This window comes from Lethenteron reissneri, chromosome 69 (genome assembly GCF_015708825.2).
Source record: "Lethenteron reissneri isolate LAM-NWPU_2019-01 chromosome 69, ASM1570882v1, whole genome shotgun sequence".
Lineage (NCBI taxonomy): Eukaryota > Metazoa > Chordata > Hyperoartia > Petromyzontiformes > Petromyzontidae > Lethenteron > Lethenteron reissneri.
Genome location: NC_083847.1, coordinates 6023954 through 6094780, shown reverse-complemented (window position 1 = coordinate 6094780; position 70827 = coordinate 6023954). Strand labels below are relative to the sequence as shown.

The following is a 70827-nucleotide window of genomic DNA, read 5'->3' as shown; positions in this document are numbered from 1 at the left end:
CACACACACATGCACACGCACGCACGCACACGCACGCACACACACGCACGCACACACACGCACACACGCGCAGACGCACGCACACACACGCACGCACACACATGCACGCACACGCACGCACACAATCCGACGAAGCAGTTAAACCGGCCTTGACAAATCGGCTATCGAGCATCATCATCATATTCTTAGGTTTTTTCGGTAAAGTCATGTAGGTAAAAAATGTAAATTAATAAAAGTAAAATAAAAATGAAATAAAATCACGATTTTTTATTTTTTTATTTTATTAATTTAAATTTTTTACCTACGTGACTTTACCGAAAAAAACCTAAGAATATGAATCCTTGCAGTCACGAAAGCTTCAAATCTAGCATCATCATCATTTATTTGTTCTACACAACACCGAGCTAAACAAAGTCACACCCATTTCCATGTACTTCCTCCCCACGCGACTATAGGTTATGTTGACACTCGAGTGCACACACCACCACCCACCCACCCCACCACCACCTGCCTATCCACCTCCCACAAACGCATTCCCTCCCAACTGCCCCCACGTGTTTCTAAGTCAAGGTAACAGCGACAACTCCTGCCCCCCAGGGGCTTCGAGTAGTCGGCATTCTTCAAGCGCCACCCCCCTCTCCACCCCTGCGCTGCCTCGTGTCGTCCAGTCCCCGAAGGGAGCCACACCACCACCAACGACCCCACACAACACACCACACAGCACACCAACGCAGCACACCTGCGCGCAGAGAGAGAGACGCGCTTTAAAAGCAAGAGCCACTCAAGACCCTCCGCCTCTCTCAGTTCTCATCTTTGAAACGAGGAGCGCTTTAGGAGTTATTCGCCAACAATTATCATTAGTTGTCTCTCTCTCTCTCTGTCTCTCTCGATGTTTTAGTTTCACACGCACAGACACAGTTTCACACGCGCAGTTTCACACACACACACACGCACAGTTTCACACATTCACACACAGTTTCACACACACACACACAGTTTCACACACACACACACAGTTTCACACGCAGTTTTACACACACAGATTCACACGCGCAGTTTCACACACACAGTTTCACACACACACACAGTTTCACACACACACAGTTTCACACGCAGTTTGACACACACAGATTCACACACACACAGTTTCACACACGCAGTTTCACACACACACAAACACAGTTTCACACACACACGCACAGTTTCCCGGGGTCTGTTGATGTGCCTCCTCGTTCGACCGACGGTTCGGACTCGGGCCCCATTTTTCGAGCCGTGAAGCGACCTGCGGGGAGGGGGGGGGGCTGCGTCCTGTGGCCATGTCCATCGCGGTAAGTTTGAATGTCGCTCGGAGTTCGGGGACAAACGAGTTGTTGTTTTTTTGTTGTTTAACGCGGGCGAAGTAACATTTAACGCGGCCAAATGATAGCACGGTTGGCTACGTACGGTGCGAAAGAAGTTAAACGTACGTACATACACACAGAGACCCACAGACACCCAGAACCATAGAGACACACAGAGACCCACAGACACCCATACCCATAAAGACACTCATAGGGACACACAGAGACCCACAGACACCCAGACCCATAGAGTCACCCATAGGAACACACAGAGACCCACAGACACCCAGACCCATAGAGACACCGATAGGGACACACAGAGACCCACAGACACCCAGACTCATAGAGACACCCATAGAGACACACAGAAACTCACAGACACCCAGATCCATAGAGTCACCCATATGAACACAGAGACCCACAGACACCCAGACCCATAGAGACACCCACAGAGATCCACAGATTAGCACGGTTGGTTACGTACGGTGCGAAATAAGTTCAACGCACGTAATCATTCACGCTGGCTATCGTTTTTGGCGGAGCACTTAGAGACGACCTCTTTGGCCTCTCCGTGTGTTGTGAAGATGGGTCGTTGGCTGAAACGTCGCCTGTTCTATACGTTTTTTTTAAGGCCACACATTGTTAATAATAGTTGGAATTAATTTCGCCTTCCACGAATTTCTTTGACGACGCAACACGAGGAGGTTTTCTCCACACAAATCTGGCTGCCGCCTGATGGTGCCGGTTGTAATCACTGGCCAAATGTCACAGTGCTCAGATTGTCAATGTTGTTGTGGCTTTTCTGTCCAACACACAACCGGTTAGTGCTGTACTAGTAACGTACTGATTGTGATTGTACTCAGTACTCAGATTGTAAATGTTGTGGATTTGCTCTACAACACACAACCGGTTAGTGCTGTACTAGTAACGTACTGATTGTGATTGTACTCAGTACTCAGATTATAAATGTTGTGGATTTGCTCTGCAACACACAACCGGTTAGTGCTGTACTAGTAACGTACTGATTGTGATTGTATTCATTACTCAGATTGTAAATGTTGTGGATTTGCTCTGCAACACACAACCGGTTAGTGCTGTACTAGTAACGTACTGATTGTGATTGTATTCATTACTCAGATTGTAAATGTTGTGGATTTGCTCTCCAACACACACCCGGTTTGTGCTGTACTAGTAACGAATTGGCACGTTCTGTTTAAGTGACAAACTAATTGGCTGTGTCGGGTGGTGGAGGGTTCAGCGACACATTTATATATTTATTACGAGATCTAACCCAAAGAAAACCTCTTATGGATATATAATCATGGTTGCTTAATGATTACGGTGGTTCAGTACTTACAGCTGTTGTTCTTTCACGTCTTCAATTCATTCAGAAAATAAATAAGACATTGTCGACGTAGGCGATGACTTGTGTACAAGATCTGCGTGTTTATATGCATCCTGGTACACTGTTTGACGCGTAGTAGGAGGAGGCTTTCGGGTCCGATATTATCAATAATAAGAGAGGTTTTTGGGTTCGATCGCGAAAGTATAAATGTTGTATCTTGATTTGAAGCTTTCATGACTGCAGGAATCCATACTCTTTGGTTCTTTAGGTAAAGTCACGTAGGTAGAAAAATAAAAGAAAAAATAATTACGATTTTATTTTTCTACCTACGTGACTTTACCGAAAGAACCAAAGAGGATAAATGTTGTGTTGTTAAACCCGCCACCACCCGACCACAGCCCAATCAGTTAAAGGGGTTGTCACGTAAATAAAACGTGGCCAATTCGTTACTGAGTTCAGCACTAACCGGTTGTTCTGTGTTGGAGAGTTAAACACACAGCTACACATTTACAATTATAGTGTAGTCTATAGTGTAGTGTACTAGTACAGGGCACTGGTTGTGTGTTGGAGAGTTAAACCCACAGCTACACATTTACAATTATAGTGTAGTCTATAGTGTAGTGTACTAGTACATAGTCTATAGTGTAGTGTAGTAGTACAGCGCACTGGTTGTGTGTTGGAGACAAACCCACAGCTACACATTTACAATTATAGTGTAGTCTATAGTGTAGTGTAGTAGAACAGGGCACTGGTTGTGTGCTGGAGAGTAAAGACCACAGCACAACATTTACAATTCGAGTAACCAGGTGACGTTTTGCCGGTAATTACAACAACAACAACCACCACCAGCAGCATGATCAGGCAGACAGCCACGAAGTTGTGGAGAAATCCTCCTGCTCGTGTTATGGTTTGAAATAGAGGTAGGTGGGGGATGAATGTGACGTCATCACTTGTGAGCCAATCAGGTGCGAAGACCAGAGGGAGGGAGAGGAGGAGGGTGTTAATATATTAATATACAGGGATTTCTCTACTTACGAACGAGGTCGGTGCCAGAGGTCTGCTCGTAAGTCGGTTTGTGTGCGTAAGTTCAACTTTACGCCTGTCGATTCCAAATATGTTGTACGGCGTGTACACTAAACACGGAGAATGGCCTTAGAAGTTACGTAATCTCCTGTAGATGTCACTGGCTCTTTACGTTCCGCAGATATATAAGCCACTGGTTCTTCACGTTCTGCAGATGTTGATGCCACTGGTTCTTCACATTCTGCAGATGTAGATGCCACTGGTTCTTCACGTTCTGCAGATGTAGATGCCACTGGTTCTTCGCGTTCTGCAGATGGAGATGCCACTGGTTCTTCACGTTCTGCAGATGTAGATGCCACTGGTTCTTTACGTTCTGCAGATGTAGATGCCACTGGTTCTTCACGTTCTGCGGATGTAGATGCCACCACTGCCGCCATCTATTGTGCGGGAGCGGTTGAACTTACGACTCTCGGTCCAAAAGGGCAACCTGGACGTACCGGGACCGGGTTTCCTCGTATCTCTGAAAGTTCGAAGGTCGAATGTTCGTATGCAGAGGAGGAGTGCCTGTGTCCATATAAAATAACAATGGAATCACGTGTTCGGCGTCACCACGTGTTAAAGCGACACCACGTGTTAAAGCGTCACCACGTGCTAAAGCAAATATGTCCGCCTCGGCGTCGCAGGGCGCGCTGCGGGCCACGTGCGTGGCTCACCTGCTGCTGGCCGTGGCGCACGGTGGTGGCGGAGGTGGAGGCGGCGTCGTGGCGGCGTCGGCGGCGGCTGCTTGCAACCGCACTTGGCAATACCGGCGAGACGGCGGCGCCTGCTGTAGCAAGTGCACCCCAGGTGGGTGACAGAGGCTCTGTCTCTCGAACACAAGGCCAAAGATGCCCACCCCCACCGCCCCCCCCCAAGTAGCCTTAATATAATGGTTGGGGCAAGTGCTGTTAGCGAGTACCTGTGAGGGTACTCGCCCAGCCGCCTTTGTCTCCCCCAGTGGCGAAGTTTTTGCACACCGCACTCAGGCACTCGTTTGAGGCTCGAGTCGACCTAGGGGAGGCCCGGGACCGGTTCAGATAATCGTCGCCAGTGTTGGTGGCCGTGAGCGGGAATTGAACCTGGGTCGCCAGGTTCATAGCGCAGCGCTGACCCAAGCGTGTGTGTGTGTGGGGGACCTGCTGCTGTTATTTAACGTAAAGAAAAACAACAAACTACGCCACCATTGAAGAGGATAGAGAGCATCCACTGTGGAGTAAGAGGTCACCGTGTTGCGTGCAGACACTCGCGTAACGGTGTTAGACCAGAGGGCGCCAAAAGGCTGTCCTCTGGTCTAACACCATTTGAGACTAGGCTCAAAAGAAAGCTGTCTCTGGTGTGGACTAATCAGTTTCAAAGACAATGCATCATCTACTATCAGAGTAAGTTTTTTTTTGCATTCTGACCACAAGTATTGTGGCTAATGCAGACATGGTTCCTTGTAAAAAGGTTTCAGTTTGGTGTTTTAACATCTTAACGCAGCTGTTTTGTTGCCAGAAAAAAGGGGACAACTTATTCTCATGTTGGTGCTGGCAAAAGAGGTTTCATGGGGTGTTTCATGTCATGGGATGCTTTGTTCGTGTGCCAGTTATCAAAGTATGAAAAAATAAGATTCGGTTTGTACGCCTTCCTGTCAATCAAAAACCAGGAGTTTGGCTTGGTACGTTCTAACGCCCAATAGATTTGACCTTTTATTTTGCAAGGAATCAATTTACTGCATTAACCACACACTTCGTATTTGTGACGAGCATACAAACACACTCTGATAATCATAATAACAATGTATGGCATCGTCTTTAGTAATAATGTAACTAGAATGTTACATGGCATTCTCTTTGAAACTGATTGGCCCACACCAGAAACAGCCTTTCGTCATGGCCATGTCTCACCACCAGTGTCAGTAGACCAGAGAACAACGCCGCAAGGCGAACAGCACAGGGACAATACTTGTTCCATATAAGAGAGGTTTTTTTTAGGTTAGATCGCGTGATCGCGTGTCTTGGGTTAGATCAGTTCAGATCATTCAGTTCAGTTCATTTATTAGGTGTAGCCCTGTGAGCCTTTCGGCTCTTGAATCGGGTACAACCGCAACAAACAAAAAACAAAAACATGAACAAGAAACATCTTAAAGTAACTAAGCGCAACAGAAAAATCCAGGAAAAAACAGCAAAGTCTTCCAGAAAAAGCACCGCATATCAACGCTGTGTGCAGAAATCCCAGTGGGATGGAAGTCAAACAATAACAACCATAAGACAATTTAGATTAAAGTTATCAGTCTAACTCTGTACTACAACAAACAAATATGGCTAAATCAAAAGTTTTCGAAATCACCACAATAAAGCTATAATAACAACGTAACAGTGATCATAGGAACTGTGATTCAAATTTAACAGTAAACGATATACATAACATGTACGACCAAACTTTGCAGCCATAGCTGGCAGCATGAGTTACTCCATAACAGCAGGAGTATCAGTAGGAGTATCAACATTTTTTAATGCACCTTTAAAGATCAGCACACTATAATCGCGTGATTTAACCCAAGACACCTCTATTGTGGATAATTTTGGTCGCAAAAAGTCGTGCGTCTATCTCGCCGTTCGAACATCGTAAACGCAACTCGTGTTGTATTGCCAGAAATGGGTGTTCCCACCTGCGTTGTTTCGTGTGTTGCACCTCTCGCAGGGCACTACCTTTCCGCCAGGTGCACAGCAGACGCGCCCAGCCGCTGCGATCCGTGCCCTCAGGGCACCTTCACCGCGGACCTGAACACGCAGCAGAGATGCACACCTTGTGGGCAGTGCAACACAGGTACACTCACCAGCCACTAACCAGCCACTCACCCACACCAGCCACTCACCAGCCACCCACCAGCCACTCACCCACACAGACACTCACCCACACAGACACCCACACAGCCCCCTTCCTAGCAATGATTTCACTATGTAACAATTATTTTCTGTCCCTGGGTAGTAAGTGTTATTTCCTAATTGCTTATGGTCAAAGTACAGAAAATGGCTATTATTCCCCACAAACTTTGCTTTTGTGACCAGGACAGTGATATTTTGAAATGTACCTACTTTCAATGAGAAAACGGCCGAATTTGTGTCTTTTCGTTCACATAAAGTCAGAAAACAACAACATATGCATCAAAATTAACATGCATCTATACTAAAGTAATACAAAGACGACGACTAAAGATTTAGACACCAAGGCGCATGACCACAGGCGGGACTGGCCACAGCGGACCGAGTTCTCTGTGGGGATGAATAATCTCGACAAACTACTCATTTCTAAATCTTTAGTCGTCATCTTTGTATTACTTTAGTATAGATGGATGTTAATTTTGATTCATATGTAGTTTTTTTCTGACTTTGTGAACGAAAAGACACAAATTCGCCCGTTTTCTCATTGAAAGTAGGTATATTTCAAAATATCACTGTCCTGGTCACAAATGCAAAGTTTGTGGGGAATAATAGCCACTTTCTGTACTTTTCTCATCGCACGCACATACACTCTAATGTACACACATACACAAGCACACACACACACACTCATGCACACACACACATGTACACGCATACTCATGTACACACGCACAACAACCGCCATTCGCCACTAAGTGGCGGTGACGTCACCACGACGCTTGTAGCCAGGCCATGTGCACCTTGAGGCACACACATACTCATGTAGACACATACATTCACACACACACGCATACTCACACACCCACACATGTACACACACACTCACACACTCCCTGAAGAACGAGTTGGGGGAGTACATAAAGAGGAAAGGCCGTGAGGCACGAGTGTTACCATTGCGCTTGTCGCCCTCATAATGATGATGGTGTCTACACTATGGGAACCTCATTTGCCAGTAAAAATATGATAATTGGTTTTTTACCCTTCTATCTGCCAGATAGAAGGGTAAAAAACCAATTATGATGATGGTGGTGATGATGATGATGATGTTGGCGATAACGTTGATGACGATTGAGATGTTCCCCACAGGACTGGGACAAGTGTCTCTGACTCGCTGCACCTCGACACGGGACGAGGTGTGCGGCTGCCTTCCCGGCTCGCACCCTTCTCGTGAGCACGACTACGGCTCCGTGTTCCGCTGCTGCCGGAACTGCCCGCGTGGCCTTGGGTCCCTGGCCCAATGTGAGATTTACGAGGTCGCACTCATCGGAGCCATCAGAATGTTGTCTCCACACCGCAGGAGGAGTCCGAAGAGCCGTTACAACAACAATTCGCCATTGAGTGGCGGTGAGGTCACCACAATGCTTGTGCCAGGCTAGGTGCACGTTGAGGCCACGTGAAGTGTCGAACGCCCACTGGCAGGAGGTCACGGGGCAGACCCAGCAGGTGCCATGGGTCGACTGAAATGAGTGGCCGATTGGCCGATGCACCACCTGTGCCCCCTACTGTGCCAACTCGCTGTGTTTTAGCCGCCTGGCGCTCCGCTCGTTGTTGTGAGCGTCGCTCCTCTGCACTCCGTTATTGTTGGGAGGGCGACTGCCTCCCACTGCCCAGTAGCGTCCTTCACGAGCTTCCTCCACAGAGGCCGATCTTGACACTGCTGGTACCGGTCATCGGCAAGTCCACTCAGCTTCACATCCTCCTGTACCACATCACTCCATCTCTTCTCTAGCCCGTGCCGCGCCCGTTTAGCTCCTTCTTTTTGACCGAACAAAAGCTGTTTAGGCATGCGGTGGCTGGGCATGCAGGATACATGGCCGCAGCCTTACAACAACAACAAACAACAACAAACACAAAACACACAAACATGATAGCAGTGCAAAGTACAATAAAGGCAAACAATTCGCTCAAACTACATACAGATACAACTCTAAACTATCCCCAATCCTTCCAGGCAAAGCCCATTGAGGTATTAACTTATTTTTCAGAAGCATCCTGGCCACAAACGAAAGCTCAACAAAGTGGCCTCATCATTTGGACTGTTATAGCACCAACATAATATAAATAGTCTAAACGCATGTTTCTAAATGTGGAGGGAAAAACTCGATCACAGAGAGAGAGAGACACGCAAACTCCAAATATACAGCAGGCGTCAGGGTCGGGATCGAACTCTCGACCTCCTGCATACCAGGCGAGCGAGATACCATCAATGCCAATACAACCGCCATTCACCAAGGCGCCTGTGCCAGGCCAGGTGCACTTTGAGGCCACGTGAAGTGTCGAAGGCTCGCTGACAGGAGGTCACGGCACAGACCCAGCAGGTGCCACGGGTTGGCTGACTGAGATGACCGGCAGATGCACCACCTGTACCTCCCATTGTGCCAACTTGCTGCATTTTAGCCGATCGGCGCTCCAGCATAAATTTCAAACACGATGGCGATGATGATAAACCCCCACTTCGATGAGCTATAATTTGTGATCAGCCAGGTCGTTTCTGAAAAGAGTTAACATAGCAGCTCAGTGGGGCTTTACCTGCCAAACAAAAACATTGATTAGTAGTTTAGTTTTAATTGATTGCGTCTTCTCTCCTTAAAGCTCTGAATGTCTCTCCCGTGACCCCTCCCAGGTGACCTCGTGACGGACGTGGCCTGCATGCCGTGCCCCCCCGGTTTCCATAGCGATGGCTCGGGTGGGCAGTGCCGACCCTGCACCAGGTGGGCCACGTGACTGCCGTGGATGACGAATCGCTTTGGATTCTTTTTGCCATTTTCGGCGAGTGAAAGCGATGCGTTGCGGCGAGATGATGTCTCCCTCGCCTGCGATGCATGAGGTCGTGGCTTCGGTCCGTGCACGTGCGTCCGCGTATGTCAACGTATGCGTCATCGGAAGGGGAAAGGGTTAGCAATCACTAATTCAACTTGCAACACGGCGTAGAGAGAGGGAGGACTCGGACGCACTAAGAGGAGGAACCACAGATGAGCAGACCAATTGCCCAAACTCTGCAGTCCTCTGTATGTTAGGGCGACGCGGTGGCTAGGAGATGTTTACTAGCTCGTCTGGTATACAGGAGGTCGTGGGTTCGACCCCGACGTGTGTTGTATATTTGGAGTTTGCGTCTCTCTCTCCCCGTGGTGGTCGCGTGGATTTTTCTCCGGGTCCTCCGGTTTTTTCCCCCCTCCACATTCAGAATCAACATCACACGTTTAGAGTATTTGACTACTGCTATAAATTTCCGCATGATGATGATATTAGCCACTTTGTAGAGCTATCATTTGTGATAACCAGGTCGCTTCTGAAAAAGGAGCTACATAGCTCAGTGGGGCTTTCTTTACCTATTAACAACTTTAAAAAAATGTTTAAATTGATATCTATGGCAAAACCAAAAGCAATAATTAGAGAAGGCTTACAAGCTGGGTTCACGAAACGTACGGACAAACAAAAGTAATGTAGTTTAACACGCAGTCGGCTTTCGCGACCAATATTATCCACAATACTGTAAAGGCTTCTTTTTGTTGGGTTAAAAGTGATGAAAACAAATTCCATAGAAAGTGTTTGGTGCGAACTCGACACGTAAAAAAAAGACATTTTATAAAAGCAAGTTATTGTATTATTATTGGTTTTACACGTAGGCTTTCGCGACCTTTATTATGTATTATTATTGTTTTGTTAGTATGCCGTATAAACCTGTTTGGAACCTGTTAAACACGTTGCTCGTCAATATTCACACAAATTGCTGATCAAGGGAAAGGGCTTTGATTGAGTGTCAATGTTTTTTTTATATTTCAGGAGTGCCACTGTGTTCATACCCTTAGGGGCGAGGCTTGGCAACCTAAACAACAATGAGACATCTTTAGTTTTTTATTCAATAAAAAAACACAAACTTTTTTTTCTGAAGAGCCTCGCAATGCATCATGGCGAATATGAGAGAGGCGGTGGCACCTCTCTCATATTCATGAAGCAGCAGTCATCTTAAAGAGCCACACTTTACACTCCTACCGTGTTTGCGTGTATCGTGTGTTCTTGTTGCTGGAACGTTCTGACCCCGTGCCCCAAACTGGACATCTGAGACAAAAAAAGAGCTTCATAGCTCATCGGATTCCTTCTGCAGTATAAATACAATAATCTCGATTTGAAGCTTTCGTGACTGCAAGGATTCATATTCTTAGGTTTTTTCGGTAAAGTCACGTAGGTAAAAAATTTAAATTAATAAAAGTAAAATAAAATAAAAATCACAACGTTTCGGAGGCAACACAAGCTTCCGTCTTCAGGTGGAACAGTACGATTGCTGTATCAAGTAAGTAAGATACAGATGTTCCACCTGAAGACGGAAGCTTGTGTTGCCTCCAAAACGTCGTGATTTTTATTTTACTTTTATGAATTTTAATTTTTTACCTACGTGACTTTACCGAAAAAAACCTAAGAATACAATATTCTCATTCTGCGTGCTGGCTCCAGAGCCGCAGGTTTGCCGACCGCCTTGGTTTAGGGCAGGGGTGGGGAACCTTTTTTCTGCTAAGGGCCATTTGAATATTTATAACATCATTCGCGGGCCATACAAAATTATCAACTTAAAAATGTGTTATATTTGGTCAAACTTTTAATTAACTCACCCCTAATGCGATGGCTGGAACTGCTTCTCTTTGGTGAGGCGCGTGATGTTAGCTGGTATTGATGATGTTGCTACTCGCAACTGCTTTTCCAGGTTTGCTCCTAGAATTATTGAATTTCGAGTCCCGCCTGCGGTTGCCTTGGCAGGGCCAGACCAAATGATTTCACGGGCCTTATACGGCCCGCAGGCCGGACATTCCCCACCCCTGGTTTAGGGTAACAACATCCTTAATCGTGATAATGTCTTTGTTTAGAATACTTGTCGTGTTGTTCGCACGGGAATAAATGTGTGCCGTTAACGCGCCACCACCTGACACAGCCAACCAGTAAGGGGTTCGTCGCGTAAACAAGACGTGGCTAATTAGTTACGAGTCCAGCACTAACCGGTTGTGTGTTGGAGAGTTCAATCCACGGCATTTGCCCATTTGAGTAGCCGTGACGTTTCGCCGGTAATGAGAACGACCAGCTTCATCGTCAGCCATTTTTCCACAGGGTGAAGTCATCACTGTGAGCCAATCAGGTGCGGAGAGCAGCCGGGTTTGGTTTATTGTAATGATAAAACAATGGATTGTCCATCACAGTTAACTAGTATGTGATGCCTTTACAAGGCATGCAATTGCAAGGTGTATTACTTCAATTCATATGCTGACAAGCAGGAGCGGAACAACAACATAAACCTTTATTATGAATATTGGTCGTGAAATCTGAGAACTAATTAGTCTCAACCTGAGTACCAATTCGGCTCAACGTGATTATGAATTGGGCTCAAGCTGAGCACCACTTAGGCTTAACACTGCTTATCTTTTGAAACTCTTTTGGAATAGGGCATTTTTAGAGAGGAGACTAGGTCAGTCTAATCATAGACAGCTCCGTGAATAAATATAGTAAACTGCAATAAAAACAAGTAATATTTTTTAAAACTTTTTTTTAAAACACGCTTTAATGAAATGTACTCTACTAGTAATGGAATAACTCCACGACTTCAGGAAGTGGCCCGGAAGCTTGCCATAACGTAAGGGACCGTGGTGATTTACAGCCAACGTCAGTTGAGCATCGACGATTAGACCCAAGCCGAAACATAACATGTAAAACATAATGTTTAAAAATATACATTTTAAATTTTTAATGATAGAATATAGTATTGTCATCAGTATGACATAAGTATACCAAGTTTTCAGTCGATACCAAATTGGGAAGTGGGTAAAAATTGAGTTACAAGATTTGAGGATACAACAACGACAACAACAACAACAGACAGAGTGAGTTAATATAAAGCGTGTAAAAACGGTACCCCCGCTAACAGCACTGTCCCCGTGAGTCTGATTGGCCCTCGTGGGGGGGTTCGTCTGTGACGCGAGTGTGACGTGCGTGTGACGCGCAGGTGTCCCGGAGCTGAGCTCACCTCGTGCTCTGCCACCAACGACGCCGTCTGCCTTTGGGAAGTGAAACTCGCTCCAGGTGAGCCGCCCGTAGTTGCATGTACGTACGTATGTTAGCTGTATGCATGTTGTTTGCATGTCGTATGTATGTTGTATGTGTCGTATGTAGCACGCATGTTGTATGGTATATGTATGTCGTATGTATGTTGTATGTATGTCGTATGCATGTTGTATGTATGTCGTATGTTGCATGTATGTTTTATGTATAATTTATGATGTTTTATATATTTCATATGTCGTATGTATGTTGTATGTGTCGTACGTAGCACGCATGTTGTATGGTATATGTATGTCGTATGTATGTTGTATGTATGCCGTATGCATGTTGTATGTATGTCGTATGTTGCATGTATGTTTTATGTATAATTTATGATGTTTTATATATTTCATATGTCGTATGCATGTTGTATGGGGAGTGGTCGTGTAGCGATTAGCATGCAACGCTACGAACCTGTCAACCCGGCTTCGATTCCCGCTCACGGCCAACATCAGTGATGATTATCTGAACCGGTCCAGGGCCTCCCCTAGGTCGACTCAGCCTCAAATGAGTATCTGGTGCGTGAAATTTTCGCCACTGGGGATACAAAGGGGGCCAGGCGTGGTGCTGGCCACCCACCCCCTCGTGTGCCGTTCCAGCCTTCATAGGTGCTGGCTAACGCACTTGCCCCAACAGCCTGTTCAGGCTATACGGGAGATCTTCTTGGTTCTTTCGGTAAAGTCACGTAGAAGGAAAATAATAAAATAATAAAAATAAAACATAATAAAATCATTCTCACGATCTTTCGGCCACAACGCAAGCAGCCGTCTTCAGGTGGAGAACAGGTCTGTCAAGTAGACAGAGTCTGAATGGCACGCCCCAGGCTTGGAGCGACTATTTATGCTGGGATGGAGGGCGAAGAGCGCTTTTACAAAATAGTTTGCATATCAAAAGGAATTTAGCATATTCATGGGAAATGGAGATATGCGATTAGTACTACTTGTGAAATGCGTAGGAGGTTTGGCGAGGGGTTTGGCAACGGTCACGAGATGTGTTCCTGCAACACAAACTCACTCGGTGGAAAGTACAAATTAAAACTTGTTCTTATTTTTTGAAAATACTTTGATACTGGCAAAAAGTTGATTTGAAGCTTTCGTGACTGCAGGAATTACTCTTTGGTTCTTTCGGTAAAGTCACGCAGAAAGAAAACAAACCAAACAACAGCACGACATTTCGGGGCCTCGAAACAGAGGCATTGGGTCTCTGTGTGTCTATGTTGTGTGTCTTTCTCTATGTGAGTCTCTCTCTGCTTGTGTGTCTGTCTGTGTGTCTCCGTGTCTGTGTTTTGTCTCTCTCTCTGGTTTGGTTCTGCCTGATGACGGTTGCTTGTGTTGCAATCGAAACGTCGTGCTCTGTTGTTTTGTTTGTTTTCTTTCTTGCGTGACTTTAACGAAAGAACCAAAGAGTGGCAAAAAGTTCCCATTTTGTAGCTGCTCGAGCCCGAGCTATAAATGCTCTGATAGTGGCATTGTCTTTGTACTGGTCGCATTTTGGCGTTGTTCTCTGGTCTGACACTGCTGGTGAGACTAGGCCCTAAAGAAGGTTGCTGTCTCTGGTGTAGGCCAATCAGTTTCAAAAACAAGGCCATATATTATCAGAGCATATGTCTATGTTGTGTGTCCCTCTCTATGTGTGTCTCTGTGTTGTCTCTCTCTGCTTGTGTGTCTGTTTGTGCGTCTCCGTGCCTGTGTTTTGTCTCTCTATCAAATTTAGTTCTACCTGATGACGGTTGCTTGTGTTGCAATCGAAACGTCGTATTCTATTATTTAATTTATTTCCTTTCTACGTGACTTTACCAAAAGAACCAAAGAGCATATGAGAAAAGGTTTTACGCTTTCTGGCAATACAACAGGTGTTTAGATGTTAAAGCACCAAACAGAAACCTTTTGTAAGGAATCATGTCTGCATTCACCACACACAGCACTTTTTGCGTGTAGCCACGATGTTCCTGCGTGTTCTCTCAGCCCTCAAATAGGCCGACAATAGAACCGATGACGTTCCGCGTGTAGCTATGACGTGGGGTCTGTAGTGACGATGTCCACGTGCGTCTTCTCCCAGCCCCCAACAGGCTGACGGTGGAGGCGATGGCAAGTTCGGCGATCGGCGCCATCTTTGGCCTGCTCCTCGTCGCCACCCTGCGCGTCGCTCTCCGCGCTTGGAAGCAGAAACATCGGCGTCGACCCCTAACTCGCATTCGTTGACTTGCGAAACGGGGGGCACGCGTGCATCACAGTGGCTGGGAAACGTTAACTACCTCGCCTGGTATACAGGGCGTCGTGGGTTCGATCCCCGACCCTGACGATGCCTGCTGCTGAATATTTGTAGTCTGCGTCTCTCTCTCATCATCATCATCACGGTGGCTAGGAGATGTTAACTACCTCGACTGGTACACAGGAGGTCGTGGGTTCGATCACGACCCTGATGATGCCTGCTGCTGTATATTTGGAGTATATGTCTCTCTCTCTCTCATCATCATCACGGTGGCTAGGAGATGTTAACTACCTCGCCTGGTACACAGGACGTTGTGGGTTCCATTCCCGACCCTGACGATGCCTGCTGCTGTATATTTGGAGTTTGTATGTCTCTCTCATCATCATCACGGTGGCTAGGAGATGTTAACTACCTCGCCTGGTATACAGGAGGTTGTGGGTTCCATTCCCGACCCTGACGATGCCTGCTGTTGTACATTTGGAGTCTGCGTCTCTCTCTCCGTGGTGGTGGCGTGAATTTTTCTCCGGGTCCTCCGGGGTTCTTCTCCACATTTAGAATCAACGTCACCGTGCGTTCAGAGTGTTTGGCTGCTGCTATACATTTCCACACGATGATGATGACGATAAGCCACCTCATTGGGCAGCTATCATTGGCGATAGTCAGGGTCGCCTCTGAAAAAAGAGCTCCTACACGGCAGCTCAGTGGGGCCTAACACACCTGATAACAATAAACTCGAAATCGATTTGTTTTAGTTGATGAATATTTGATCACTAGCTAGTTTGCCCGTCCTAGTAATATTTGCGAAATAATTGTCCAGGGTATAATTGTATCTTGTGTCAATTTAATGGCAGTGAAGCATGCACGAAAGTATGTCATCAAACACTTCACTGCAGTTCACTGTAGCGCTATATTAATGGCAGTGATTCTTGCACGAAACTACGTGATAAAAAAAACCTCACTTCATGTCACTGTAGCACTGTATATAACCTTCAATTTGTTCAAATTCACTGCTCTGATACTTTATTCTCTTCTGCTTTCGGTCGCTGGGGTTGACATAAATTTGAATTCGATACAATATCTGGAAAATAACCGAGAAATTGCTATTTTACCATAATGTAGAAGCATAAATTAGACTAACCTTTTGTCTAAAGTGCTGACGAAATAAATAAAGACACCAAATCCACTTTGTTGCTGCGTAGAATTATTAATTAGATTCACTTTCAATAAAGAAATGTGGAGGGACGTCACGCGCGTTACACACACAGATATTCTTGGCTCAATCTTGATTTGAAGCTTTCGTGACTGCAGGAATCCATACTCTTTGGGTCTTTCGGTAAAGTCACACAGGTATAAAATCAAATAAATCACATTTTATTTTATACCTGTGTGACTTTACCGAAAGAACCAAAGAGTATTCTTGGCTCATCATAGTAGGTGATGGTCCCGCGGCGCAACGAATACGTCTGGCCATCTAAGTTGTCATCGCACGAGCTTGGACCCACCCGCAGATTCGTCTGCTTCTGTCCCCTCCCACTCGCTGCGCTCTCGACCTTCTCCGACTCCTCGCCGTTCCCACCCCGTCCACTCTCCTTGTGCGCAACCCACCGCTTCCGCTACGTTTCCCGACTTTGCCACCGCTGCAACTGCAACGAACTTCCCCTCCACGTGAAGCGAGAGGCGACCCTCTCTCCCCTCAAGACCCCCACACCTCTTCTCCCTGGCCCCATCCTTCCCCTCCATCCCCTAGGTACCCACCGCAATTCCCGTTCCCACTTCAATCTTCCTCTCCATACCCCCATCCCTAATACCCCTCCCCTAGTTTCCCCTCCAGCTCTCACATGCCACTACATCACTTTTAGCGAACTGATTTACACCATTTATAAACATACTCTTTGTTTTTTTTGGTAAAGTCAAATAAAATAAATCACGACGCAGTTTCACTGCTGGCAGGGGCGGTTTCTTCATTAGGGCGATTGGGCGACGCACCACCAATGTCATTCAACCACAGAGTCACGCTAGCCGTCACTGTCAGCCTCTGGATATAGTCCAATCAGCGTCATGTCACGTTCTGTGGAGTACCGCCTCTTTTGGGGCGATTTCACTCCGGCTGAGAATCGCCCCGAGTGGCCCCATAGACTTACATTGAAAGATGTTTTTTTTCGAACGGGGCGCTCCAATGCATTCTCTATGGCTACCGGGAGGGCAAGCCCTAACGTGCTTACGTCATCATACGTGCTAACGTCATCATACGTAAGCACGTTTCATCCAACAATATAATTTATCGCTACCTAGTGGAATCTTTAATAAAATAAACTTGAGTGGTTTGTTTTAATAGTGAGTATATAAACAAACAAGATGTATTGTAAGAGTCACTTTATTTTTCATTAATATTAAAGAAGTGAAGTTGCCTTTACATGCTTGAGCTGTTAATTTATTAATTGCATGGGTGGACCTTATCCTTATCAATCATCCAGACATTTGCCCCCCCTGAGAGATTTTGCAGGAGCCGCCACTGACTGCTGGATTATATTTTTTCCGCCTGAGGACGACCGCTTGTGTTGCGATCGAAACGTCGTGATTTATTTTATTTTCTACCTACGTGACTTTACCGAAAGAACCAAAGAGTAACGATTCCTGCAGTCACGAAAGCTTCAAATCACCATTTATAACTCTTGCAAAGCGCCTTGGATACGAGGCACTACGTGAATAAGATAAGGTGAGTTGGCAGGGAGGGAGGGAGGGAAGGGGGTTCATTGCCCCGTAAGAACGGCCAGTTCACCAGCATCGATTCGAGATCGAGCCTCGCGAGAGACGCGTGAGCGTCGAAGCCGCTAACCGGAGTTGGTTCCTTGGTCGTGAGTCGACGCGTGCCGACATTGCGCACTGACCGGATGGTTGCGGAGGCTTGCGGGGTTTTGTGTGGGGCAATGCTTTTTGTTGTTGTTTTGTTCACGCGGAGAGACGGAAGACACGCGGATTTTTTTTGTTGTCTATTTTTTTGTTCTCGATTTGAAGCTTTCGTGACTGCAAGGATTCATACTCTTAGGTTTTTTTCGGTAAAGTCACGTAGGTAAAAAAATAGACTTGTGTTGCCTCCGAAACGTCGTGATTTAATTGATTTATTTTCATGTATTATTTTATTTCTATTATTATTATTTTTACCTACGTGACTTTAACGAAAAAACCTAAGAGTATATTTTTGTTAACGTTTTGTCGCAACACACACGCAAAAAAGTGTTCGTGCTGGCGATTACGAAGATTAAAATAAAAAACCGCTGACAACATTCGTCAATTCCTACTGTGTCAATCATTCGTCAATAACCACTGTGCCTCAATCAATCATTCGTCAATAACCACTGTGCATCAATCAATCATTCGTCAATAACCACTGTGCCTCAATCAATCATTCGTCAATAACCAACGTGCCTCAATCAATCATTCGTCAATAACCACTGTACCTCAATCAATCATTCGTCAAAAACCACTGTATCAATCAATCATTCGTCAATAACCAACGTGCATCAATCAATCATTCGTCAATAACCACTGTGCCTCAATCAATCATTCGTCAAAAACCACTGTATCAATCATTCGTCAAAAACCACTGTATCAATCAATCATTCGTCAATAACCAACGTGCCTCAATCAATCATTCGTCAATAACCACTGTGCCTCAATCAATCATTCGTCAAAAACCACTGTATCAATCATTCGTCAAAAACCACTGTATCAATCAATCATTCGTCAATAACCAACGTGCCTCAATCAAGCATTCGTCAATAACCACTGTGCCTCAATCAATCATCCGTCAAAACACCACTGTGTCAATCATTCGTCAATAACCACTGTGCCTCAATCAATCAGTCTTAATTTTCCGGTCCCGGGGCATTATGAAAGCCGTCACGACCTTGGCGGCGAACACAGACTGTGGCTTTAATAGAGGGAAAAATATATATAATCGGTGACGTTTCGGGCAATGGCCCTTATTCATGGCAGTGTTGTTGACACGGAGCGTGTTGAGTTGTTGTTGAATCTGCACAACAGCCAACACAGCACCACCACCAACACAACGAGTTTACCTTTGTGGGTGTTGAACACCATACATAGGCAACCGTACTCATCTGTGGGTGTGTCTGTGAGTCTCTGTGTATATATGTTGAGCTCCTTTCGCACCATACGTACAGTGAGGGAAAATGTATTTGATCCCCTGCTGATTTTGTACGTTTGCTCACTGACAAAGAAATGATCAGTCTATAATTTTAATGGTAGGTGTATTTGAACAATGAGAGACAGAATAACAACAAAAACATCCAGAAAAACGCATGTCAAAAATGTTATACATTGATTTGCATTTTAATGAGGGAAATAAGTATTTGATCCCCTCTCAATCAAAAAGATTTCTGGCTCCCAGGTGTCTTTTATACAAAATCAGCCGGGGATCAAATACTTTTTTCCCTCACTGTATGTTGAACTTCTTTCGCACCATACATAGGCAACCGTACTAATCTGTGGGTGTGTCTGTGAGTCTCTGTGTATATATGTTTAACTTCTTTCGAACCGTATGCCGCGCAAATCGGAGCTGGCAGGTGGGAAGGACAACAGACCAAGCAGAACATCAAGCAGTTCTGAAAGAAACGAGTTTCTCGATCTAGAAAGTGGGCAGCTCGCAGTGGCCGCAGAAGCAGCGCATCAGAAAATCAGCGCGCGATGCTGACCGTCTTCGTTCGACGGCCAGCCGAACGGTTCCGTGCCGTCACTGTGTCGATGGTTGGTTCCCCTGAACTGCAGGGGTGGGGAACCTTTTTTCTGCCAAGGGCCATTTGGATATTTATAACATCATTCGCGGGCCATACAAAATTATCAACTTAAAAATTAGCCCGTTATATTTGGTCAAACATTTAATTAACCCGCCCCTAATGTGATGGCTGGAACTGCTTCTCTTCGGTGAGGCGTGTGATGTTAGCTGGTATTTATGATGTTGCTACTCGCAACTGCTTTTCCAGGTTTGCTCCTAGATTTATTGAATTTCGAGTCCCGCCTGCGGTTGCCTTGGCAGGGCCAGACCCAAATAATTTGCGGGCCTTGTACGGCCCGCGGACCGCACGTTCCCCACCCCTGCCTTAAATGTGGCACCCGAACAACGGCGTCGCTATTCCGCGAACAAAAGAAACCCCATGAAAGTGGAGTCTCGATGTTCGGGCTGATGGAAAAGGCCATTGTAGGGTTGGGTCACCTCGAGCCAGACCTGGTCGCCAGCGCCGAGGCTCAGAACGGAGCCGCCACTCAAGCCGATGGAGTAGTAGCTGTCGAGGTAGTGGTTCGCGAACTTGACGACGGTAACGCCGTTCTTCACGAGCACCACGGCCAAGTGGGTGGCGTGGATGTGCAGGTGCGCCACGAAGTAGTAGAGGCCCGCGTGAGCGCACGTGAACTTTCCCGTGCCGGGGTCGTAGTGCCCTTGCTCGTTGGAAATGGGGACGTCGAACTTAATGGGCGTGCCGAACGGAGGTCGCGAGGAGGAGATCTTCGCGGCGAAGGCCGAAGGCCGGGTCGCACGAGGCTCGGACTGGAGGCCCGGAACTCCGGGAGGTCCGAGGGGCCCCGTTTCACCACGCGGTCCAAATTTGCCCGGATTACCTTCAGGAGGCAGGGAGAGAGATAGAGAGTGGAAGAAATGCAAACGCATCGCATTCGTCAAGGACGCCGATTGCAAGCTAATTTCTTTAAAACTGCTTGTTGTTGTGTTAATTTGTTGTCCTATTCCCTGCTGCTGCTGCTCCTCCGATTAGCGTAGTTGGCTACGTACAGTGCGAAAGAAGTTCAGAAAACATGGACTACACTATACACTACAATACATATTACACTATACACTACAATACACGCTACACTATACACTACAATACACACTACACTATACACTACAATACACACTACGCTATACAAAATTCACTGTACACTACATACTATGCTATACACTATGATACACTGCACTATACACGACTTTCCACTACACTACTATACAATACACTATACACTACACTACTATACACTACACCACTATACTAAATTGGAAATTAATTTCTTTACAACGTCTTGTTGTGTTTAGTTTTTGTTCTCCCTCGAAAGAAGTTCAACATACATACATACACCGGTACCCAGAGACACCCAGATACAGAGAGACACTCACTGAGGTCTACAGAGACCCACAAAGACACACACACAGGCCTACAGATCAGCACGGTTGGCTACGTACGGTGCAATGGAAGTTCAATATCCATAGTCAATGTTGAGAAGCGTGCCTCTGATTACTGTGGTGGTGGTGGTGGTCTCTGCGGGGAGCGGCACCGTGGCACACATGGGGGTCGGTGGCCAACACCACGCCCGGCCGCCTTTGTCTCCCCTTTGGCGATGTTTACACACTGCACCATGTACTCATTTGAGGCTGAGTCAACCTAGGGGAGGCCCTGGACCCATTCAAATGATCATCACCGGTGTTGTGCCGTGAGTGGGAATCGAACTCGGGTCGCGACACCACGGCTTCTTGCTCAAGCCCACACACGCACGTACGTAGTGTGTGTATGTTGAACTTCTTTCGCACCGCACGTAGCCAACCGCGCTTAATTGGTGGATGCGCACCTTGTGGCGCGTGCGTGCTGCGGGGGAGGATTTTCACACCACCACCACCCCCCCTCATCCCCTCCGAGTGCTAAAAAGGGGTCCTCACCTACATCCCCTTTGTGTCCCGGGACTCCGGTGTCGCCCTTGCTCCCAGGCGGTCCTGCGTTGAGGGGGTACAGAAAGGCAAACTTGGTTCGATTCGTGACTTGATGCTTTCGTGACTGCAGGAATTCATACTCAAAGTCACGTGACTTTACCGAAAGACCCAAAGAGTTGGGTTCTATTCGTTTCTATCCCCCCCCCCACCATTTACTGCTGAAGTCCGGGGGGGGGGACACATCCCCCCCTCCCCCCCCCCCAATATTCAAATATGCTCAAAATGTCCCCGTCAATATATTGCTATAAAATATGTTATTGCTGTACTATGCAACTTTAAACAACTATTTGCTAAACCTTGGTCTTCACATAAATCAATGCTTAGATTTCTGTTCATATGATTGTGGTTATGGTTGTACTTTATGAATCCCTAATCTCTGCCATTACATGCAATGCAACAAGAAATGGTAAAAACAGAGCAATGTAATACAATACACTATTAGACATTATTGTAAAAAATAAATAAAAAGTCCATCCCATGTGTTAGTGAATTTTTGTACAATTTTAGGCAGAAAATTTATTTATTTATATATATATATTTTTCTGGGTTGGGACCGCCAGACACCCTGCAAGATTTGGTCCCCCCAAATGTTGACTCAATGGCTACGGCCTTAAGTTGAGCAGACACACACACACCGGTTGAGTGTTGGAGAATAGACCCACTACGACGTTCACAGATTATACAGCTCGCTGGCGATTACAACAGCAGCAGCAGCAACGAGCAGCAGCATCCTCAGGCGGACAGCCATAATTGTGCCCACCAGCACCGCTGATTGTCTTGGGTATCTGTGTGGATTTTTTTTTTGTTACCACTCCAGCGCACACACCGGTTCTGTGTGCTGGAGAGTGAACCCACAACGACGTTTGCAGCTTGAGCACTGTGAATTTTCGCTGGCGATTGCAACCAGCTCCATCGGGCGATTTGACAGAATTGTGAACAAACGGTCTGCCAAGGTTCCACGGGGGAATCTGTATCCTTGTGTCTGTGTGTGTCTATGTCTGTGTGTGTCTGTGTGTGTTTGTATGTGTCTGTGTGTCTGTGTGTGTGTACCTGTGTGTGTGTCTGTGTGTAGCTGTGTGTGTGTCTGTGTGTGTGTGTCTGTGTGTACCTGAGATGACTGAGATGACTGGCTGATGCACCACCTGTGCCCCCTACTGTACCAACTTGCTGTGCTTTAGCCACCCGGCGCTCCGCTCGTTGTTGTGAGCGTCGCTCCTCCGCCTCCAACTGCCCAGTAGCGTCCTTTATCTCGGTCATCTCGGTCAGTCGACCCGTGGCACCTGGGTCTGCCCCGTGACCTCCTGCCAGCGGGCGTTCGACACTTCACGTGGCCTCAAGGTGCACATGGCCTGGCACAAGCGTCGTGGTGACGTCATCGCCACTTAGTGGCGAATGGCGGTTGTTGTGTGTACCTGTGTGTGTGTCTGTGTGTGTGTCTGTGTGATAGCGTAGCGGTTAGCGCTACGCTGCGCTATGAACCTGGCGTCCCGGGTTCGATTCCCGCTCACGGCCAACACCAGTGACGATTATCTGAACCGGTCCTGGGCCTCCCCTACGTCCAATCAGCCTCAAATGAGTGCCTGGTGTAGTGGTGTGTAGTAGTATAGTAAACATCGCCACTGGGGAGACAAAGGCGGCCAGGCGTGGTGCTGGCCACCAACCCCCTCGTGTGCCGTGCCGGCCTGTATAGGTGCTGCTTGCTAACAGCACTTGACCCAACAGTCTGTTACATATTCTGTCACAGGCTACACGGGAGATCTTTGTCTTTGTGTGTTCATAGGCGCTGCTGCTACTCGCTGACAACACTTGCCCCAACAGTCCGTCGAAGGCTACAGGGGGAACTTTGTTTGTTTGTTTGTTTTTCTTCTTGGTTCTTTCGGTAAAGTCACTTAGAAGGGAAATAATAAAATAATAAAAACAAAACATAATAAAATAATTCTCACGACGTTTCGGCCACAACGCAAGCAGCCGTCCTCAGGTGAAGAACAGGTCTGTCGGGAAGACAGCGTCTGAATGAAACACCACCAGGCTTGGAGCGTATATTTAAGCTGGGTTGGAGGGGGAAGAGCGCCTTGACAAAATAATTTGCATATCAAGAGGAATTTAGCATATTTATGGGAAATGCAGATATGGGATTAGTCACTACTTGTGAAAGAACCAAGAAGATGAATCCCTGCAGTCACGAAAGCTTTAAATCGAAAAATGTTTGTTTGTTGTTGTGCCGTCCAAAGCTCACCGGCTATGCCGTCTCGACCGGGAGCTCCGTGTAGCCCCGGGATGCCCGGGGTGCCCGGGATGCCCGCGGCGGGTGCTGGGCACGAGGCCGAGCTGCGAGCGTCCGGATCATCTCCCGCGCGTGCCACCGTGCAGAGCAAGAGGAGCAGAGCCGAAGCAAGCAACGGAGGTAGAGGAGTCGCCATCTCCTGCAGTGGCTCACACACACACAGACAGAGAGAAGACCCGAGGGAGATGGGGGGGTGGGTGGGATGAGCAAAGAGAGCGCACAGCGAGATCAGTGGCCACGCGAGAAAACTTCAAATATACAGCAGCAGCAGGCATCGGGAGGGTCGGGATTCATCCCACGACCTCCTGCACACCAGGCGAGGTAGTTAACATCTCCTGGCCACCGTGATGATGGTGATGAGAGAGAGACACGTAAACTTCAAATATACACCAGCAGGCGTCGTCAGGGTCGGGATCGATCTCACGACCTTCTGAGTCGGCAGGGTTTGCCAGGTTCACCGAGCAAGGGAATCACCTTTTGCTTCCTCCTCGTGTCGGCGTGAGTCGGTGTCAGAGGAACGCCTAAGGAGCTCCCCTGCTCAAAGGGACTTTGACAACAGAGCGAGCGAGATCTGTCGGACGACTGAACCGAACTAATCTGCTAAAGGGCGGCGTTTGTGTGTCTCTGTGTGTCTCTGTGTGTGTGTCTGTCTGTGTGTGTGTCTGTGTGTGTTATATATCGGCCCGCTCGTGATTGCAAGACGGATGGCGTCTTTGTGTTGTTATCAATTGTCCTCCCTCCCTCTCCTCCATCCCTCCCCCACAGGAAGAGAAGTACATTCAAGGTCGCGTCCGTGTCACGGGACAGGCGAAGCGTCTGTTGTGGTCCAGCGACGAACGCGGCTCATGACCGCCTGGCTGACCACGGGACCCATCTTTTTTTTTACGATCAGAGGAAACAAGAAGATGCTCGGTGTAGTCGGCACTTTGCTTCGTTCATCATATAGTTTTTTTGTTTTTTTTCAATGCTTTGCTTTATGTGCCCCCCCTACCCTTTTTCGCTCGAAGTGTGTCGTATGTGTCGTATTGTGATCGCTTCTTCGCGAGGGCGCTCACACGCTCGCGTTCAGGCAAAGACAACGATCCCCCGTGTAGCCTGCCACAGACTGTTGGGGCAAGTGCTGTTAGCGAGTAGCAGCAGCGCCTATGAACACGCAAAGACAAAGATCCCTCGGGTAGCCTGCGACAGACTATCGGGGCAAGTGCTGTTAGCGAGTAGCAGCACCTATGATGACGACGATCGTGTTGATGATGATGGCCAGGATGGTGGTGGTGGTGACGATGATTGTGGTGGTATCGGTGGTGGCGATGATGACGACGATGATCATGATGTATGTTGAACTTCTTTCGCACCGTACCTAGCCAACCGCGATCATCAATCTGTGTTGCTCCATGCATGTCTCTATGGGTCTGGGCGTCTGTGTGTCTCTGTATGTGTATGTTAAACTTCTTTTGCACCGTACGTAGCCAACCGTGCCAATCTGTGCGTCTCTGTGGGTCTCTATGGGTGTCTATAGGTCTCTGTGTATGTGTATGTTGAACTTCTTTTGCACCATACGTAGCCAACCGTGCCAATCTGTGCATCTCTGTGGGTCTCTATGGGTGTCGATGGGTCTCTGTGTATGTGTGTGATGTTAAACTTCCATCGTACCGTACGTAGCCGACCGTGCTAATATGTGTGTCTCTGTGAGTCTCTATGGGTGTCTATGGGTCTCTGTGTATGTGTGTTGAACTTCTACCGCACTATGTGTGTGATGTTAAACTTCCATCGTACCGTACGTAGCCGACCGTGCTAATATGTGTGTCTCTGTGAGTCTCTATGGGTGTCTATGGGTCTCTGTGTATGTGTGTTGAACTTCTACCGCACTGTACGTAGCCAAACGTGCTAATCTGTGTGTCTCTGTGGGTCTCTATGGGTGTCTATGGGTCTCTGTGTATGTGTGTTGAACTTCTACTGCACCGTACGTAGCCAACCGTGCTTAACGGAGGTGCGCGCGAAGGACAGCGAACCAAACGAAGCATCTTCACACACCGAATGGGCACCTATTAGGAGGTAGCCAATCAGTTCAGTTCATTCGGTATAGCCCTGTGAGCCATGCGGCTCTTGACTCGGGTGCAACCGCTACAAAAAAAATGTGAACCTAGAAACATCTTAAAGTGGCTACGCGCAACAGAAAAATCCAGGAAAAAACAGCAAAATCTTTGCTGTTGGTGCTTGTGGTTATGGTTGAACGTGGCGTCTCGTGGCAGAACGCCATATCAGTGTCAGGGACACGGTGCGTACATTGTCACAGCGTGTGTGTCTGTGAGTTTGTGTGGGTGAGTGTGTGTGTGGGTGAGTGTGCAGGTGAGTGTGTGTGTGGGTGAGTGTGAGTGAGTGTGTGTCTCTGTGTGAGTGTGTGTGTCTGTGTGTGTGTCTGTGTGTGAGTGTGTGTGTCTGTGTGTGTGTGTGAGAGTCCGTCAAAACAACCCCCTACCTCCTTGCGGTGCCGGACGGGGAACTCTGTCGTGGACAGTGCTGTGGGGGGAGGGCCAATGCCCATTGGCCTCTCCCCTCATGGCGTCTGTGACCACCACAGTGGCTAAACGGGGGCTCTGGATGGGTGCGAGGGGCTGGCAACCCTTCCACCTTCAATTCATTACCACTAAACTACGAATTAAACGTAAATATGTAACTAATAAGCTTGTGCCGGAGGCCCCGGGGGGCCAGGCGTCTATGACGTCTCCTGGCCAAACCCAATTTGACGGAGCCAGGAGATTGAATCTTTACCCTCGGAGTTCCTCCAGAAACAACAAGCTACTACGAATGGCCACGGGGAATGTTCGAACACTCACTGCGGAGAAGAGGCTGCCACTCCTCTGTCAGGAGCTGGACCGGTACCGCATGGATCTCTGTGGCATTCAGGAGGTCCGGTGGACCGGTTCTGGCTCTTGCCACCATGAGGGGTGGACAGTCCTCCACTCGGGGCAGGAGACTGCCAAACAACAGGGTGTGGCTCTTCTTCTGAACAAAATAATGAAGGGGGCGTGGGAGCATGGCGGTGAGGTGTGGTAAGCTGTAAGCCCCAGGCTACTTTGGGCTCGCCTTCCCATCAATCGGAGGCGAGGAGTGGTGGTCGTGATTACTTATGCCCCCACCGAAGACGAACATCCGTGGAGAGATGCAGGCAAGGCCGATGAGTCAGATGCATTCTATGACCTCCTGTCACAGGTGCTGGCTAAAGTGGCCCCTCGGGATGGAGTCATCGTGTTGGGTGACTTCAATGCCCGAGTTGGTCATGATGCTGGCACCTGGTCTGGAGTGATTGGAAGGCATGGGCCAGATCAGCTCAATAACGGTAGGAGGATGCTAGATTTTTGTGCAGCCCATGGGCTTGTAATTACCAACACGCTGTTCCAGCATCGGTGCATCCACACAACATCATGGATGCATGCCGGGTCCAAGCAAGAACATTTGCTGGACTACATAGTGACGGATCAGTGGATGCGAGCCCATGTCCTTGACACCAGGACCTACCATCGACTAGTCATCTGTAAGATGCGCCTGCCATTCTTCCACTCCGGTGGTGGGTGTACACCCAAGACCCCATTCCAAGGTGGCCTAGTCTCAGTTAGCTGATGAAAGTTGCAAGCGAGAATTTCATCATCGCTTGCGGCTGGGGTTGGCATCGTCCCCCACTCCTGATGTCGAGGATAAATGGGCGATGTTTAGGACTGTAACTCATGCAGCTGCAATGGCTGCTTTAGGTACACGGTCCAGACCTCCCCAGAGACCCTGGCTGACAGAGGTGTTCAGGATGGTTGAGAAAAAGCGACAGGCCCACTCTAATCGTCTACAGCATCCCATAACAGAGAATGAGGCTTACCGCAGCCTTCGCTCGGAGGTTCGGAGAGCCGTGAGGCGCTGCAAGAATGGGTGGTGGTCGCGGGTTGCTGAGGAGATGGATTCTGCCTAAGTGGGCCACGATCACAAATCCCTATTTAACTTTATCAAAAAAGGAACCTGCAGCGCCACTTAGTGGCGAATGGCAGTTGTTGTTGTTGTGTATGTGTGTGAGTGTATCTGTGTGTGTGGGGAGCGGTTATGTAGTGGTTAGCGCTACGCTGCGCTATGAACCCGGCAACCCGGGTTCGATTCCCGCTCAACACCAGTGACGATTATCTGAACCGGTCCTGGGCCTACCCTAGGTCGACTCAGCCTCAAATGAGTACCTGGTGCGGTGTGTAGTAAACATCGCCACTGGGAGACAAAGGCGGTCGGGCGTGGTGCTGGCCACCCATCCCCTCGTGTGCGGTTCTGGCCTTCATAGGTGCTCGCTAACAGCACTTGCCCCTACAGTCTGTTACAGGCTACACGGGGGATCTTTGCCTTTGCGTTGTGCGTGTGTCCCTGTGTGTGTCTGGATATCTCGACACCTCCCGTATGATTGCCGGAGAGGGTAAAAGCCCGTTACTTGTTTTTAAATGTTGTGTCGTAAAACCAGCCACCACCCGACACAGCCAACTAGTAAGGTTTGTCACGTAAACAGAACAACGTAACATTTGCCACAAGTGCAATTAATCCAGTACACACCTTCTGTTGATAGTAGTGAAAATTGTCGGATTTAGTCGTGTGCAGTGTAGTGTATAGCAGTGTATAGTGTAGTGCAGGGGTCGGCAACCTGCGGCTCCGGAGCCGCATGCGGCTCTTTTGAACCTTGACCGCGGCTCCGGGGCGGATGCTAGCGAGGGGAGGAGGCGCACTGTGACACCTGCTCTGGCGTTGCCGCTGCTGACAGGTCGCCGCTCCGCTCCACACTGCCCGCCCGGTGACAGGCAATAACGTTGCCGAATGCGAATGACAGAATCAGTCGCATTCTCTACTGACGAGACTGGTTTACCAGTATGCTTAATATGTGGTGAGAAATTTGCAAACAACAAAAAGTCGAATATTGCAAGACATTTCCAGAATAAACACACAGCCTTTGCTGAAAAATATCCAGATGGAGATGAGAGACGAAAAGCCATTGCAGAACTTATGAGGAAGGTTAATATGAGCAAAAATAATTTCAAGAAGTGGGTGAAGACTGAAAATTCCACAACATATGCTAGTTTTGTGGCCGCTCAGGAAATAGTGAAGCACGGGAAGCCCTTCACAGATGGATAGTATATAAAAGAAGCATTCATTAATATTTCGGAACATCTATACACGGACTTCAAAAACAAGAATGAAATTGTGCAGAAAATCAAAGACGTGCCTCTCTCTGCGAAGACTGTCAAAGACAGAACCCTAAAAATGGCAGAAAACATTAGCAAACAGCAAATTCAAGACATTAATTCAGCTGTGGCGTACTCCATCGCCTGTGATGAGTCCAAAGATAAAGGTGATATTGAACAAATAGCGCTGTTCTGCCGATATGTGAACTCTTTTGGGCCACAGGAAGAACTGATTGAGCTGATACCACTAAAAGACCAAACAAGGGGTGAGGATATCTGTAAGGCTGTCGTGGACTTTTTAAGTGCTAAAAAAATAAACACCAACCACCTGGTCTCAGTGGCTACTGATGGGGCACCGAGCATGAGAGGAGCACAGAAGGGCTTTGTGGCTCTACTGCAGAAGGCGCTGGGTAGAACGCTGCTGTCATTTCATTGCATCCTGCACCAAGAGGCATTGTGTGCTCAAACATTTCCCCCGGAATGCACAAAAGTGATGGATGTGGTCATTCAGATTGTTAATAAGATAATGGCAAAGGGTTTAAACCACCGCCAGTTCCGTTTGCTATTGGATGAGGTGGAAAGCATATATTCTGACCTCCTGCTCCACAACAAGGTCCGGTGGCTGTCCAGAGGCGAGGTGCTAAAACGCTTTGTCACATGTTTGGAAGAAGTAAAAACCTTCCTGGGCAGCAAAGAGCTCACCTTTGCTGAGCTGGAACAGCCAGAGTGGCTGGAAAAATTACATTTTATGGTAGACATGACAGCACATCTAAACACGCTAAATACAACCCTTCAGGGGAAAGGAGGCACAGCCCTGCACATGCTGGAGGAGGTTTTGGCATTCGAGCACAAGTTGACAGTGTTTGTCAAAGATTTACAGAGAGGTACACTGTCTCACTTTCCCTCTTTGAGAGAGTTCAAACAAAGTCATGATACGATAAATTTGGAATATTTCAAGTCTGCAATCACCACAATGCAAAGTTCGTTTGGGAAACGATTCTGTGAGTTCAGAGAGGAAAAAACGACATTATCCTTCCCTGTCACTCCCCTGGCGATCGATCCATCCCTATTGAATATGACTGCATTTGCAGGTGTAAGTCAACCTGATCTTGAGATGGAACTGGCCGATATAGCCGACAAAGATATATGGGTGTCCAAGTTCAAATGCTTGACCGCTACTCTTGAGGATGTTGCCCGTCAGAAGGCCATTCTGGCTCAGAATCATAAATGGAGTGATATTGAAAACCTTCCCAAACAGGACAAACTTGTATTCGAAACATGGAATGCCATCCCCAACACTTATATAAACATGAAAAAGTATGCATTTGGAGTCCTGTCGATCTTCGGCTCCACATATGTATGTGAGCAGGTCTTCTCCAACATGAACTATATTAAAAACAAACATCGATCACGCCTCACAGATGACAGCTTGCAAGCCTGTGTGAAAATGAAGGTGACGTCTTACAGCCCTGATGTGCAGACACTGTGCACTGAGGTTCAGGAGCAAAAATCCCATTAACCAGGTAATTTAGCTATTAATTTGTAAAAATATATTTTACATTGTTAAGTGAAAAAGTCCTTTTTTATTCAGATTGACAGCTGACTGCACGATCCTGTATACAGCAATAAGGTAAGAAACAATATATGCAGTGTTATATTTGTTTTAAATGTCGCAATGGTTTTGCGGCTCCCAGTTTATTTTTTCCTTCGGAAACGGGCCCAAGTGGCTCTTTATGTCTTAAAGGTTGCAGACCCCTGGTGTAGTGGATAGTGTAGTGGATAGTGTAGTGGATAGTAGTGTATAGTGTAGTGTATAGTAGCGTATGGTGTAGTGTATAGGAGTGTAGTGTTTCGCGTATAGTAGTGTATAGTAGTGTATAGTGTCGTGTATAGTGTAGTGTATAGTGTCGTGTATAGTAGTGTATAGTGTAGTGTATAGTGTAGTGTATAGTGTAGTGTATAGTGTAGTGTATAGTGTAGTGTATATAGTATCTGACTGCACAATGTAGTGATTTTTTTTTCATGGCCAGCCAAAAGCCGCTGCGAGGATGATGATACTCGTGTGACCGTATACGACGTACAACACAACGTGCGACAATTCGGGCAAGGGCCCTTCTCCATGAGCACACAACATCTTGAAGAAGCGGAATTTTCCCAAACGTTGCCAAATTATATAATTACTCTTCTCACACGCCCACAGTTTAGTATTTTTGCGTTGTCGCGAGAAGAATGTCTAAAGAAAGTTCCCTTGACCCTCCGCATTCCATTTGTGTGAGTTGGGTCTGTGCAGCCGTGCCTGTGGCCGGCCTACGAACCATGGGGCGGTGTGTGCCTCCTCTAGGTTGACTGAGCCCAAAATGTGCCTACCGACTGCAGTATAGCGTCGCGTGTGTGTGTGTTATGTTGAACTTCTTTTGCACCATACCTACACTAAACACAACAACAAGCAGTTCTAAAGAAATTCGTTTTCAATTTAGTATGGTGGTGTAGTGTATAGGAGTGTCGTGTTTCACGTATAGTAGTGTATAGTGAGGCGTAGCGTATAGTGTAGTGTATAGTAGTGTAGTGTGTAGCGTATAGTGTAGTATGTAGCGTAGTGTACAGTGTAGTATTAAGTCTATAGTGTTGTGTATATTTTAGTGTATAGTGTAATGTGGTATGCGGGTCTCTCTCTCATTATCATCATCATCATCATCACGGTGGCTAGGAGATGTTAACTACCTCGCCTGGTGTGCAGGAGGTCGTGGGTTCGATCCCGACCCTGACGATGCCTGCCGCTATAGATTTTGAGTTTGCGTCTCTCTCATCATCATCATCACGGTGGCTAGGAGATGTTAACTACCTCGCCTGGTGTGCATGAGGTCGTGGGTTCGATCCTGACCCTGACGACTCCTGCTGCTGCTGTAGATTTGGAACCTGCGTCTCTCTCTCCCCGCGGTGGCGTGAGTTTTTCTCCAGGGGAGAGAGACACGCAGACTCCAAATCTACAGGGTCGGGATCGAACCCACGACCTCCTGCACACCCCCCTCCACGTTTAGAATCAACGTCTCCACGTGTTTAGAGGATTTGGCTGCTGTTATACATTTCTAGCTGACAATGATGATAAGCCACTACGTTGAACTGTCACTTGTCATAGCGAGGTCGTTTCTAAATAAGTAATATTTAAAAATACTTTTTTTTAAACACGCTTTAATGAAATGTACCGTACGAGTAATGGCAGAACTCCACGACTCCAGGAAGTGGCCCCGAGGCTTGCCATAACGTAAGGGGCCGTGGTAATTTACAGCCAACGTCAGTTGAGCGTGGACAATAAGACCCAAGGCGAAACATAACATATAAAAAATAATGTTTAAGAATATGTTTTAAAAAATAGAATATAGTATTGTCATCAGTATGACATAAGTATACCAAGTTTGCAGTCGATACCACATTGAGAAGTGGGTTAAAATTGAGTTACAATATTTGAGGATACGAGAACAACAGATTGAGTTAAATAAAAGCGTGTAATAATGATAGAGTTGTTGGTAAGTAAGGAGTTGTTAGTAAGTAAGGCGTTGTTAGTAAGTAAAGAGTTGCCAGTAAATAAGGAGTTGTTAGCAGGTAGGGACTTGTTAGTAACGAGTTGTTAGTGAGTAAGGAGTTGTTAGTGGGTAAGGACTTGTTAGTAAGTAAGGACTTGTTAGTAAGTAAGGAGTTGTTAGTAAGTAGGGACTTGTTAGTAAGTAAGAGGTTAGTAAGTAAGGAGTTGTTAGTAAGTAGGGAGTTGTTAGTAAGTAAGGAGTTGTTAGTAAGTAAGGACTTGTTAGTAAGTAAGGAGTTGTTAGTAAGTAGGGACTCGTTAGTAAGTAAGACGTTAGTAAGTAAGGAGTTGTTAGTAAGTAGGGAGTTGTTAGTAAGTAAGGACTTGTTAGTAAGTAGGGAGTTGTTAGTAAGTAAGGAGTTGTTAGTAAGTATGGACTTGTCCCTTGCTTTTTATACGATGCGTGTGCGACGATGTCGCGGCCATCTATTGAGGGTCGAATTCAAACCGCGTCGTGTGATCGGCATCGCGCTCGCTGAAGCTGTTGATGCCTTCAGGGAAGTCGTGTCCTGTATACGCAACCGTGCACAATTCTGTGAGTCACTTATAACCGCTTTGCCTTTAACTCATTGCCAATTATGGACTCAGACTATTGTCATATCATCTCATAGAGTCCCTGGCATGTAATAATATGCTATACAGTGGCAGTGGGGGTTGCAAAATACCGATTAATTACTCATAAATCCCAATGATCCGATCGAAATGAGGGATTTCGATCGGATCATTGGGGGGGGGGGGGTACGTGCCACCCCACCCGCCCATAGCAGCTCAGTGGGCCTTACCTGCTCAAATAAAACATAGTTTAGTTTAAGCAGGAATCGAACCCAGGTGGCCAGGCTCGTAAGCTCCGTGCCGTGGAAATGATGAGGAATGTGGAGCAGCACGCGGGTTGACTGACGAACGAGTGACAGATGCGCCAACGATGCAAACAAAGATAACAAATCACGTTACTCAAGATTGTAAATGCATCCGATCGAACCGGTTTGTGCTGTACGAGTAACGCACAGATTGTGATTGTACTCAGATTGTCAATGTTGTGGACTTGCTGTCCAACACACAACCGGTTTGTGCTGTACGAGTAACGCACAGATTGTGATTGTACTCCGTACTCAGATTGTGAATGTTGTGGATTTGCTCTCCAACACACAACCGGTTAGTGCTGTACTAGTGCTGCTCGCTAACAACACTTTCCCCAACAGTCTGTTAAGGCTACACGGGGGAGCTTTGTGTTTATATATATCCGCTGGGTTATGGGACGCGAACGAAGCATGCGGTCCGACTAGAATGTCTGGGTTTTTTCCCCTAATATATATTTTTTGTTAAAGTGCTGATCTCTCACAAAGTATAGTTCCTGGAACAATGATTTCGCTTGACCCAGTCGGACGTGCAGAAGTCACCCGCCGTTCGTTTTCAAGTTTGTTAATTGTTTTTAACGCGCGCGCGATTAATTAATCTTTGTTTTCTCTTCTCAAATTGAAACCTTCATTGGTGTTATCGCCTCTCCTCGGATTCTTCTCGCCTCTCATAGTGAAAGGCTTTTGGGGGGAGGTCGGAAGTGTCGACGGAGCAAAGCGACTCTTCGTTGACTCCGATCATGGCCGAGTCCTCCGTCGACCTGAAACTCCGCTGCGCCGTGTGCCTCGACACGTTCCGCGAACCGGCCAGCCTCGACTGCGGCCACACCTACTGTAAGGCGTGCATCGAGAGCCACTGGCGAGCACAGTCAGAGGGCCGTGGCTACACGTGCCCTCTCTGCTGCAAGGTCTACTTCACGATGCCCACGCTGAGCAGGAACATCGTCATCGCCGACGTGTTGGAGCAGCTGGCCGAGGGCGACGGCGGTGGCGGCGCGGAGTCGAGGGAGGATACGACCGGGAGGTGCCCGCGCCACGGACAGACGCTGGGTCTCTACTGCAGGACGGACGGGCGGTTGATCTGCGTCGACTGCACGAGCGCGCACAGCAGACACGACATCGCGCCCGCGAGAGATGAGCGGCGGGCGAAGGGCGTGAGTTGAAACTTGCATTGAACGACGAGCGAGCGAACGAACGCAAACAAATCAAAAAGCTATTTTTTTTCATTCACAGGGCGCTTCAAAAAGAAATGTGAACACTTCTATGGGACTGTCGTTTTTTTTTAAATGGGGAAAAGAGGCGGATAATACTACACTGTAAACATAACAAATGTACGTTAATAATGTAGTGTGAATAATGTATGGTGTTAATAATGTATAGTGTCAATAATGTGTAGCGAGTCCAACTGAGTTGCAGACGTTGTCTTGGGAGCAACACTATGTATTACATCAACTCAACACACAACATAGCGTAACCTGCACTCAGCTCCACATCCTCCTGTACCACATCATTCCATCTCTTCTCTAGCCCATGCCGCGCCCGTTTAGCCCCCTCTATCCGGCCGAACGAAAGCTGTTTAGGCATGCGGTGGCTGGGCATGCGGGCTACATGACCCTGCCAATGCAGCCTTGCCTGCCGGAGGAGCTCACCGATGGGACTTTGCCCATATCTTTCAAGGATTTGTGAGCTCCTCACACAATCCAGCCTTGTTAAACCCAGGATGCATCGTAGGCAGGCCAGCCTAAATGTTTCCAATCGGCGAAGATGCTAAACGTACTGTACACACAGAGACCCACAGACACCCAGACCCACAAAGACCCACAGAAACCCACATATTAGCATGGCTGGCTACACACGGTGCGACAGAAGTTCAACGTAGACACACAAAGACCCACAGATACTCAGACCCATAGATACGCTTCAGAGACATCTATAAACACCCACATAGATGCACAGATTAGCACGGCTGGCTACCCATGGTGCCAATGACGTTCAACGTACATACGTACAGACATATACAGAGGCCCACAGACACCCAGATCCATAGAGACACCCACAGCCACCCACAGAGACTAGCTTCGTGCAGACACACAGCGGCACGAGCAGCCGTGGGCAAATGCGCGATGCCCAAGCTCGCGACAAGCGGCAATGCCGACGGTGAACGCGACTGCGCTTCCGCAGAGCCAACTGATCGCGCTCAAGGAGACACTGGGCGGGAAGGACGTGGCGATAACCGCCGGCATCGCCGATCTCGAGCAGACGACCCGCCTGTTGGAGGTGAGCTCCTCGCTTTGGCCGATCTCATCAGCTTGGCGGCTTTTTGGCCAGGCCGTCGAACGAAGGCGGTCACCGGCATCGCGTGGCGCTTTCAGATGCTATTTACAATACACTATACACTACTATACACTACTACATACTACTATACACTCCACTATACTAAACTATACATGACATTATACACTACACTATACACTACGCTACACACTACACTAAACACTATGCTACACACTACACTATACACTACTATTACACTATACGCTACACTACACATTAGCTACACACTACACTATGCTTCACACTACACTATACACTGTGCTACACACTACACACAACACTATACACTATGCTACACACTACAGTATACACTACTATTACACTACGCTACACACTCCGCTATACACTACGCAACACTATGCTACACAATACACTACGCTACACACTACACTACACACTACACTATACACTACGCTACACACTGCACACTACGCTACACACTACACTAGTGACGAGCCACTTGGGACTATAACGTCGCAATCGTTTTGTTGCCATTCAAAAACAACAACAAAAAACGCAACTCTTCGCAATTGCCCTTTGCCGGCCCCAGGACGGAGCGGCGGGCACCAAGTCGAGACTGAGTGGCCGATATGCGGAGCTCCTCGATCTCATCGCCGGGGACCGGGAGTCGGCGTTGGCGGCTGTGGACGACGAGCTCGCCTCGAAGCTGATGGGGGTTCACCGCGAGATCGAGAGGCGACGGGCAGCTCAGCTCGAGCTCCGCGAGGCGCTCGGGAAAATCCAGGACCTGGAGGTCACCGAGGATCCCGTGGATTTTCTCCAGGTAACAAGTGGCCACGCACGTGAGTGTGTGTGTGTGTCTGTGTGTGTGTTTGATCTGCCCACTGACCATCGACTTGTCATATGTAAAATGTGCCTGCCATTCTTCCACTCCGGTAGTGGGTGTACACCCAGGACCCCATTCAAGACCTATAGTGGCCTGGTTTCAGCTAGCTGATGAAAGTTGAAAGTAAGAATTTCATCATCGCTTGCGGCTGGGGTTGGCATCGTCCTCCACTCCTCCTGATGTTGAGGGGAAATGGGCGAGGTTTAGGACTGTGCCTCATGCAGCTGCAATGGCTGCTTTAGGTACACGGTCCAGACCTCCCCAGAGACCCTGGCTGACAGAGGAGGTGTTCAGGCTGTCTGATAAAAAGCGACAGGCCCACTCTAATCGTCTACAGCATCCCACGTCAGAAAATGAGGCGGCTTACCGCAGCCTTCGCTTGGAGGTTTGGGGAACTGTGAGGTGCTGCAAGGATGGGTGGTGGTCGCGGGTTGCTGGGGAGGAGTCTGCCTCAATGGCCCACGATCACAAATCGCTCTTTAACTCCATCAAAAAATTAACTTGCAGCGCCACACCTATTACCATCATTAGGGGAAAGAACGGTGAGCCAATCTCAGACCCCCAGGAACAGGTGTGCAGATTTGCTGAGCATCTCTGTGAGGTCCTGGGGAGGGAGAATCCTTCAGCCTAGAAAACATTGTGGAACAAAGTGGGGATGACCCTGCTGAGGCTTCGGTGCCTCAAATATTAGAAGCCACTCCCTGTGAGTGGCTGGCTGAGGTGCCATCGGTTGAGGAAGTACTGAAGGTGCTGCAGAGTCTGAGACCAGGAAAGGCACCGGCCAGAGATGATCTCCAAGCGAAATGCTGAGGGAGGGTGGCGTTTGTGCACAGACTACCCTATATGACATCATAACAACAGTCTGGACCACTGGACGGGTTCCACAGGATTGGAAGGATGCCCTGGCGGTCCCCCCTGTAGCTGTTACAGCCTGTGTGGGGACCACACAGACTGTAACAACTACAGGGGCATCTAACTCCTCAGTGTGCCGGGGAAGGTCCTGGCAAGGATTATTCAACATCACCTTGCTAGGCACGCAGAGGAGAGGCCTGCGGAGCCCCAATGTGGTTTCAGGTTTCAGAAAAGGGCGGTCCTGCACAGATGCCATTTTTTCTGTCCGTCCGCTACAGCAGAGGTGTAGGGAATTCCAACAAGATCTACATCTCTGCTTTATTGACCTGGTCAAGGCCTATGATACCAGGCTGGATTGTGTGAGGAGCTCACAAATCCTTGAAAGAGCTGGACAAAGTCCCATTCGTGAGCTCCTCCAGCAGGCAAGGCTACGTTGACTGGGTCGTGAAGGATGCTCCTGGGCAGTTGGAGGCAGTCACCCTCCAGCAACAACGGAGGGCAGAGGAGCGACGCTCACAACAATGAGCGGAGCGCCGGGTGGCTAAAGCACAGCAAGTTGGCACATTAGGGAGCACAGGTGGTGTATCGGCCAGTCATCTCAGTCAGTCGACCCCTGGCACCTGGGTCTGCCCTGTGACCTCCTGCCAGCGGGCGTTCAACAATTCACATGCCCTCAACGTGCACATCGCCTGGCACAAGCGCTGTGGTGACGTCACCGCCCCTTAGTGGCGAATGGCGGTTGTTGTGTGTGTCTGTGTGTGTTTGTGTCTGTGTGTATGTCTGTGTGTGTGTGTCTGGGGAGCGATAGTGTAGCGGGTAGCACTGCTCTCTGCGCTGCAAACCCAGCTACCCGTGTTCCATTTCCGCTCAAGACCACCACCGACACTAGTGACAGCGATCATCTGAACCGGTCATGGGCCTCCCCTTGGTCGACTCAGCCTCAAATGAGTACCTGGTGTGGTGTGTAAAACATCGCTACTGGGGTGTTGGCCATCCACCCCTCGTGTGCCGTGTCGGCCTTCATAGGTGCCGCTACTCGCGAACAGCCTTGGCCCCAACAGTCTGTGAATGTGTGGCTGCATGAGTCAACAACTGGATAATACTGTTGTTGATTATTATATTATTATATTATTTTATATTATTATATTATAATATTATATTATTATATTATATTATTTTATTATATTATTATATTATTTTATTATGTTTTATTTGTATTATTTTATTACTTCCCTTCTACGTGACTTTACCGAAAGAACCAAGAAGATGAACTGGATAATACGTTGGGAATTTGTCAACAATCAGCTGTCTCGTGTCAACCAGGCCGTTAACCGATGTACGTCGTCTTGCCGTGGACGCTAATCGTGTGGTGGAAACTCCACTGTGATGCAAACAACCCGCACTCCTTGCTAATTGCTTTGTGTGTACGTGCGTGTTCGTGTGCCTGTGTGTGTGTGTGCATTCACACTGTTTACATTCCAGAGGTTCGCCCAAGACTCAGAGAGGTAAGGTAAAACATAGCAGGTCATGGGCATGCAGATGTTGTATAAACCCGAGCAATTCATCCGTAGGCCCTGGGATATTGGTAGAGGGAATTGATCATTCTCATTTCACAACATCGTTTAGTTTAAACCGGGTGAGTTTCCAAACTCCAGTTCTAGTGACCAGCGCCGGATAAAACTTGTGCAGGGCCTGTAGCATATGTTATAAAAACACATAAATATTAAAACACAATTTTTTACTTGCATAGTAAAGCAATTGTATTTTTCCATTTGCTATACAGCCAGATAATACGACAAATCGCTAACCTTAAACACCCAGTCGTTCATACAAGTTGAAAGTGGTATAGTACTATAGTAATACAGCAAGTGCAGAATCACTGAACCGGAATTGATAGTATCTTGATTTGAAGCGTTTCGTGACTGCAGGAATCCATGCTCTTTGGTTATTTCGGTAAAGTCAAGTAGGTAGAAAAAAAATCTAAAAAAGTAATATCTCACGACGTTTCGATCGCAACACAAGCGGTCGTCCTCAGGCGGACAAAATAGGAAGAATTGTTCCACTGCTGGATAAGTTTCCCACCTGAGGACGACCACTTGTGTTGCGATCGAAACGTCGTGATATATTATTTTGTATTTAATTTTTCTACCTACGTGACTTTACCGAATGAACAAAAGAGTACGGAATTGATAGCTTGAAAGCATTTAGCGCGGGGCGCTTGAAAGTGCTGGGCCCATAGCATTTGATACTTTTGCTACTAATATAATAAGACACTGATAAGGAGCACATGCTACTTTTGCTACTAGGATATTCCTTGCACTGCTAGTGACCCACCACCGCGCCACGTTTTTCCACGCAAGGTTCGGCGCCCTGGCGAAAGCTCCGCCAGAGCCCTCCCCCGCGCCGAGGGCCCAGTTTTCCATGGCCGCTCCTCTGGAGAAAAGGCTCGGCGAGCTACTGGATGTCTATACGGGCTCCGCAAAGCCCGCGCCTTCCCTGCCACTATCTTCCCTGTCGCCACCAACGCCGCCGCCGCCAACGCCAACACAAACGCTTCCAAAGATCGTCGCAGGCGATGACGGAGACCGGCCGAGCGTCCCGCCGAGAGTTCCGATCAAGCGGACCGATCTGCTGCCGCCCAGAGGGCCGAAGGGTCCCCACGTGGTGCAGCCGGCAGCAGGGCCCAGGGTCAGCGCGAATGGACCGTCAGACGTCACGCCGGATTGCTTCAACAGGACTCAACTGATTAAGAAATGTAAGTCATCTTATTAATTCGACCCATGGCACCTGGGTCTACCCCATGACCTCCTGCCGGCAGGCGTTCGACACTTCACGTGGCCTTAACGTGCACATAGCCTGGCACAAACGCCATGGTGACTTCACCGTCACTTAGTGGCGAATGGCGAGAATTGGTGTTGGTATCTACAGTGTTACCTTGATATTCGCTGTGAGAAGTGATACGTTCCGGAGATGGTCATGAATAGCACATGTTGCTGAGAATAATATTGGCCTCTCGAAAACATATCTTTTTAAAAGGAATTATCTTAAATAAATGAGTAAATAACTATTAAATATCTGAAAGTTATCATAATAACACAAAACATGGTTATAATTAAGATAACCTAAATAGAAATACATATTCAAGTATTCATAGTTTATAAATGAAGTTACCTTAAATTAGGATGATACTACACTTTATCTCTCATCACTTTCTTTCTCTCTCTCCCTCTCTCTCGATCCAGCAGTCATGTAGATAGATCTAGATGCGATTAGCAGATAGCCAAGATTGCGGATAGCCAAGTTCGTGAATATTAACGAGGGAATACCTGTACAGCGCAATTAGATTTGTTCAAAGTATACATGCTCATACGAGTGTTGTCACCTCCGTAGGAGACCCTAAATCATCGGCTAAAACGCCTACATCATTACGGCTGGGAAAAAAAAAACGTCCCAGGGTACCTCCACAGCAGACTTGACCGGGTGCCACTTGTTCTGTTCAAGATTAAAGGGCACGGACTTAATCCTGGCCCTGATTTGGGTCTCGAAACCCCATTGACTTTAGCTGCTCATGGCAGAAATGAACTCATACTCTGGAGATCCTTCGACCATTCCTGCCAGCGTGGAGGAGTAGGCCAATCGCCATCTGGAGGAGTCGTCCAGATCTCCCTCTTGTGTGAGACCCTTCTGCCAGAAGTCGTGCGAGCAAACCATTGCAGGTTGTTGCTGCATGCATCGTCTCACGCCCTTGAAAGTAGCATAAGGGGTCTGTCAACCATGTCTGACCTCTTGTGGCTAGGAGATTTTAACTACCTCGCCTGGTATGCAGGATGACGTGGGTTCGATCCCGACGACTGCTATACATTTGGAGTTTGCGTCTCTCTTTCTCTCCCCGTAGTAGCATGGATTTCTCTTCAGGTCCTCCGGTTTTCCCTTCACATTTAAAATCAACGCCATGTGTTTAAATTATTTGGCTGCTGCTATAAATCTCGATATGCCACTTCGTAGAGCTATTATTTGTGGTAGCCAGGTGGCTTCTGAAAAAGAGCTACATAGCTCAGTGGGCCTTACCTGGTAGACTAAAAAATAGTTTAGTTTATAGTTGTATGTTCCAGTTTCCCCCTACATGCTACATGTGACAAAGACAACAACGATGCATTGCTGTTCAAAAAGCTAAATATCTACACACACGTATGGCATATGTAATTATGATCACTTATCAGGGTCATTAATGTACGTATGTATCTTGAATTTATTTCATAACGTACGTAGCCAACCGTGCTAATTTGGAGGTGCAGGGGAACGACAACAAACTAAACACACATTTATATTTAAAAGTGCATAGCTCCCAGCGCCTTCCTAATTAATCAGAATCGTCATCCTTATTTAAACCGTAGGAGGAATACGATGAGCTGTAAAGCTCTTTTAGGCAGATGTCCAGTATGGGGGCACGGGGGGGGGGGGGAAGACAGCGAATAACAACAACAGCAAACACAAACAAAGAAAAAGATTCCCCCTATAGCCTTAACAGGCTTCTTGGTGCAAGTGCTGTTAGCGAGCACCTATGACACATCAGGTGATGGGTGGCCAGCAACACGCCTGGCCAGGTTCTCATCTGGGGCTGAGTCGACCTAGGGGAGGCCCAAGACCGGTTCAAATAAATCGTCACTGGTGTTGGCCATGAGCGGGAATCGAACTCGGGTAGTCAGGTTCGTAGTGCAGTGCGCTTACCGCTATGCCACTGCTTCCCACAGCAAACACAGTACACACAGACACATAGAGAAAGTGGTAAGCAAGTCACTCAAATTATATATATTTTTTAAAAGTACGACAACAAATTAACGTTGATTAATTCGCAGATGGAAAATCGCCCAGTCTGGATCAAAGCTCGGCTCACAGCGAACTCCGCATCTCCGGAGACCTCAAGACGGTGACGCTGGCGGCCAAGGAGACCAACGTCATGCTGAGGCGCCTGCTGAGCCGCGACAACTCCGCTCGCTTCGACGAGTGGGAGCAGGTGCTCTGCTCCGACGCCTACTCGTCGGGCCGCCACTACTGGGAGGTGGACGTGGCGTCCGCGGGCCGCGCGTGCCGCGTCGGCGTCTCGTACGCGTCCATCGCGAGGAAGGGCAGCGGGCCCGCGTGCCGCCTCGGGATGAACGATATCTCGTGGTGCCTGGAGAAGCACGGCGAGAGGATCGTGGCGTTGCACGACGGCGTCGCGGCGACACCGGCGCTGGCGCCGGGGAGGCCAGTGCCGGGGAGGTCGCTGCGGAGGATCGGCGTGTACCTGGACTGGGACGCCGGGCTCGTCGCGTTCCACTGCGCCGATACGATGGCGCCCCTCCACGCGTTCCGCTGCACATTCGCTCAGCCCCTGTTGCCCGCCTTCCGCCTCGAGGGGCAGCTCGTCCAGGGACGTTTTGTCGGCGGTGGGAATCTGTCGATTGTTGAATTCAAGTGAGAATCGCGGTAGAGTACGGAGGGGTTTTTTGTGTTCGTGCCCCCATCTTTCTCTCTCTGCCTCTGCAACAATACAACGCATCACTTGACTAAGGTACGCAAGGGCAGATATCGATAGGGGAAATAGGAATAGGGAACGGAGCAAATTGTCCCGTTGTATTTTTCCTTCCTTCCTTGTGTAGTAATACAGTGATACCTCGGTTCACGAATATGCTCCGGTTCACGAACTCCGCTTCGGTTCACGAACAGGAGCCGCGGCCATTTTAATGCTATTTCCAGGCTGTCGCATGGTCGTGACTTCCTGTAGGAAGATCGTGGAGAGAAGAAGAGACACAGAAAGAAGTACTGTGAGTACTGTGAAGACACTTTCAAAGACTTTTTGCTTTTTGGTGTGCTTTTTAGCACATACAGTACTGTACTGTACTACTGTACAATACTGTACTTACTGTATTGTACAGTTCACCCGTTTGAGTGCTTACTGATGTCATCTCAAGCAAGGTTAGTGTTCTCTCTTTATACATTACTATACTGTACAGTACTAATGTGTATTGTAATTTGTTTCATATTTTTGTGCTTCAAAAACAAAAAAAAAAGGTCAGAACGGATTAACCGGATTTACATTGAACCCTATGGGAAAATGTGCCTCGGTTCACGACCAATTCGGTTCGCGACCAGAGTCAGTTCACGAATTGAGTTCGTGAACCGAGGTATCACTGTACTTACTTGAGATACCGCACTGATACTTACGTGAGGGGGGAGGTTCCCATGAGAGGATGACGTCACGAGCGAAAGGAAAGAGAAGGCGGGACGACAGGTAGGAGACGCCTCGAAAAGGGGGGGGGGGGGGTGTGACATCACCGGAAGGGGCGGGGCGATTGGGGCGCTTCTCGGCGGGAATCGGAGTGAGGGGGGCGTGTTTCGCGTGAGCGCTCGCGAGGCAAATAAAGAGCCGTGGTGCTCCCCTGACTTCGACTGGTGCACGCATTACTCTTGCAACCTTCCGCTGGAATAAAATTACCCTTTACGTTGAGCAGCACTGCCCGTAGACTCAACACTGCACCATAGACTCAACACCGCACCATGACTCAACACTGCACCATGACTCAACACTGCCCTGCAGAGGTCGCAAACGGGTTTTGATTCCTTACCCGTACCCGGCCGCACCAGGGTCGCAAATGGGTACCCCTTCCCTACCCGAAATGAGTGACAAACGGTTACTCACAAGTGACTCACGGCCTACCCGTACCCGGCCGCACCAGGGTCGCAAACGGCTACCCGTACTAGGCCGGGTACGGGTAGCCGGGTATCGGGTAGGGTACGGGTATCGGGTACCCGGTTACGACATCTGCCGTAGACTCAACACTGCACCATAGAATCAACACTGCCCTGTAGACTCAACACTGCCCGTAGACTCAACACTGCACCATAGACTCAACACTGCACCATAGACTCAGCACTGCACCATAGACTCAACATTGCACCATAGACTCAAAACTACACCATAGACTCAACATTGCACCAGTGGCGGCTCCTGCAAAATCTCTCAGGGGGGGCAAATGTCTGGATGATTGATAAGGATAAGGTCCACCCATGCAATGGATAAATTAACAGCTTAAGCATGAAAAGGCAACTTCACTTCTTTAATATTAATGAAAAATAAAGTGACTCTTACAATACATCTTGTTTGTTTCTATACTCACTATTAAAACAAACCACTCAACACTCGTTTATTTTATTAAAGATTCCACTAGGTGGCGATAAATTATATTGTTGGATGAAACGTGCTTACGTATGATGACGTTAGCACGTATGATGACGTAAGCACGTTAGTGCATGCCCTCCTGGAAGCCATAAAGAATGCATTGGAGCGCCCCCGTTCGAAAAAAAACATCTTTCAATGTAAGTCTATGGGGCCACTCGGGGCGATTCTCAGCCGGAGTGAAATCGCCCAAAAAGAGGCGGTACTCCACAGAACGTGACATGACGCTGATTGGACTATATCCAGAGGCACAGTGACGGCTAGCGTGACTCTGTGGTTGAATGACATTGGTGGTGCGTCGCCCAATCGCCCTAATGAAGAAACCGCCCCTGCATTGCACCATAGACTCAACACTGCACCATAGACTCAACACTGCACCATAGACTCAGCACTGCCCATAGACTCAACATTGCACCATAGACTTAACACTGCTCCATAGACTCAACATTGTACCATAGACTCAACACTACACCACAGACTCAACACTGCCCATAGACTCAACATGGGACTTAGTAAGATGAAAGTTGAGATGTATAAGGGTCACTGGGTGACCAATAAGGTCTGAATTGGTCTGTAATAAGGTGGGGCACTGTAATATGGTGGGGCACTGATAAGGGGTTGACAGGTATGGAAACGGCAACATTTTATTTCAAAAGTCCTCTTCAGAAGGGCAAATTGCTGTCTCTGCAATAGCGATCAGAGACCGCCCCCCCTCTACGTCACAATAGCGATCAAAGACTCACCCCCTACGTCACAATAGCGATCAAAGACCCCCCTCTACGTCACAATAGCGATCAGAGACCTCCCCCCCCTACGTCACAAAACCGCAACTCAATACCTCGGTCCAGAAGCCAGCCCAAACTCTCAATCATAACAGCAGCCGATTCTCATATCAAAGACCCCCCCCCCCCCCCCCCCACATAGCCTTCACAGACTGTTGGAGCAAGTGCTGTTAGCGAGCACCTATGAAAGTCGGCACGGCACACAAGGGAGTGGGTGACCAGCACCACGGACAGCCGCCTTTGTCTCCCCAGTGGCGATGTTTACACAGCTGAGTCGACCTAGGGGAGGCCCAGGACGGGTTCAAATAATCGTCCACTGGTGTTGACCGTGAGCGGGAATCAAACTCGGGTCGCCGGGTTCGTAGCGCAGCTAACCGCTACATCACCGCTCCCCACACACATTATGTAACAAACATTGAACAAGACGCATTTTAATATCCTACATCAAACATCTGCCCAAAACGTAGCCACGTTATTTTTTTTAAAGGGGTTCGTCTGTATCTCAATAGCTCCTGTGAGTGTGACTCTCCGTACACCTATTTAAACAAGCTGGTGTCATAAGTCATGTTGTCGACTGCAATTCTCATCAGGCCCCACAGTGTGAGCAAATGGAGTCTCCGACTCGTTATCAACCACTCTGTCTCTCTACTGGCCCGTTTATTGAAGTGCTATGACGAAGGATCATTGCCCGAAACGTCGCCTATTTTATATTACGTTTTTACACGCTTTTATTTAACTCACTCTGTCTGTTGTTGTCGTTGTATCCTCAAATCTTGTAACTCAATTTTAACCCACTTCCCAATGTGGTATCGACTGCAAACTTGGTATACGTATGTCATACCGATAGCAATATTATATTCTATCATTAAAAATAAAACAATATATTTTAAAACATTATGTTTTATGTTATGTTTCGGCTTGGGTCTAATTGTCCACGGTCAACTGACGTTGGCTGTAATTGGCCACGATCCCTGACGTTATGGCAAGCTTCGGGGCCACTTCCTGGAGTTGTGGAGTTCTTCCATTACTAGTACGGTACATTTCATTAAAGCGTGTTTAAAAAAAAGTTAAAAAATATTATTTCGTTTTCATTTGAAGGCCACGGCGGTGTTATTGGACGTGTTGAGGTTTTGGTTCCGACACTTCCCACCAGATGGCAGGACAGGGCCACGCTGTTGATGAACTTTCAGACGGAGAGATCCGAGTGTGTCAATAAACTTACTGAACTCCCACCTTCTTGGTGTACTGCATTTGAGAGGCTCTCGAGTTATAGACTCTGTGTCGATACAATAATGCAAAGTAAATGCATTGGTACAGAGAAATGTTTTAATTATTTTATAATTTACTAAGTGTTGAGACAGCTCGGCTAGGAAGGGAACAAACTCAATATACACTCAGGTTACTTTACTTTAGAGCAAGCGACTTGGGTATTTATTCCCTTATCACTAAAACAAAGAACAATGACGTATATTTCATAAGGGACCGTCCATAAATGACGTCACGCGATTTTGGACGAATTTGACCCCCCCCCCCCCACGTCACACGGCGTCACAATAAGTCAGACCCCCCCCTCAAATATGACGTCACAAAGCTCTGTCATTGTAGTGCCTATTTAATATGGCGCTCCACTCTGATGTTGTAGGAGAAAACATTTATTAAAAAGTCAATTTAATTACGTAGAACGTTTTGTCTATATTTATTTAAAGTTGCGCATTTTGATGTGGCGTCACATTTCACAACCCCCCCCCTCGTCACACATCGTCACAAATGTGGCTCCCCCCCCCCCCCCTAGGTGCGTGACGTCATTTATGGACGGCCCCTAACCGTTGCGCCACCGCTCCCCATAGTGGCCCCCCATACGCAGTGGAGTACTCACAAAAACACTCCCTCGCACAAGGCGAGTGGCCACTCTCCCCGTCGGTCAACCTCGGGGCCAGCGAGTGCGTGGGCTGGAGGCGAGGAGGGGGTGGAGGAGGAGGTGGAAGGAGGAGGATGTGGTGGAGGAGGAGGTGGAAGGAGGGGGTGGAGGGAGGAGGAGTGGAAGAGGAGGGGGGAGGTGGGAGAGGAGGGGGGAGGAGGGGGATGAAGGGGTAGATGAGGAGGGATGAGGAGGGGTGGAGGAGGGGAGGGGGAGCAGGGGGAGGAGGGGTGAAGGAGGGAGGAGGAAGAGGGGGGGAGGAGGGGGAGGGAGTAGAGGAGGAGGGGGTGGAGGAGGAGGGGGTGGAGGAGGAGTAGAGGAGGAGGGGGTGGAGGAAGAGAGGGAGTAGGAGGAGGGGGTGGAGGGGGGGAGTAGGAGGGGGGGGGGCTCAGCGTTTGTCGAGCGGTCGCCCTCTCCGTTAGTGTGACCCCGCAGAGCGAGCAAGGGCCCAGCGCAAGGTCGGGGGCGAGCGTCATTGTCCATCTCGCTCCTTCACGGCTCGACGAGGTGAGATGTGTGCGTGTATAGTAGCGTAGTGTGTATTGTAGTGTAAAGTGTAGTGTAGAGTGTAGTGTGTATTGTAGTGTATAGAGTAGTGTGTATTGTAGTGTAGTGTGCAGTGTAGTGTATAGTGTGGTATATAGTGTAGTGTGCATTGGAGTGTATAGTGTGTGTATATATGTTGAACTTCTTTCGCACCGTTCGTAGCCAACTGCAGCTAATCGGAGGTGCATGGGGAAGGACAACAAACTAAACACAACAACAAGAAGCAGTTGTAAAGCTTCAAAAACATTCCAAACAGAGCAACGTGGAACGTAAGAACTCTGGAGCAACAATGGGGTGATGGTAGGCAGCTTAAACGTCAGCACATGCTCTTAATGCGCAAACGTGCAAAGAGCTATATAGCAGCTGGGTGGGTCTTACGTTAAATTAATACAATGTTTAATTTACGATCTCGCAAAGCTGTAATCTATTTAGCACACGGCCCCGTCTGATTCATTCGCTTCATCTCAGGAGTGGACGTCTCACGGGGCATGTTCATTGGGTCCTCACTCCACCCTGAGTCTCTATCCACCGACCATCATTCCTCAAGCGACGTGTCCTGCTCAAGCCCACCTGCTTGACTGAACAGTCGATATCAATCGCGTCTTTAGCCTCTTATCCGTAAGATCCTCTTAGTGATTGCATGTATGGATGTTGAATTTCTTCTTTATGCACCGTGCTTAGCCGACCGCGCTAATCGGAGGTGCGCCGGAAGGACAACAAACTTTATACAAAAATCGGTTCTATAAAAATGAGTTTGTCAATCGAGGTGATTTGAGAGTGCATAGCTCCAGTTGCTTCGTAATATCGGAAGGAAGAGCGTTCCAGACGGCCGCAGAAGGGCATCTGAAAGATCCGCGTGATGTCGTGACCGTCTTTGTTCGATGGCTAGCCAAAAGTGTAGTGTATAGTAGTGTATAGCGGAGTGTATAGTGCAGTGTATAGTGTATTGTATAGTACTGGTAGGAACCTCCTGATTACACCAACCCACAGGGGATTATTGTGTCGGTCCGTCGTGCAGGGAGGGGCTGGGTGGGGAGGGAGGGGCTGGGTGGGGAGGGGAGGGGTGTGGCTGGGTGGGGAGGGGCTGGTCACCCCGTGGTGACCTTATAAAACTCAACGTTTAACCTACTCACGCCGGCTTGTGCCCGCCCTCACAGTCGGGCATATTTGCGGAATACACCACGCCGCCATTGACCCTGGCTGGGTGGGGAGGGGAGGGGCTTGGTGGGGAGGGTGGGGAGGGGCTGGGTGGGGAGGGTGGGGAGGGGCTGGGTGGGGAGGGTGGGGAGGGTGGGGCTGGGTGGGGAAGGGCTGGTCACCCCGTGGTGCCCTTATAAAACTCAACGTTTAACCTACTCACGCCGGCTTGTGCCCGCCCTCACAGTCGGGCATATTTGCGGAATACACCACGCCGCCGTTGACCCTGGCCATTGACCGAGCAACCCAACGTTCCTACCAGCTCCCTCCACAGGAATGTGTTAGTGTGTAGTGTAGTGTATAATGTAGTGTATGGTGTGGTCTATAAGGGAGTGTATACTGTCGTGTATATTGTAGTGTATAGTGTAATGTATAGTGTAGTATATAGTGTAGTGTATAGTAGTGTTTAGTGTAGTGTAGTATATAGTGTAGTGTATAGTGTTGTGTATAGTGTCGTGGAAAGTGTAGGGTATAGTGTAGTGTATAATGTATCATATAGTAGTGTGTAATGTAGTGTATGGTGTGGTCTATAGTAGTGTATAGGGTAGCGTATACTGTAGTGTATAGTGTAGTCTATATTGTCGTGTATAGTGATATGAAGCTTTCGTGACTGCAGGAATCCATACTCTTTGGTTATTTCGGTAAAGTCACGTAGGTATACCTCCGTGACTTTACCGAAAGAACCAAAGAGCATGTAGTGTATAGTGTAATGTATAGTGTAGTATATAGTGTAGTGTATAGTGTAGCGTATAGTGTAATATATAGTGTAGTGTATAGTGTAGTGTATAGTGTAGTGTTTAGTGTAGTGTATAGTGTCGTGTATAGTGTAGTGTATTTAGCATCTGAAAACGAGCGATGCGGTAACCATCTCTGTTCGACGGCCAGCCAAAAGCCGGCCCTGCTGCTGCTGCTGTGAGGATGACAACCGGAGTTCGTGTGCACCTTATCTTTGCGCACTTTGGGGCCGTCCATAAATGACGTCACGCGATTTGGGACGATTTTTGACCCCCCCCCCCCCCTCGTCACACGGCGTCACAAAAAGTCAGACCCCCCCTCAAATATGACGTCACAAAGCTCTGCCCCCCCCGCGCTTTAAACTATTGTCATTGTAGTGCGTATTTAATGTGGCGCTGCACTCTGATGTTGTAGGAGTGTTGTTATAACAATTAGTGTTGTTATAACAATTTTATATTTATTTAAAGTTGCGCATTTTGATGTGACGTCACATTTCTCAAACCGCCCCCCTCGTCACACATCGTCACAAATGTCTGAACCCCCCCTCCCAAGCTCGTGACGTCATTTATGGACGGCCCCTTTACAGCTTCCGTCATTATTTCATTGTCAATCCTCAAGTTCTCCGATAGCCCTCCTCCCCTCGTCCAACCGTATGTGAGCAGAGTTCATCTCGTAACAGACGTCACTCCCGAGAAGACGAACCCAGACGGATGGCAGGAACGGGGACCAATCCGCCGCTGGAGTACAGGGGGGTGAACGTGGAGGCCGTGATCGCCGGGACCCCCACGACCTGCAAGGTGGCCGTGGAGATCTCCAACTACTCCAGCCGCACGCTGCACGCGCCCATGTGAGTGTGTGAGTGCGGCTGTACGAGGGGGAGTGGTTGCGTGTTGGGTACGAATAACAGATTGGGGTGGGGGGGAGGCGGTGTGAGATATCGACAAAATACTATGGGAGTGCGTGTAAGGGGACAGCCTAAGAGGGGCGCAGTACGGTGTGGTGGCCCCGGTAGGAACCCTCTTGATAAATACACCCCAGACGACGTCCTTCGGAACGGAATCAGAAGAAAAAACTGATGATGTGCAAGTACGTCATCGGAAATGGGAAAGGGTTCAAGTCCCCCACCTGCACCCCCTCTTCCACGTGGTGGAACCTTAGCAATGGGTGCATGTTTCAGTTTCAGTTTTATGTATTAGGTATAGCCCTGTGAGCCATGCGGCTCTTGACTCGGGTGCAACCGCAACAAACAAAAACATGACCAACAAACATCTTAAAGTGACTACGAGCAACAGAAAAATCCAGGAAAAAACAGCAGAGCCTGATAGAGGACAGCCTATCAGGCTCCGTTAGGAACCCCCCTAGATAATATCCTAGCAGACGGTGGGGGAGGAGGGGCTCTGGCAAAAGTCCCGCAACTGCAGAACAGTTGCGAAAGGTATATTTGGTGTTTGAACATCTTAACACCGATTTTATTGCTAGAAAAGGTAAAACCTATTCTTATTGTTTCATAATTTTGATACTGGCAAAGAAGCTCACATACGTATTAGGGCCCAAGCCTGCTTGGCTTCTGAGATCCAAGAAGGTCGATTTCATGTTGGTTGATTTGTTCAAGGAATTATCTAGATAATGCACCTTAATCATCATGGGACCTCCTTTGCCAGTATAAAATATAAGAATAGGTTTGACCCTTTCTGGCAATAAAACAGCTGTGTTAAGATGTTAAAACACCAAACTGAAAAATTTTGCAAGGAATCATGTCTACATTAACGACCTACTATACATTTTCACGTGATAAGCCACTTCGTCGATGTATCAATAGTGACAGCCAGGTTTCTTCTGAAAAAGATCTGTATATCTCAGCAGGCCTTACATGGTAAAATAAAAAGTTTACTCTAGCTTGTAAATGAGATGTGAATCACAAGGGTTTGCCCCGGTGACATAAATTGTAGTAAAAATAATTAAGGGTGTTACGATCATATTGGATGACGTACGTTGAATTTATTTCGCACTGTACGTAGCCAACCGTGCTAATTAGAGGTGTAGGGGAAGGACAACAAACTAAACACTAAAATCAGTTCTAAAGAAATTCGTTTTCAAACTGGATGATTTGAAAATGTATAGCTCCAGTGCCTTCCTAATATCGGAAGAGCATTCCAGACGGCCACAAAAGGAGCATCTGAAAGCACGCGATAAAGTGACCGTCATTGCTGACACCACCACTCGTCCTAACACGTGTACTTTACTACCTTAATAGGTGCTCAATAACTCAGCACTTTCCTTTGAAGTCAACGAGACTCTTGTGTTCAGAGTTCAGTGCCATGCCGAGTCCAAAGTTAATTTAAGCATCTTGTCTCAAGAAACACCTTAAATGCCTTTAGACATTGCCGAAGGAGAGAGATGGGCGAGTTAATGGTTGGGAAAATGGTGGTTGAGTGGGTAGGTGGGTGGTTGTGAGAGGGTAGGTGGGTGGTTGTGAGAGGTTATGAGTGGGTGGGTGAGTGATGAGTGAGTGGGTGATTGAGTGGATGGGTGAGTAGTGGGTGATTCCGAGAGTGTGAGTGTATGGGTCAGTAAATGGGTGAGTGATTGAGTGGTTAGGAGAATGTGTATGAAGGTCAATGAATGAGTGGGTGGTTGAGTGGTTGAACGAACGAACCACAATTCTCCACAGATGGTACATGGAAAGTGGCGCGGTGGAGTACAGCCTTCCCACCGAGATTTTACCGAACGAGAAGCGGGCGTGCGGCTTTCGCAAGCGAAGGGTCGGCTTGTACGGCTGCACTGGAGTCCTCATCTACCGCATCAAGGATTCCGACAAGTGCCTGTGCCTCATGTTCAACAACCCGAACTCGGCCATCTACAAACGGGAGCTCGCGGTCTCCGTGCAAGACTGGATGCTTCAGAACACGCCGGCCCAGCTCTACGAGGAGATGATGAACCGAAACCTTAAAAACGAAGGCACCACGTTCTGTAGATCCGTGGCGCAGGCATCAGATGTATCAGTGAAGTGTCCCTCCGTAATGCTCTCTGTCAACGCCAAGATGCTCAATGACAGCGAGTCCATCGTGTGGCTGAATGTTATGGATCAGTCTGCTCAGGCGATGCAAATGCAGCTTCAGATTAATGCCAATTTTGGGTTGTACCCGAACTTTGGTCAGAATCCCCATTATGTATCTAAGCCTTAAATCGATCTTGATTTCGTACATAGCACGCTTCACGAATACAGCAAAAGAGTAATAAATGAGCATTCCAAAAAGGTCGATAATTATACAGCAAATAAACAATGAAAACATGGTATTAAAATGCATTACAATACTGGGTAAAATCATAACAATAGTGAACAAGCGTACCGTACATGTGACTTTGAACTAAGAGCCAAACGGGAGGCGCAACATAATTCACATGTAGAGTATACTCTGGATTATCTGCATGCGGTTTATCAGATTTGCAGATTAACCATCTACCTGAGACTTGACACAAATTAATAACTCATGGATTTTCCACTAAGCCCAAATTAATAATCTAAAAGTCAGTTAAACATTGTTATTCTTGGAATGTTAATTACAAGTGGCGTGCTTAAACCGAGCAAGTATATTGCTCTGGTTAATCCGAAATCCACGAGATCGCCCCTACAGTACAGTAGTTGCCATATTTTTACAACAGTGGGGCGGAGTTTGGTTGATGTTGATTGGCGTGGCTCTGCTGCTATCCACTTAGTGGGCAGAGTCTTCTACTGAGCGGAAGCAGGAAATAATTTGTATCGCTGAGCACGCGCATCATCGTTTGGTCGATCGTTAGTATTCGTTCTTAATTTTCCCTACATTAGAGGTTTTTGGCATAGAGAACCGCGGAAAAGCGTTATATTTTTGGATTCTCCGGGATTTTAAATTATCCACGGCCATCCTCATGTGTGGATAATTAAGAATCTACTGTATTATCTACCATACATATTTGAATTGATAAAATTTAAAACAATGTTTTATTTGTAATAGCAAATTATTAAATGTCACAGTTTGTAAACGAATTTTAAATCATAACAGCGGGGGCGTGATTTTTTTTTGTTCGGGAATAAGGGCGCAATGTGCCGAGTCTGTGACCTGGTTCATGATATATTCCTTCAATTCCCGAGTTAAAGGTTAATGCTGTGTTATGTGCGCAGATAAATGCGCGGAAATTGGCAAAATAAATGTGCAGACAGGCCTCAGGCCTACTTGATCACACACACCGCTAATAGTTCGCCTGGGCCTAGTTTACTTTTTCCCTCCGCCCGTACCTCCGATTAGCACAGTTGGCTACATATGGTGCGAAAGAAGTTCAACATACGTACATAGATGATTGTACACTTTGTTGGGTTTTGTTTTGATATTGACACATTTGTGGATGGGCTTCGGTCCCAGTCGAGAGTACGCATGACCACGCCTGAGTTCAGGCCTAGTTGCATATGGCCGAGCTCGGGTTAAGTTGGCTGCGCACATAATCGGGCCTTAGTTGGGCCTCGTGTGGTTTCAATGTTACATTATTAATTTGGTTTGAGTGTCTGTTACATTGTTGAATATATTTTAAAACACAGTAGCGCTTATGGGCGATAGCATTGGTGTTTGAAGGTTTTCTATTGTGGATTAGCATCTCTTTAACAAAAGCGCTTGAGTCCTTATTAATGGCCACTCACAGATTATGCTTAATATTACGATTTCTACTTCGTCATTATACGATGGGCGAATATATATGTGGGTACTCGGGACATTATATTTTAGTGGATGCTATATCAATGGCAGTTAATGTTGCGTTCGTAATTGTCGATATACATGCAGAGGCACGTGTGAGGTGACGAGAGGGAGCGAGGACGAAGTATGCCACGTGCCCGCGAGTCGTGAGACGATCCGACGACACGAAGCCGAACCTCGTCTGTAGTCGTCAGTCTCTGTGGAATGTGCAAAGGTGTAAAATGTACGGTGTTTTGGAGAGGGGGTAAAAAAAACCCAACAACAATTTTCTGCTTTTATAAGAGAAGAAAAAAACCCCAGTGAATGTGCTCTTTTTATTAAAAATAAAATTTCTATTTGCATGTTAAACTTCTTTCGCACCACCGTACTCATCGGAGATGCGGGGGAAGGACAACAAACTAAACAACAACAAGCAGTTCTAAAGAAACGAGTTTGTCAATCTAGATTATGATTTAAAAGTGCACAGCTCCTAGTGGCTTCCTAATATCGTAAGAGCGTTCCAGACGGACGCAAAAGTGCATCTGAAGCGCCGCGCGATGCGCTTGTGGACTCTTAATTTAAGAGTACGTGCAACCTAAATGGGACAAAACCCAACCTTTTCTATAACTTCTGTGAAACATCATTCCTGCTGCACGACAATTTTGATTATGGTTATTTCACGTATTATTGGCACGTCGTTCGAATACGTTGGGTTTCTGGTTATTGTTTGGGGGGTTTCGTTGATTAAAACTCTCTCAAAATCTTAAAACCTGCCGTACGTGTGAGTTTGCTCAACGCCGAACCACAGTTGTAGGAACCAACCACTTTTTAAGAGTCATTCTTGTGGTGATACTCGATCTGAGATCATTCACTTTTGAGATTCACATTTATTGAGACAGCTACAAAATGAATAATGGCATTTCCTCTGTTCATAGGCACTTGAATGTATGTACTGTATGTTGAACTTCTTTCGCACCGTTCGTAGCCAACTTTGCTAATCGGATGTGCGGGGCAAGGACAACAAACTAAACACAACAACAACAACGAGCAGTCCTAAAGAAATTAGTTTAAGTTTAGTAAGTGGTGTAGTGTATCGTAGTTTAGTGTATAGTAGTGTAGTGTGTAATGTATAGTAGTTTATAGTGTAGTGTGCAGCATAGTCTATAGTGTAGTATGTAGCATAGTGTATAATGTAGTGTATAGTGTAGTGTATAATGTAGTGTATAGTATAGTCTATCTATAATACAGTTTTTTTTGGGTTAGATCGCGTAAATATATAACCGTATGTTTAGAGTATCTATGACGAAGCATGGTGTTTAGAGTATTTGGCTGCTGCTATAAATGTGCACGTGATGATAATGATGGTAAGCCGCCATTCTGTTGAGCTATCGCTTGTGATAGCCAGGGTCGCTTTTAGAAAAATGAACCACATAGCATCTCAGTGGAGCCTTACCTAGTAAAATAACAATAGTTTAGTTTCTAACACAACATTGAAATTCACTTTTTTATATTAAACTATATATTTTTTCATTTTACCAGGTAAGGCCCACTAACAAAGGGGGGTTGCACCCATGCAAGCAAAGAAATAGATATTAATAAAAAACGGAATTTGAATATTGTATTTATACTGGAGGAATCCGATGAGCTATAAAGCTATATTTTGTACAGATGTCCAGTAGAGGTACGGGCTAGAACGTTACAACAACAAACACAATACAAAAACACGATAGGAGTGCAAAGCATAAAGGTAAAAAAAAAATCACTCAAAAAAATTATACAAGTCAATCGAAACTACTGATATCTTACGAGGTAAAGCCCACCGAGCTATCAGCTTCTTTTCAGAAGCGACCTGGCTACAAATAACAAGTAATATTTAAAAAGACTTTTTTTTTAAAACACGCTTTCATGAAATGTACCATACTACTAATGGCAGCACTCCACGACTCCAGGAAGTGGCCACGAAGCTTGCCATAACGTAATGGACCGTGGTCAATTACAGCCGTCAGTTGAGCGTGGACAATTAGACCCAAGCCGAAACATAACATATGAAAAAGTTTGTTTCAAAATATATATGTTTTTTATGATAGAATATAGTATTGTCATCAGTATGACATAAGTATACCAAATTTGCAGTCGATACCACATTGGGAAGTGGATTAAATTGCGTTACAAGATTTGAGGATACGACGACAACAACAACAAAAGACAAAGTGAGTTAAATAAATGCGTCCAATAATATCAGCTCAATGAAGTGGCTCATCATCAATCATCACGTGGACATTTATAGCAGCAAAATAATACAAATAATCCAAACTCGCATTTCAAAATGTGGAGGGGAAAACCGGAGGACCCGGCGAAAAGAAATCCACACGCAAGCTCCAAAACTACAGCAGCAGCAGGCATCAAGGTCGGGATCGAACCCACGACCTCCTGCATACCAGGCGAAGTAGTTAACATCTCCTAGCCACCGTGATGATGATGAGAGACACGCAGACTCCAAATATACAACAGCAGGCATCGGCAGGGTCTGGATCGAACCCCCGACCTCCTGCGCACCAGGCGAGGTAGTTAACATCTTCTAGCCACCGTGATGATGAGAGAGAGGCACACAAACTCCAAATATACAGCAGCAGGCATCGTCAGGGTCGGGATCGAACCCACGACCTCCTGCATACCGTACGAGGAAGATGACATCACCCCCGCCGTGACACGCAAAACCCGGTCAACGAGCCGTCGCTCGAAGCAAACCGCCTTCAGCTCCCTCCCGTGTACACGCAAAGGCGACGGGCTCGGAAGGATCGTGCACGGGCGGAGGGCCGCGTGGGTGGAAACCATTTCCGACAGCGATGGCGCAGTCGTGTCCCGAGAAGGAGATGCTCCGTGCGCTCGAGACGGAGTGCAAGGTCGTTGTCAAAGTGACTAACGCCTCCAGACTCACGCTCTGCGAGCCGCGGTGAGTGGGAGCTCACACACGCACACAGCAGACATTGAGCACACTGCACGCGCGGTAGGTGCTCTGTGTTACGCCATTGTCTTCGGAACTTCAGAACAGCTTTTTTTTAATATATAAAAACTAGACGGGTAAGTCAAGCAGGTGGGCCTGAGCAGGACACGTCGCTCGAGGGATGATGGTCATTGGTCGAGGCTCAGGGTGGAGTGGGGACCCAAGGAACATGCCCCGTGAGACGTCCACTGCTGAGATGAAGCGATTGAATCAGACGGGACCGTGTGCTGAATAGATTACAGCTTTGCGAGACCGTAAATTAAACAACTTATTTATTTTACTAGGCAATGCCCACTGGAGCTATGTCGGTTTTTTTTCAGAAGCGACCTGGGTCTCACAATCAATAGCTGAACGAGGTGGCTTATCATTATTATCATTATCATCGTCGTCATCATCGCGTGGAAATTTAAAGCAGCAGCCAAATGTTCTAAACTCGTTTCTTTCTAAATGTGGAGGAAATAAAATATTTAAAAAAAAACACGCTTTAATGAAATGTACTGTCCGAGCTAAACAGTACTTGCCCTCTTGCTTTATAGCAGACGAAAAAGGTATTTTCTTTTTTGTACTGTAGTACCCTTTTATGTTTACAAGCATACCTCTTATAGTGCTCAGGATGCGTTCCTGGTAAACGGCGCTATAGGAGGTCACTATAACATGGTTCCAATGGAGATGCGCTACCGACAGCATTGTAGGAAACAGCGCTATAAGAGGTCACTATAACACGGTTCCAATGGAGTTGTGTTACCGACAGGGTTATTTTTTTGTTTCAATTTATGAGGTATACATATGAGGGCTTCGTTTGGGTGTATAGGTGAAAGCCTTAACTATGATACAGGACACAAGATAAATCGATTAAACAATCTAATAAAAAATAATCAAACACACGTTACGCCGGAAGAGTTCAAGGTGGGCGCGCAGAAGCGGGCACCGATTGGCTCGGTGCCATTGAGCATTCGCGGCTCTCATTGGTAGGGCACGCTCTGGCCTCAAGAGAAACTTGGCAGCGTTGCACACTGCTGTTTTCGCGTAGGGATTTTGAACCGCACGGGAATTTTTCCTCCAGGACAAAAGGAGCACCGCCAGGAAAGAGTGCTGTGAGAGACAACGCTGTAAGTGGTATGCCCGTACCTCGATCTGGGTTGCGTTATTTGGGGTTCATTGTGGTGGCATCCTAGGTAGTGCAATTCCAGGGGCTGGCCAGATTTCGTATTTAGACTTTGCGGTTTGGATTCTTTTGTTTTCAGGTTCATTGTTTACATATTCATCCCTCGGTGTTGTTTTTTTTGTTTTACTTTTGTTTCAAGTGCACTTAATTTTTTACAGTGGGTGAGATTTGGTAATCCAAATATTGCCACAACTATTAAAAGTGGTGGTTTAAAACTATGCCTTGCTGTATCTAATCACCTCGCCTCTTCCGACTTTGCTCAGGGTCTTCATCAAGTCAGGATACTGCCAGTTTAAATCTGACGAATCCATAAAGCCAAAGAAGCATGCACTGTACGGATTCCGAAAGATGACGGCGAACATCAAAGGCTGCCATGGCATCCTGGGCCTTCGCTTCCAGGGGACCGATGAATACTTTGTACTGCTCTTCAAAAACCCGTACTTGTACAACCGCAAATTGTTCTCCCTCTCCATTGAGAACAACCCTGGCATTTGTGACATCGACCTGCGGAAGCTACAAGAAATGAGCAGGAAAGAGGTGAGCAAAGATGGAAGGTTCGCATGGTCGTATGCGGGCTCCAATTGTTTGATTGTGAAAAGCAGAATGCTGCAGGTTCAAGTGAAGGCAGCGATGTCTGCATCTGACGAGTCCGTTGTGTACATGACGGTGACGGACGAAGGCACGGGCGAAGGCACAAACAAGCCGGTCACAAAAGATTCCAGCGTCAGTGATTTTAGTGCTAAATTTCAAAACAGCAAGCCGGTCACAAAATATTCCAGCATCAGTGATTTGAGTGCTAAATTTCAAAACAGCAAGCCGGTCACAAAATATTCCAGCGTCAGTGATTTGATTGATACATTTCGAAACAGCAAGCCGGTCACAAAATATCCCAGCGTCAGTGATTTGATTGATAAATTTCAAAACAGCAACTTAGGTAACTGAGCATAGTGAAAGTGGGCTCGTTCAGTGCAGATTTTCTTTGATAACGCCTAATAAGTACTAACGTTAAGCATTCTGGTTAATTAAGAAAATGTATCCACCTTGTGTATGTGGGTGCACAGCCCTTTGTTTTTCCATTTCTGGAAGACGGCCTTCCCATTATGTTGTTATACGTGGTCGTTTGACCGCACTTCTCCATGGTGAATGGGCCGAGGCTCAGGATTAGTTCAGATAATAACGACCGGGAATATATCTTAGTTGGGAAGATTTATAGAGCAGCGCGCTAGCTCTTCATTCTGCACATGCAAATAGCGTAATTAGTCTTTTGGCATGTTGGCCTTCGAGACAGCTCAACAGATACCTCTGGTGCTCCAGCACTCCAACAGCAACATATATCCACCTCTGCAGCGTGTACATCCTTCCCCTACTACTACTGTGTGGCTCAGAGACTCGGTCAACGACAGCGTCACCGAGCCGGCAGATGGATATCAGCGAGCGACGGACGTCACCAGCGCGGAGGTTCCACCTTCGCACACGCGGTGCGCCCATCGATGTTCCAACACGGATAGAGCCAGGAGACTTTGGATCTTCGGACACAGTGCCCGGTCGGACACCTCAGCCGGTGTTTAGTTTGTCGTCCTTCCCCCCGCACCTCCGATTAGCACGATATCTGGTGAAAGCAGACATGATTCCTTGCAAAAGGTTTCAGTTTGGTGGTTTAACATCTTAACACCTCTTTTATTGCCAGAAAGGGTCAAACCGTTTCTTATATATTGATACTGGCAAGGGAGGTCCTATGTCAAAGCAAAAATGTTGTCGCTGTTGTAATGCTTCCAGGTTAAATAATACTCAGATGTAAGGTGTAGTTAAATTGTACGAGGCAAAGTGTAATTGTTGAATAGCTGTATGTTTAAGTGATTGCTGTTGTAACTGTTAATATTGTGGTGACAGAGAACGCATTACCCAAAGTTAGATCTTAAAATAGTTAAGTGTAATCCATAGAGTTAATTAAAAAGGTAGTGTTAAGTGACATACATGTTTGGATGTTAATCTTGTTGTATGTGTTAAACTTGACGTGTGCGAGGACTTGATGTGCCTACGTTTTAAAAATTAATAAAAATTGTAAAAAAAAAAAATTCGCGTTCATAGTTCAATTCAGGTCGGCTTTGCTGGTGCCCGCGTGGTTCCTGGCGGGCCTAACGTGAAGAACTGCCAGGCCACAGAGGTGCTGACCCCGGTCACGTGGGCAGGACGTAGTCGGGTCACGTGACCCGAGCCAGACAAAATGGTGGAGACGAGAGAAAATATGGTTGTCTCTTGCGTCCATGCACATCCCACTCTCGTGAGCGCTCAAGCAAGCATCGTCTGTAGGTGCTTTGTTGCCGTGTAGTTAGCGCTCCTATGTGCAGTACTCACGCGGTGAACTTGAAGTGAGTGTAACATACGAGTTGCTCTAATGGCCTCTAGCCTAGTCATCTATGAAGTCCATGCACGTGCGAACTTAATGGCCTGGCCACGTGGTTTAGAGTCACGCTGTAGGTACGTTAATTAAAAATGTTGGTGTGTGTGGAAATAGGAATGTGGGAGCGATGTATGCACAGATTAGTGTTTTGTGTAAGTAATGCGTTTCCATATTGTAACACGATCCAGTTATGCAGAATGACTGCCGTACAGCAACCTTTATTAGCATTCACTGGCTGTGATTGCTCTATCCGTACAAGATGTACTGCATTGTGCTATTCAATAAATTAAGTCATTGTAAATGAGATTTTTAAATTGGAAGAAAAAAATGCATTGCAGCAGATTTAGGCGGGAAATGGGATTCAACTCGGGTAAAGGATTGATTTATATCCTAGTCTCCTAAAATCGTACGTGTGGGATTTATCTTCGAGGGTTGTAGGCCTGCCGACCTCCTGAGAGTACTGATGGTGATGTACACCTATAAACCCCAAGTTCTAAACCAATAAGGGGCATGAGGTCAATTTGACCACAAAATATATATATGTATTGACTGTGTGGCTGTTTGCAGATAATTTGTAGAATTGTGTGTGTGGAAACTTGGTATGGATAAGTAATCATTTTGGTAATTTTAGCGAAATTAGGCAAATGGACTTTACCTCCGGCTTTTCATAGTCGATTGAGCATGTCACTGCTGTGATTAGTAGATTCCCACTTGAACAATTATACTGATGTTAATTAATTTAGAAAGTAACCTCGATAGTTTTTTTCAGGAAGGTCATGTTTTGCGTATTTGGGCATTCCGTCTTTGGAGTGTTTTGCTAAGAAGCCAGATTACGAAAGAAAATAATCGCATTAAAGTAATGCCTATACCCACCCAAAGCCCCATTCAGTATGAACATATTAAAACTGTCACTGGATAAACCCTTCCTTAACCTGTGCGAGTTGCCGTTGCTTAGTAGTGATGGAATGAAACCTGAGCTCCGTTTTATCGACAGCCAGGATCTGTAAACATTAGTGGACGGACGTGTCTCCTGTGAGCACTGGGCTAACGGATTATTTTTCTTACCCCGTAAATGCATACACATGACCTTAATTTAATTATTTTAACCAGTGGCACCACCTGCATGTAGGCCGCCTTGTGTGAATTAACGTATTATATACTGTCCTGATCTGTCTTTGATTTGTCTCGTAACGAGTGAGGAGTGGCGGCGCAGTGGCTAGCGCACTGTGCTAGAAACCCAGCGACCCGAGATCGTTTCCCGCTCACGGCCAAGATCGGTGACGATTATCTGAACCGGTCCTGGGCCTCCCCTAGGTCGACTGAGCCTCAAATGTGTAAACATCCCCACTAGCGGACAAAGGCGGCCGGGCGTGGTGCTGGCCATCCACCCCTTCGCGTGCCGTTCCAGCCTTTGTAGGTGCTGCTGCTCACTAACAGCACTTGTCTCAAAAGTAAGTGAAGGCTATACGGGGCATCTGTCTCGTTTCGAGGGATTGAGATTAATGACGAGCCTGTGGACGGTCGTGACAAACGTACGTGTAGATGTTATTATAGGAGCAAAGAGGGTTGAAGATGAGTCCGTTGAAACAACATCGTCTGCTCTAAACCTGCTCACGGCAATTGCATGCAGGTGTGGGGGGAGAGAGTGAGGGCACGCCGTTGGCTTGTGGATCCAGTTTTCGGCAGGTTTTCATACCTCGCCTCACTAACTCTCGCCTTGCAACTAAGCTCACGGTAGAACACTACGCAGCGTCACTCAACATCTGCTTCGGACACCGAGGTCTCGAACTGTTACAGCCTCACGTCACAATACACTACACTACTTTACACCCCACTGCACAGTTTATTATATTGAATTATAATCGTGTATAATTATACACTACACTAAACACAACAATACACCACACTACTATAAACTACAATACACTATACTACTATACACTACACTAGACACTACTATACACTGCACTATACACTACACTATGCTGTTACAGCCTCACGTCGGTTCGCTGCTGTCATCCCCTCGGTGTGGAACTGTCTATATTTTTTCACCTGAAGACGATTGCTGGTGTTGCGATCGAAACATCGTGATCTATTATTTGTTATACCTACGTGACTTTCCTGAAAGACCCAAAGAGTATGGATTCCTGCAGTCACGAAAGCTTCAAATCAAGATTGTCTATATACCTTTGCACATCCGCAACATCGAATGCACTCTGACATTTAACATCTAAGGGCCTCTGTCTGTTTTTTCGTCAGGGCTTTCGAGCGGCCCTGAGCTTGGCTCCGCGCCTCTGACTTGTTGACTTGTCTGCAAAAATCTGGCGCGTTATAAATGCCATGGTTATTATAATTGTTATTTTAAAACACCAGCGGGAAATAAAAAAAAGCGGGGGGAGGATTACAGAAGGTCACGGAAGTCGGGCACATTTTATTATACCTGTCAACCCCTTATCAGTGCCCTACCTTATTACAGACCAATTCAGACCTAATTTGTCACCCCGTGCCCCTTGTAAATCTACAAAGTCCCACCACAAGGAAGAAACACAAACAAATAGACAATGTAATTTTGTTTGCCCATATTGAAACGGCTGTACACCGTATAGACCTGAAAACTCAATTTCCCTGGACAAGAATACGGCTATGTTTTACTCAACTGGCCGCTACGTGAATTGTCTCTCAAACACACAAAATGAGGAAAGAGCTGATTCGAGGTTTTGGAATCTCTTTAGTTAGTATTCTTCACTCATTTTCAGGAGGGGGGGGGGGACTTTGGAGCTGAGTTGCCACTTTCGCCGTTAAGACGACTTTAGTGTGTTGTTAGAAGCCACCACGCATTTGAAACCATTGGGTTGGGTTTGACAGCAGCACGATGATGATGTGTATTGCCGGGGGGCCGCACTAAAGACCTGGGGGCTGACAGTGGCCCATGGGGGCCTTAGGATTAAGAACATTGCTCTTAAGTGGGCATACATTAATTATACATCGTTGTGTTGTGGGCATACACTGTCATTAGAGTACGGTACAGCAACATCCACTGTTCTGTATTTTAATGTACTTCTATGCTCCCCGCTTTCACTAATCCACACTTTTCAAGGTAATAAAGAATAGTGAAATAACCCCCACGACGCATACTCTTTATATATATGGCAGTGAACGCTCTCCTCCAGTGGTTCTTAACCTGGGGTGCACGCACCACCTGGGGGTGCAAGATATGGCTAGATTTTTTAAAAAGGTAAATAATCGAAAATACAAATTAAGTACGGTCACGTAAGTAACAACTTACTTTGTTTCATTAAACCCTCTATGTGTTTATTAACATTATACATTTTTTTAATGATTGAGAACCAAAGGGGTGCAAGGCTGCAGTAATGGTTAAGGACGACTGCTCTACTCAAATACATTGCGTTACACCATAACAAGCCGAATACTTTCACTTCGTGTCACCTTCCTTAAACTTCGTGAGTTGTTGTAACTTGGCACGTACCCACGGGGCAGTGATGCGTGAACTCGCTATATCAGCTCCCTAGATCTGTATACATTTTCCGACGGAGAGTCTCAGTCAAAAGTGCATTGATGGATTCTTTTTTTCTGACCCTGAAGTAAATTTTTTGTTATTTGAAATTCATCTGTGACGCTTGGTCTGGTGTGAGATCGGCCATCCGAGACGCCGTGACTTTGGAAGACTGAAAAACACGCACACATGCACGCCTATAATCCAGATGCTATAATCAGTATCACAATCGGCATTTAGTTTCCTTCGTGTAGATTGATCGACTATTATATTTATCCGGATGCTGTAAGCATATTTTATGGTTTGAGCAGTGAAAATAAGAGATTGACGATGAGCAAAAACCATCACTCGAACTCTGGTCATCATTCTCGCAGCATCAGCGGCGACTTTTGGCTGGTCATCGCCGTATCGCGCACTTTCTGATGCTATATACACTACACTACATTATACCTAACTCTACACTATACATTACACTTTTGGCTGGCCATCGAACAAAGATCGTCACCGCATCGCGCGCTTTCCGATGCACTTCTACGGCCGTCTGGAACGCTCTTCCGATATTAGGAATCCACTGGAGCTTTGCACTTTTAAATGATATAGATTGACAAACTCATTTTTTAGAACTGTTTTTTGTATTTGGTTTGTTGTCCTTTCCCTGCATCTGCGATTAGCACGATTGACTATGTGCGGTGCGAAATATGTTCAATGTACATACATATATACGAACCTATAGGAACTCATCACGCGAAAATAAAAAAGTTGACAGAGAGGAAGGGTACGGGGGAGCAAAGTAAACAGCATTTGCTCCAAGTCTGCTGCAGGCGATTGTGTGCAGATGTAGATGTCACGCGACGGCTTATGGACTCGTTGGCATGTTGTATTTCCTGTGGTTCAAAATAAAAGATTGCCATGGTCCAGTCCATCCGACACCATCTCTCTCCCTGCCATACTGGCATCGCACTCGCCCATCACCCTTCATCCTACGAATGTTAGGCCCACAGGACGGTACCACGTAGCCATTTCGGGCTGGGCCCGACCGGGTTACATGGGGGTTCAACTGGCCACCAGGCACTTGCTGGCAAACACCACCCCCACGCCAGTAGACCTTGTCCAGGCCAGGTTATCTGATTGTGGTATTTTTTAACCATTAATGGCGGCTTTATTTTGGACCGTTACTTCTCTGGAACCTCCCCCAAGACCTGTTCGCCAAGGGCAGGAGTACAAGACTCCAGCCGACATAGCTCTGAGGGTCATTGGAACACACAAACCCCACCACCACGATACGGTTACGATGCTTCGGTCGTGGTCGTGGAACAGCTCTTTCTCTCTCACAGATGTTGGAGGGGTCATGGGAGTACGCTTATCCTGTTGACATCTATTTTGTAGACTTGGAGAAGGCATATGACTGTATTCCCCGCAATGTCTTGTGGGAGGTGCTGTGGGAGTATGATGGACTGATGCTGCCTTTGTGTGCTATCCAGTCCCTCTATCAAGGCACAGCCGAGGTATGGAGAGTATCTGGTATGGGGGCATGGAGGTGGCGTCGCTGCTTTTTTAAGATGACGTTGTCCTCTTTGCCGTGTCAGTCAAACATCTCCAGCGTGCACTTGAACGGTTTGTGAAGCAGCTGGGATGAGGATCAACACCTCCAAATCTGAGGTCATGGTTCACTCTCGGGAGACAGCGGATTGTGCTCTCCTGGTGAGGGGTGAACAGCTGCCCTTCATGGAGGAGTTTAAGTACCTCGGGGTCTCTTTCGCGAGTGATGGTGAGTGGGAGCGGACGATTGGCCAGCGGATCGGTGCGGCGTCCGCAGTGTTGCGAGCATTGTAGCGTTCCATGGTAATGAAGCAGGAGCTGAGTTCTCAAACAAAGTTATTGGTTTACAGATCGATCTCCGTTCCCACCCTCACCTATGATGGTCATGGTCTTTGGGTTGCCAGGCTTATTTTCCGTGATCAGGTGAGGAGCTCGGTAATCTGGGAGAGCCGCATTCCTCGACGCCGCATGCAAAGCAAAGCGTTAACGTCGCGCGAGTTTCTGCATGTGGGGCAATAGCGCCACCACGTGAGCCGCGTGCGTGGAGCGAAATGACAGAGTAGGTGCTCTTTAGAACACGTGGTGCAGTCGGTGTTGTGCCGGTTTAGTTGCCTCTATCCTGCTTATGTTAGGCTGGTTAGAGGGGGCTATGGAGGAGACTCGTGAAGAACGCTATTGGACAGTTGGAGGCAGTCACTCTGCAACAATAATGGAGGGCAGAGGAGCGACGTTCACAACAACAAGCGGAACGCAGGGTGGCAAAAATGCAGCAAGTTGGCACAGTAGAGGGCACAACTGGTGCATCTGCCAAGGATCTCGATCAACCCATGGCACCTGGGTTTATTCCGTGACCTCCTGCCAGCGAGCCTCCGACATTTCACGTGGCCTCAAAGGGGCCGTCCATAAATGATGTCACGCACCTGGGGGGGGGGGGGGTCAGACATTTGTGACGATGTGTGACGATGGAGGAGGGGGGGGGGTTGAGAAATGTGACGTCACATCAAAATGCGTAACTTTAAATAAATATAGACAACACGTTCTACTTAATGAAATAGACTTTTTTTAAAAATGTTTTCTCCTACAACATCAGAGTGCAGCGCCACATTAAATATGTACTACAATGACAATAGTTTAAAGCGATTTGAAGCATGTTTTTTTTAGGGGGGGGGGAGAGCTTTGTGACATCATATTTGAGGGGGGGGGGGTCTTATTTTTTGTGACGCCGTGTGATGAAGTGGCGGGGGGTCAAAAATTGTCCAAAATCGCGTGATGTCATTTATGGACGGCCCCAAAGTGCACCTGGCCTGGCAGAGGCGCAGTGGGGACGTAACCGCCATTTTGTATCGAATAGCGGCAGCTGTTGAGTGGAGCAACAGCGCCACCTCGTGGGCTGAGCGCGGAAGTGCCCTGCTGTGTAACGCCTCTGTGTGTTGGGAACGCTGGGAAGTGCAGTTGTTTAGGAGTGGGCTTCGCTGGCATGTTCATGTTTGTTGAACTTCTTTCGCACCATACGTAGCCAACCGCGCTAATAGGAGGTGCGGGGGGAAGGACAACAAACTAAACACAACAATAAGCAGTGTGGTTAGGCCTTATTCCAAACTTTGACTGCCAAAAAGGGTGTTAGTTATATACTCTAACTGGTTCGATTGTTACTCAATTTTATCTTAGGGGCCGTCCATAAATAACGTCACGCGATTTTGGACGATTTTGACCTCCCCTCTTCCCCCTTCGTCACACGACGTCACAAAAAGTCAAACCCCCCTTCAAATATGACGTCACAAAGCTCTGCCCCCCCTCCCCCAAAATATAACATGCTTCAAATCGCTTTAAACTGTTGTAATTGTAGTGCGTATTTAATGTGGCGCTGCACTCTGATGTTGTAGGAGAAAACATTTATTAAAAATAATATTTAATTAAGTAGAACGTGTTGTCTGTATTTATTTAAAGTTGCGCATTTTGATGTGACGTCACATTTCTCAAACTTCTCCCCCCCCCCTCGTCACACATCGTCAAAAATGTCTGACCCCCCCTAGGTGCGTGACGTCATTTATGGACGGTCCCTTAATTCCATGATTGATACCATGACTTTTGGAATAATAATTAAATTTAGTAAAACATCAAACGTCTTATTCACAGCCTAGCTTTTTAGGTGAATTGAACATTTATGTATATTTAACTTTTCACACCGTACGTAGCCATCCGTGCTAATCGGAGATGCAGGGGAAGAACAAAACACAAGCAATGTCTGAGGAACGCATTGTAAACATACAAAAACAGCTGAAAATGGCTTCAGCTTCTCAACGATACTAAAAAAAGCCAGGCTCAGCAAGGCAAGATGTACCGTTAAAATGGCTAAGAATGGACAGCACCCATTGGACGGCCGGTACTCTTCTCGGGACCAGGAAAAGGCCTCCTGTAACCGGTTGCAATATTTCACGTAACAGTTACATGTCTTAATTTTGGAGCTTTCGTGACTGCAGGAATTGCTCTTTGGTTCTTTCGGTAAAGTCACGTATAAATATAAAATAATATTATTTAATTTTCGATTTAAAGCTTTCGTGACTGCAGGGATTCATCTTCTTGTTTCTTTCGGTAAAGTCACGTAGAAGGGAAGTAATAAAATAATAAAAATAAAACATAATAAAACAATTCTCACGACGTTTCGGCTACAACGCAAGCAGCCGTCTTCAGGTGAAGAATGAGACACTACCAAACTAGGAGCTTATATATAAGCTGCATTGGGGGTTGAAGAGCGCCTTAACAAAAAGAATGTGCATGTGAAGAGGGATTTAGCATATTCATGGAAAATGCGTAGGCGTTGGGCGGGGGGGTGTCAAAGTCATATTATGCCCATGCATTATGCAGGATCAGCAGCAACCAAGGGGGGTGCAGGGATTAGCAGTAACAAAGGAAAGGAATGTTAATGATATGTAGCTGCAGTTACTCAACAACCACGTAGAAAACTAAAGTATAAACTACATAAAAAACTAAAGTATAAACTGCATCGCACCATCAGTATACTTACTATACTCTATAATAAGCTGAGTTACTAACAGCAAGTAATACATTACAATTTTACCTCGTAATATAGAATTTTTACGAGGTAAAATTGTAATGTATTACTTGCTGTTAGTAACTCAGCTTATTATAGAGTATAGTAAGTATACTGATGGTGCGATGCAGTTTATACTTTAGTTTTTTATGTAGTTTATACTTTAGTTTTCTACGTGGTTGTTGAGTAACTGCAGCTACATATCATTAACATTCCTTTCCTTTGTTACTGCTAATCCCTGCACCCCCCTTGGTTGCTGCTGATCCTGCATAATGCATGGGCATAATATGACTTTGACACCCCCCCGCCCAACGCCTACGCATTTTCCATGAATATGCTAAATCCCTCTTCACATGCACATTCTTTTTGTTAAGGCGCTCTTCAACCCCCAATGCAGCTTATATATAAGCTCCTAGTTTGGTAGTGTCTCATTCTTCACCTGAAGACGGCTGCTTGCGTTGTAGCCGAAACGTCGTGAGAATTGTTTTATTATGTTTTATTTTTATTATTTTATTACTTCCCTTCTACGTGACTTTACCGAAAGAAACAAGAAGATGAATATTATTTAATTTATTATTTTATCTTTATACGTGACTTTACCGAAAGAACCAAAGAACAGTTACATTGTTTTTAAGGACACGTGCGTCTGCTGCCACCTAGTGGCAACATCTGTAAAAGCGTAAGAACCAGTCATGCCTCGTTTGTTTTTGCCCAAAGTAAAACTCGGCGAGTTGCCAGTATCAAGATATTAAATGAGAGAAACTGCCCAAGTTTATGTTTCAAAAGTGGTTGGCTGCAGGGTGGTGTATAGTTGAAAAATTCACAGCCGTAAAACTTTTAAATGACCAATGGGAGCAGACAGCCTATCCTTTTGTATTGACGTGGCTTCTTGTTGCAAATAAATAAGTAATATAAAAAACACACTTTTTTAAAACACGCTTTTATTAAATGTACTGGTAATGGAAGAACTCCACGACTCCTGGAAGTGGCCCAGAAGCTTGCCATAACGTAAGCGACCGTGGGCAATTGCAGCCAACGTCAGTTTACCGTGGACAATTAGACCCAAGCCAAAACATAACATATAAAAAATAATGTTTAAAAATATATATTTTTAATGATAGAATATAGTATTGTCATCAGTATGAGATACGTATACCAAGTGTTTGCAGTCGATACCACATTGGGAAGTGGGTTAAAATTGAGTTACAAGATTTGAGGATACAACAACAACGACAACAACAACAGATAGAGTGAGTTAAATGTAAGCGTGTAAAAAGGGGACCAGTTTAGGAAATCGTCTTGCCCAATTTAATATGCGATCAGGATCGTTGGAACCATCCATAATTATTGTGAAGTGTCTTTTATATA

At 46.9% G+C, this 70827-nt stretch overlaps 5 protein-coding genes across 9 annotated transcripts; 4 read left to right on the top strand and 1 right to left on the bottom strand.

Annotated features, from left to right (window-relative positions):
• Positions 1 to 651: 651 nt before the first annotated feature.
• On the top strand, positions 652 to 18045 carry LOC133360566 (tumor necrosis factor receptor superfamily member 4-like). Its single transcript, XM_061579361.1, has 7 exons — positions 652 to 1328; positions 4392 to 4554; positions 6430 to 6555; positions 7758 to 7910; positions 9295 to 9382; positions 12658 to 12734; positions 14811 to 18045. The coding sequence occupies exons 1-7, from the start codon at positions 1317 to 1319 to the stop codon at positions 14951 to 14953; spliced, it is 762 nt and encodes a 253-aa protein (XP_061435345.1). The 5' UTR covers positions 652 to 1316; the 3' UTR covers positions 14954 to 18045.
• Positions 18046 to 18051: 6 nt separating this feature from the next.
• On the bottom strand, positions 18052 to 24655 carry LOC133360569 (collagen alpha-1(X) chain-like). Its single transcript, XM_061579365.1, has 4 exons — positions 24497 to 24655; positions 23975 to 24161; positions 21688 to 21741; positions 18052 to 20600 (listed from the first exon to the last, which is right to left on the bottom strand). The coding sequence occupies exons 2-4, from the start codon at positions 24156 to 24158 to the stop codon at positions 20113 to 20115; spliced, it is 726 nt and encodes a 241-aa protein (XP_061435349.1). The 5' UTR covers positions 24159 to 24161; positions 24497 to 24655; the 3' UTR covers positions 18052 to 20112.
• A 9464-nt stretch (positions 24656 to 34119) lies between these two features.
• LOC133360478 (tripartite motif-containing protein 14-like) lies at positions 34120 to 46884 on the top strand. Its single transcript, XM_061579230.1, has 6 exons — positions 34120 to 34805; positions 35833 to 35928; positions 36536 to 36769; positions 39167 to 39189; positions 40045 to 40439; positions 42541 to 46884. Exons 1-6 carry the CDS (start codon positions 34392 to 34394, stop codon positions 43143 to 43145), a joined length of 1767 nt encoding a protein of 588 aa, XP_061435214.1. The 5' UTR covers positions 34120 to 34391; the 3' UTR covers positions 43146 to 46884.
• Positions 46885 to 47981: 1097 nt separating this feature from the next.
• On the top strand, positions 47982 to 55553 carry LOC133360570 (uncharacterized). Of its 5 annotated transcripts, none has more exons than XM_061579370.1 (4): positions 47982 to 48110; positions 48618 to 48767; positions 50761 to 50928; positions 52753 to 55553. In XM_061579370.1, exons 3-4 carry the CDS (start codon positions 50792 to 50794, stop codon positions 53264 to 53266), a joined length of 651 nt encoding a protein of 216 aa, XP_061435354.1. In that variant the 5' UTR covers positions 47982 to 48110; positions 48618 to 48767; positions 50761 to 50791; the 3' UTR covers positions 53267 to 55553. The 5 variants fall into 5 exon arrangements, with proteins under 5 accessions (XP_061435354.1, XP_061435353.1, XP_061435352.1 ...); XM_061579369.1 differs by having other exon boundaries at positions 50744 to 50928; XM_061579368.1 differs by lacking the exon at positions 48618 to 48767 and having other exon boundaries at positions 47985 to 48110.
• Positions 55554 to 57540: 1987 nt separating this feature from the next.
• LOC133360562 (uncharacterized) lies at positions 57541 to 60969 on the top strand. Its single transcript, XM_061579359.1, has 2 exons — positions 57541 to 57737; positions 59217 to 60969. The coding sequence occupies exons 1-2, from the start codon at positions 57631 to 57633 to the stop codon at positions 59893 to 59895; spliced, it is 786 nt and encodes a 261-aa protein (XP_061435343.1). The 5' UTR covers positions 57541 to 57630; the 3' UTR covers positions 59896 to 60969.
• Positions 60970 to 70827: the final 9858 nt, after the last annotated feature.

Bases quoted from the DNA above. Each gene is read 5' to 3' on its own strand.
- LOC133360566 (XM_061579361.1), top strand. The intron at 4,555-6,429 runs GTGGGTGACAGA...CACCTCTCGCAG, and splicing joins CTGTAGCAAGTGCACCCCAG to GGCACTACCTTTCCGCCAGG. The intron at 9,383-12,657 runs GTGGGCCACGTG...TGTGACGCGCAG, and splicing joins CAGTGCCGACCCTGCACCAG to GTGTCCCGGAGCTGAGCTCA.
- LOC133360569 (XM_061579365.1), bottom strand. From the start codon at position 24,158: ATGGCGACTCCTCTACCTCCGTTGCTTGCTTCGGCTCTGCTCCTCTTG. The intron at 21,742-23,974 runs GTGAGCTTTGGA...CCCTCAACGCAG, and splicing joins CGGTCGAGACGGCATAGCCG to GACCGCCTGGGAGCAAGGGC. The intron at 20,601-21,687 runs GTGAGGACCCCT...TGCCTCCTGAAG, and splicing joins GGGACACAAAGGGGATGTAG to GTAATCCGGGCAAATTTGGA.
- LOC133360570 (XM_061579370.1), top strand. From the start codon at position 50,792: ATGGCAGGAACGGGGACCAATCCGCCGCTGGAGTACAGGGGGGTGAAC. The intron at 50,929-52,752 runs GTGAGTGTGTGA...AATTCTCCACAG, and splicing joins CGCACGCTGCACGCGCCCAT to ATGGTACATGGAAAGTGGCG.
- LOC133360562 (XM_061579359.1), top strand. From the start codon at position 57,631: ATGGCGCAGTCGTGTCCCGAGAAGGAGATGCTCCGTGCGCTCGAGACG. The intron at 57,738-59,216 runs GTGAGTGGGAGC...GACTTTGCTCAG, and splicing joins CTCACGCTCTGCGAGCCGCG to GGTCTTCATCAAGTCAGGAT.
- LOC133360478 (XM_061579230.1), top strand. From the start codon at position 34,392: ATGGCCGAGTCCTCCGTCGACCTGAAACTCCGCTGCGCCGTGTGCCTC. The intron at 39,190-40,044 runs GTAAGGTAAAAC...TTTCCACGCAAG, and splicing joins TTCGCCCAAGACTCAGAGAG to GTTCGGCGCCCTGGCGAAAG. The intron at 40,440-42,540 runs GTAAGTCATCTT...ATTAATTCGCAG, and splicing joins GACTCAACTGATTAAGAAAT to ATGGAAAATCGCCCAGTCTG.